Source organism: Panulirus ornatus, chromosome 42 (genome assembly GCF_036320965.1).
Source record: "Panulirus ornatus isolate Po-2019 chromosome 42, ASM3632096v1, whole genome shotgun sequence".
Classification (NCBI taxonomy): domain Eukaryota; kingdom Metazoa; phylum Arthropoda; class Malacostraca; order Decapoda; family Palinuridae; genus Panulirus; species Panulirus ornatus.
Window position 1 is genome coordinate 28101373 of NC_092265.1, and position 61213 is coordinate 28162585.

A 61213-nucleotide genomic window follows, 5' to 3' on the forward strand; every position below is an offset into this window, starting at 1 on the left:
AGGTGGCTTAAGATGATCAGTGGGGGATTGCGGCACACTGCTCGAAGGAGAGGGGCTCCTCCAGCCCCAGCCAGTCTCCTGTGAATGTCGGCTTCATCCATAAGACTTTTCGAACTCACTCCGTCGAGAAGGGTTTTGATGACGCAACACGATCCACGGAACAACACCGTTTCAATTTTGGGCGTTGCCTCCCCGACCCACCTCTCTCATGACCACCCAGGTCATTTACATCCTTCTGGTCAACTTTACAACTGGAACACTCATTTTGATTCCGGCCTGAGGTGCACTTACCAAATTTTATCTTCCCGGAGAGTGTGAGAGGAGATGTTGTCGGTACGGAGTCCCATCCTCAAATGATACACTTCTCTCGCCGCCGGCCTTATATACCCCTGGGTTATGTGACGTCACTTAACCAGATCTATCCAGATTAAATCCCATACAAATCCGGATATGTAGACGGATTCATTTAGTTTTGTTGCGATCATCATTTGATGAAATCTAGAGGTGTCGAAGAAATATTCAAGAAGGCCAATGGTGTTGAGAGTGTAGTGAAGATGGCTAGAGATGTTGAAGGATCTAAATAGTTTCGAAATACCAATACTTTATGAATCAAGAAATCATTATAAATACTAATAAGACAAAAAACACTTTGACGAAAATTTAGCCATTTTCAAGCATCGAAATAAAAGGATATGAGGCAAATGGCTTTTGGGAAATCATTGTTGAATAGTACAGTTACTTTCTAAGAACACGCACACACACAAACACACACACACACACACACACACACACACACACACACGCACACACACACACAAACCTAGAGAACATAGCATAAAATTAGGGCAATATTGTTCAAATTTATTCAGAGAAGTAATTTTGAAGTTTATATAAGAGTGGTTGATGAATAGATTAAGAAGAATGAGGTCATGGATAAGGCAGACACCATACATAAATCTTACAAGTTGTATGATAGTGCGGAATGTTCTACAGATTTGGCCTCTCGAGTGTAGAATTCTCTCCTCACACAGTAAAAATAGGTCATTACACACTCACAGATTCAGAGGTTATCACATTGAAGGAGAGGTGAAAACTGAGGATTCAAATCAAAGAACAATAAGAAGCGTCATGATGAGATGGGAGAGGGAATTGGTAAATTGACAAATATAGTTTAATCTAAAACATGAACGGTAAATCACTTCGGCTGAAGAAAGACAAGTGGAAAACATAGAAAATGAAAGACCAAAGAGAAGAATTTAGGAAATCTGGGATAACATCTAATGTGAGGAAACACGATTTCACCAAATGAGCTTTAGTTAACGCTTCTGGCACAGTGTAAGTATATATATATATATAAATATATATATATATATATATATATATATATATATATATATATATATATATATATATATATATATATATATATATATATATATATATATATATATATATATATATATATATATATATATATATATATATATATATACTTATATGTGTGTGTGTGTGTCTGTGTACGGATAAACTTTAATGCTGGCTAGGGTGTACTGGTGATGCCTTTGACCTAAAATGTACGTTCAAGCCCTTAGGCTTATCATGATTTTCACTACAATCTCATCTTCATATGACCTTATCTTGACTAAACTGGTTTCAAGGAAGGCTTTAGATTTTTCCCGCTCACACAAACAACATACTTACACGGGGCCCCACGAGGGCAAATATATGATTACACATACCTACACACACCACCACCACTAATAATACACAGAGAAATAGCCTTTTCGGTCGGCTTTGGATCCGCCCTTGAACGTAGTTTGGAGGATTTGGGGGATCAGATCAATGAGGTTAACTTCATTACTACCTGATATTCACTAAAGTGTATCTTCACTACTAGCTTATTCTCACTAAATTATATCTTCGCTATACCCTCTTCTTCACTACACCGTTATTTTTACCATACCATCATCATCGTACTCCCTGATGTTCACTAAAAGTAGTTCTTATCTTCACTACATAATCATTTTGAATAAACTTTACTCTTTGATATCCCTTATCTCTACTACATTCGTATCTTCACTACATTCGTATCTTCACTACAACCTATCTTGACAATATCCTTATCATCACTATACTCTTCTTCACTACACTCTCATCTTAACATCATCCTTCTGTTTACCGAACTTAGTTCAAAGTCTGACTTGAACGTAGCTTTGGAAAGTTTGTGTTCCTCACTGTGTTACCTCCTTATTATCATTGTAAAGGCAATTGTCACCACTCCCTAACTAAACCGTCATCGTCACTACACTCTCATCATTATCATTACTTCTTGATGTTGAATACAAAATTTTAACATATACATTTATCTTCACTACAGAATAATTTTCATTGTACCTTAATCTTCATTGCTCCTTGTTTCAGCTACATCCGTATCTTCCATTCATTCTTATATCTTATATTAGTTACATCTTTACAATATCTTTATATCTTCTCTGTTCCGTCTTTCGAAAAATTGAAAATGAGAGTAAAGGATTTCCGGCCTTCTGCTCCCTACCCTTTTAGTCGCCTTGTACGACACACAGGGAATACGTGGCAAGTATACTTTATTCCCTATCCCCAGGGATAACAGCATCTGGTGTTCCCAGACGGTCACCCATCCAAGTACTAACCAGACCCAACGTTGCTTAACTTCCCTGATCGGACGATATATATATATATATATATATATATATATATATATATATATATATATATATATTTTTTTTTCTTTCTTTCAAACTATTCGCCATTTCCCGCATTAGCGAGGTAGCGTTAAGAACAGAGGCCTCGGCCTTTGAGGGAATACCCTCACCTGGCCCAATTCTCTGTTCCCTCTTTTGGAAAATTAAAAAAAATGAGAGGGAAGGATTTCCAGCCCCCCGCTCCCTCCCCTTTTAGTCGCCTTCTACGACACGCAGGGAATACGTGGGAAGTATTCTTTCTCCCCTATCCCCAGGGAATATATATATATATATATATATATATATATATATATATATATATATATATATATATATATATATATATAAAATGAGTGGAAAGGCCATCCCTCGTCTGTTTCCTCGCGCTACCTCAGTGAAGAGGGAAACCGACCAAGTATAATAAATAAATAATAAAGCAGGGGATAACAATGATGTTTTCCTGTAGATCTGGGTAGCGACAAGAATGGATGAAGGCAAGCATGAATATGTACATGTGTATGTATGTAATGTCTGTATATGTGCGTTTGTGGACATTTATGTATATATATATATATATATATATATATATATATATATATATATATATACAAATGTATATGTATATACACGACTGAAAATGAATTTCCCAAATAACAAAAATGGAAGCGCCGGGGTTTGAACCCGGGTCCTCTCGCATGCCAAGCGAGTGCTCTACCACTGAGCTACGCCCCCAAGAACATATTTTGTGACATAGTATTATATGAAGCACTGAGATTACCACGGCAAAATAGTGTTTGACCGACTGTTGCCGACTAGCCGGCAAAATAACCACAGGGTAAATCTCCATGTTGCTGTCGTGTTTTCCTCTCAATTTTCCACGAAGAAATGAGTTTTACTTTTTTATTGTCGTTGCAATAGACTGGAACTAAGCAATAGACTGGAACTAAGCAATAGACTAGAACTAAGCAATAGACTAGAACTAAGCGGACCTGGTATGAGGTCAGAGCCCTCATTATCATCCCTGCTAACTACCGGAAGCAGATTAAGTCGTTCCACAACCGATGTCCGGCCCATGTTAACTCTGATGTGCCCAGCAGTTGGAGGAGGATCGCCAGAAGCTTCTGGAAGATTTCAAGGACGTCTTGGTGGACCTGACCCTTTCAAATAAAGTCGAAAACCCCAATTTATTGTGAAGATCTTCACTATAACGTTGGAGGAACATACTGAATGTTGCACACATGTGATGCGGACAAAATGAAAAAAGAAAAAGACAAAAATTATGTCTGGTGTGGGTCTCGAACCCACGACCTTGAGTGTGTCAGACTCACGCTCTACCACTGAGCTAACCAGACAATAGAAAAATACGTCTGTTTCTTCAATTTGAATTAATGAAAATCTTTGCGAGGCAGCGTTTAGAAAAGAGAGATGTCTTTGACGAAATTTACTTGCTTGGCTTATTCTTCTGTCCCTCATTATCGAAAGTAAACATACTGAAGGATACATATATGTATATATATATATATATATATATATATATATATATATATATATATATATATATAAATATATATATATATATATATATATATATATATATATATATATATATATATATATATATATATATATATATATATATATATATATATATATATATATATATATATATATATACATATATATATATATATATATATAAATATATACATATATACATATATATATATTGGAAAGGATTACAATTTTGCGCGTGATCAACTATATTCCTATGAGTCCACGGGGAAAATGAAACATGACAAGTTTCCAAGTGCACTTTCATGTAATAACCACATCATCAGGGGAGACACAAGAGAGAAATACAACAGTCAGTTGATATACAACGAAGAGACGTAGCTAGTACGCCATTTGGTAAACATGTGATTGTCCGAGACAGACAACAAGCGTATCATAAACTAATTATGTGGACAAGATGAATTCCTTACAAATTTTATCAACACTAAATTTATGCAATTTGTATAGACAATCACTTATATCAAGATTATAATTCTTTGTGCATTTAATGATAGAAGATTCAATGATATTTCTCGTGGTACTGGAGTTAGAGATTATAATGCCATCTCAGTTATTAACTCTAACTCCAGTACCACGAGAAATATCACTGAATTTTCTATTATTAAATACACAAAGAATTATAAACCTTAAGGAAACATGCAACATGGCGGTCAAACTATGAGATGCACAAATGAAGTTTATGAATGGAATATCAGTGAGACGAACTAGTTGATGAATGATGAATGAAAGTGTAATAAAGTCATGATGAATGAATGAAAGTGTAATAAAGTCATGATGAATGAATGAAAGTGTAATAAAGTCATGATGAATGAACGAAAGTGTAATAAAGTCATGATGAATGAATGAAAGTGTAATAAAGTCATGATGAATGAACGAAAGTGTAATAAAGTCATGATGAATGAATGAAAGTGTAATAAAGTCATGATGAATGAATGAAAGTGTAATAAAGTCATGATGAATGAACGAAAGTGTAATAAAGTCATGATGAATGAATGAAAGTGTAATAAAGTCATGATGAATGAATGAAAGTGTAATAAAGTCATGATGAATGAATGAAAGTGTAATAAAGTCATGATGAATGAATGAAAGTGTAATAAAGTCATGATGAATGAATGAAAGTGTAATAAAGTCATGATGAATGAATGAAAGTGTAATAAAGTCATGATGAATGAATGAAAGTGTAATAAAGTCATGATGAATGAATGAAAGTGTAATAAAGTCATGATGAATGAATGAAAGTGTAATAAAGTCATAGTTTAAAAGGACAAAATATGAATGGCAGCCAGGGAAGAGTGGCCCAGGTAAATGGAAGGGTTGAAAAGTTCGCGTTATGTGACGAATTTTGATAGATTTTGCAAGTTTCCTTTCCTATGATGGAACGTAAAAGTTTGTGCTTAGTTCTAGAGACAGAGTTCATAGGTTTATGTTTTAATGATGATCATCAAAGGATACCATTAATTTAACTGACTTTAAAAATGTTCAATTAAATAAGCATTACATACACAAGCTGCTTTTTGGCGGAGTTAAAAATTCGCATTTTTTTGCTAATTCTAAAGTAGGTGTTAAATTGACGGACTTAAAAGTTCGAGTTTCAGCTTTAAACCTTGTGTTTGTATGACGTATCTTAGAGTACTTGTTAATATAATGCAAGTGGAAGGTTTACGTTTAAAAGATTGTGTTTAAATGTTAATTAATGAATGACAGAATTAAATGGATAGATTTTAAGTTCGCGTTTACGTGGGCCACTTTAAGGTTAAGGTTCGTACGTACCAGGTTGACCAGATGGCGGTAGTGTGTAGACACAGCCATACCAGGTCGTATTTATCATCATTAAAGTCACCTTCCTTACTTACTTATGGCGGCGATGAAATTCACTGGTTCTTGATTCTGCACCAATTAACCTATCAGATAATGGTACAATGTTTGCCTGGTGTTGCATATATCACGTCTGTTGTTGAAACACAAGAATGCCAGGTGACTTTGGGAGTGGATGATAATGTAAAGATCAATATAAATGTGGGAAATCTTGAACCGCCATCACCAGACACAACACATGTTTGGATCTGGCGGGGGGAGGGACTTGCCTGTGACGTCACGATGCCCCGCCTCCAGCCTGGCGCCGCTCTGTGTGTGTGTGTGTGTGTGTGTGTGTGTGTGTGTGTGTGTGTGTTTACTATTTGTGCATTATGGGAGAGAGTTGGAAAAACTTATTTTTTCCTGAAAACATGTTGACTTATATTTATGTAATGGTTACGAAAACTAAACAATATACACCAAGATGAGTATATGTTCAAAATACTGTTACAAGGACAGATCAAGACAAAATCATGGTTCGTGGAGTTTAATTCTTTTAACTCAGTGTAACACCGGTATGTGGTATATTTAGACCATATTGTCTTGTTATATTAGGAAGACGCAACTGTATTGAATGTTTTACCGCCATTAGTATTATAGTACCGTAATATTATTTTTATTTTTATTATACTTTGTCGCTGTCTCCCGCGTTTGCGAGGTAGCGCAAGGAAACAGACGAAAGAAATGGCCCAACCCCCCCCCATACACATGTATATACATACGTCCACACACTCAAATATACATACCTACACAGCTTTCCATGGCTTACCCCAGACGCTTCACATGCCTTGATTCAATCCACTGACAGCACGTCAACCCCGGTATACCACATCGCTCCAATTCACTCTATTCCTTGCCCTCCTTTCACCCTCCTGCATGTTCAGGCCCCGATCACACAAAATCTTTTTCACTCCATCTTTCCACCTCCAATTTGGTCTCCCTCTTCTCCTTGTTCCCTCCACCTCCGTACCGTAATATTTATCATAATTACAGTATTACTATTACTATTATCACTATCATCATCATTATTATCATCATTATCATTATTATCATTATTATCATTATTATTATCATTTTTGTCATTATTATTATTATTATCATTATCATTATTATTATTATTATTATTATTATTATTATTATTATTATTATTATAATCATTATTATCATCACCATTATTGGCATTATCACTATCATTATGTATCATTATTATCATCATCATTATTATTATTATTATCAATATTATTATCATTAGTATCATTGTTATCATTATTATAATCATTATGATTATTATTATCATTAAGTATAATATATCTGCTACTGAAGGATACAATATGCTGGTTATCAAGTGGGAAGTTAGATATGGTATGGATTGTCATTTAACTTGTAGGTTAGTAGGGAGTGTGTTGTGTACCTAACGTGTGTTGTTGGGCATTATAATCGTCCGATAAAGATAATGATTAAATCTTATTTCCTGATCTTATCAGTTTTAAAACCAGATATATCAAATATCTTTCGTTGACCATATTTTCATCTAGAGTTTAGTATGTACATGTGTGGTCTTAAGATTTAGTTGACTAAGTATTGGAGCTCACTGGCAGGTGTGGTACACATTATCACCGAGCCTGAGTCTCAAAGATCAAGGTCATGGGTTCGAATCTCCAACACTCAGTATGTTCGTCCAACGTTATAGTAAAGATCTTGACGATGAATTAGGATTTTGACATTATCTGATTTCAAGCGTTTAGTGAGATAGTATTGAAGTGGAGAGTGTAGTGGCTGAGGTCAAGGACCAGAGGTGTCCAGAGAGTAGTGAAGATAATGACCATTGTCCTGCCCCATTAGGTCGGGTCAAATGGCACTTAGCGAGGTAGCGAGTTAGAGTCGAGAACAGAGGAAGTATTTTGGGAGCAAGCGAGTGTGTGTGTCAGCAGTTATGATGTAAGAGACCAGGTATTAGTGATGGTGATTTAAATGCGAAGGTAAGTAATGTGGCAGTGGAGGGTATAACTGAGACGCATGGAAATGGTGAACAACTTGTGTTGTGTGTGTGTGTAAAGGACTGGTGATTGGGAATACCTGGTTTGTAAAATGTGATATACACAAATATGCGTATGTAAGTAGGAGAGATGGTCAGCGGGCATGACTGGATTACATGTTAATTGAAAGGCGTGTAAAAGAAAGACTTTTGGGTGTAAATATGCTGAAAGGGGCTGCTGGTAGGATGTCTGATCACCATCTTGTGGAGACGACAGAGAAGATCTGAAGAGGTTTTCGAAAAAGAGGAAACAATGTCGGGGAGAAGAGGTGGTGAGAGGAAGTGAACTTGGAAAAGAGACTTGTGTGAAGAAATACCAAGAGAGATTGAGTGCCACATACACTCTTACTGTGTAAATATCCCTTTCTATGAGATGACATAAAGATGTTGATGAACAGAGGAGTTGGGATATGACATGAAAAAGTTAAGAGAATAAATGAAGGAAAGATTGAGATATACAGATGACTGGCGGACCGCCATGATGGTTGTCAATCTAGCCGGCTGGGTTATTATTTATAAGTTGTGTTTAGTTGTAGGTCCAAGTTTGTTGTCAGGATATAATGTTGACTCCCAGTGAGTACCTGGCTGGCGCGGGTGCCACAAGGCTGGGTCAAGTGTAGTGTAAGTGTGGTCTAGGGATGGTGTGTGTACCACTTGTAGATGATGGGCCGCATCATGACCTGCCGGTTATAACATCTTGACCAAGATCTTCTCCACCTGCTGCTGCTACACTTGCAACTCTCCTTTTCTAAGACCGTTTTTATGCTTCATGTAACTTTGTCTTTTTTGAATTATTCTAAAGCTATAGCTACAAAATCATCCTTACTATGTAGTTTCTGTGAAAATGTATTCTGAAAGCACATCGGCTGTTGTCTTCCAGGCATTGCCCATCTGATACAATAACTGGTAGTAATCCAATTTCAGATGAGGAGATATAGTTTTACTTCCCATAACTAATGGTGTTGTTCTTTAACAATATGCTGTACTGACCTAAGTTTATACGTATTACAGTTGAGAAGTTGATGATATTCCAGGTAAAGGTACAGATTACATCAGTAAACATACCTCTTACATAACTAACCCTGCCTGCCACCTGTGAGAGAAAGAAACTCTCATGATCTTAATGTGTTCATTTGGAAGGATTCTAATGCCTGGTATCAAGGAAATGATATGCATACTGTAATACAGTGATCAATATTGTAGGTCATAATGTAAGTGGTGTGTGACTAACTATAGCTGTAATATTACCTGTTCATTCTTGCTACTAACACATGACACCAAGTTGCCTGTTAGTCTTATTACGTACATTAAAACACTGTTGTCTTGGCTTTACATCTCTACTAATGATGACACCTAAATCCTTCTCCTGCCTTGATTGTTTTATTTCCACATCTTAAGATGATACTGTAGTTTGCCTGCTATGTGTACACAGTGTAAACATATGTCTACGGTGAATATCACTGGCCATTGGACACTGACGTTGTTCAGCAATGTAGACCCAAGAGTGAACCTTAGACAGCATTACGGTATTTTGTGATGGACGAAAACTTGACTCAATACAAGAAAAATAATTACACCTTTACTGAGTCTGAGAACCTATCATTGATTGTCATAAAATCCAGATGTAAAATGTATATTGCTACCGGATTTCTATAGAAAGTACGTGGGACATTGTATTTAAGCAAATTATCTAATACGATAATGAATAAAATCCCATAACTTTTCTGGAGCACAGGGTATAGAAATGTATGTAACGTGAAACCGATAAAATTAACATATCTAACATAAAGATTTCTATTTTGCAGATAACATAAATGTTTTACATGTAGAAATCAGTAATATCTTCAACAACCAAAAATAATACCATCAAATTTTATATTACAAGGTTTTCATCCGGCTTTTACTCATTAAAACGATATTGCCTACAGAAAAGTAATGTAGTTATTATCAGCACAAGGTTTACAGAAGTTATGAGTTTATATTCTTCAAAACTTTAGCACGATCCTTTATGTATACTTTGAAAAATAGAACTGTTTATTTTACTGTGATGAACACTAATGAAAAAACTATCCGCGGGTTACTTAGAAATAATATTTATGAATTAAACTAAAGTATTTTTCAGTGAAAATGTATACTGATATAAAAAAAACAAACAATCAAGTTTGATAAACTAGAGTTCATTAAATGACAAATAAAGAATATGATATGTGAATTTCAACAATTTTATTAACACCATAAAACCAAATACATAACCCAAACAATATAAATCATCAAAAGTTATAAAAAAGAAGCCCTCTCATGACGTAAGCACTTACAGTATCGGCGGAATCCGGTAACACCTCTTGAATATCATGTGGAGTAGAGTGGCTAGGCTCAGAAGCATGTTCTCCACTTCAACTGACTAATGATATGTTAAGACAACACAAACCACATACATCGATTGTGAGGATGGAATCATGGTGTAAACATCTATAACTAGAAAGGTTAAAGATACAAAGATGGTGAAATACCTTTACCCGGGATCAGTAGCACCTGTGGCAATGGACACACCTTTGTAATGCTTGATCACTTACAACTGATCAACTAAATACGAAAGTCTTAGGTATTATCCTTCAGGAAAACTTTTTAAGAATATTCATAAAACACATATATATGTTAGATATACACTATCTCTAGAATATATCTTTACCTGGGGCGTGTGACACCTGTGTGGATAGACACAACTTTGTAATACATGATCTATACCACGAATTGAACTTCAGTAACGAAGAGTTATACAACGCGTCGTTGGGGAACATTAATCAAATACCTATACAGAATTCTTATGTTAGATAAAAGACATTTCTTGATAGTAAACATAAGAAATGATGATGAAAGATCAGGGACGTAGATGTAGATATTTTGTTCAAAGATAGAATACTCCTGCCTTAAACTAACTCCTTGTATTGCATTTTCACTTAGATACCCACATGACAATGTGTTCTGTTCTTTGAAATCAAATTCTTATGTTTCTAACATGTTTTTATTATATCTTATATAATCTTAAGGATTCAGGCTTAAAGTTCTTGGTTATGAACAACCATTATAATGCAACACAATACATATTTATCATAAACTAATAATCTATCACAATAACCATTATGTTTGTACCAGATTCTTTAAGTCCTCAGTCACGTTTGTTAATATATAAGAGATTTTTCCGCCACTGACAAGTGGCTCCGTGGTGTAGTGGTTAGCACATCTGCCTCATAAACAGTTGGTCCGGGTTCGATTCCCGGCGGGGCCTTTGTTTTCAGTATTTTTTTGTGATCGTAAATACTCGTAGGTAGGCTCTCTCTCTCTCTCTCTCTCTCTCTCTCTCTCTCTCTCTCTCTCTCTCTCTCTCTCTCTCTCTCTCTCTCTCTCTCTCTCTCTATCAGCCGACAGGTAAGTTGAAGAAATCTGGAATTCATTCTTTAGAAATCTGGTATACGAAGAGAGGCCATAATGATTGGATCTCTTCTTCCTTAAGACACGTTGAGTTCGCAGCGACTTAATCCAAGTGTTCAAAATTCTGAATAAGTTCAATAAAGTAAACCTCGAGCATCTTTTCGAAATACAAGAAAATGCGGTTACCAGGACAAATGGAATAAAACTCAAAGCTAAATGATGTAGTACGGACGTGGGATAAAGTTTCTTTTCTTATAGGTGTGGTTTAACACTTGAATAAGTTACCGTCAGACGTAGTGAATGCTAAAACCATAAATACTTCCAAAATTCGTTTAGAAAAATGTCTTATAAAGTCAGGTATACTTTGAGGAAAATGCCAGAAATAAACGGATAAACGACAGCGATAACGGGGTTAATAGAAGGCTAATGTGCAGAATAAAGTTATCTAATTTGTATAGACCATCACTAATGATAGGATTATAATTCTTTGTGTATCTAATGATAGAAGATCCAATGATATTTCTAGTGGTAATAGAGCTGAAGTAATCTATTATTAAATACACAAAGAATTATAATCTCAGTATCAGTGATGGTCTGTACAAATTAGATAACTTTAGTGTTGATAAAATTTGTAAAATGATAAGTTTATGATACGCTCGTTCTCTGTCTTGGTCAATCACATGTTTACCAAATGGCGTCCTAGCTACGTCTCTTCGTTGTATATCAACTGACTGTTATATTTCTCTCTTTTGTCTCCCCTGATGGTGTGAGTTTTACACGAAAGTGCACTCGGGAACTTATCGTGTTTCATTTTCCCCGTGGACTTATAGGAATATCTTGATGACGCGCAAAATTGTGATCCTTTCCAATATATATATATATATATATATATATATATATATATATATATATATATATATATATATATATATATATATATATATATATTGGGGAAGAGCAGTGTGGTTTCAGAAGTGGTAGAGGATGTGTGGATCAGGTGTTTGCTTTGAAGAATGTATGTGAGAAATACTTAGAAAAGCAAATGGATTTGTATGTAGCATTTATGGATCTGGAGAAGGCATATGATAGAGTTGATAGAGATGCTCTGTGGAAGGTATTAAGAATATATGGTGTGGGAGGAAAGTTGTTAGAAGCAGTGAAAAGTTTTTATCGAGGATGTAAGGCATGTGTACGTGTAGGAAGAGAGGAAAGTGATTGGTTCTCAGTGAATGTAAGTTTGCGGCAGGGGTGTGTGATGTCTCCATGGTTGTTTAATTTGTTTATGGATGGGGTTGTTAGGGAGGTAAATGCAAGAGTTTTGGAAAGAGGGGCAAGTATGAAGTCTGTTGGGGATGAGAGAGCTTGGGAAGTGAGTCAGTTGTTGTTCGCTGATGATACAGCGCTGGTGGTTGATTCATGTGAGAAACTGCAAACTGCAGAAGCTGGTGACTGAGTTTGGAAAAGTGTGTGGAAGAAGAAAGTTAAGAGTAAATGTGAATAAGAGCAAGGTTATTAGGTACAGTAGGGTTGAGGGTCAAGTCAATTGGGAGGTGAGTTTGAATGGAGAAAAACTGGAGGAAGTGAAGTGTTTTAGATATCTGGGAGTGGATCTGGCAGCGGATGGAACCATGGAAGCGGAAGTGGATCATAGGGTGGGGGAGGGGGCGAAAATCCTGGGGGCCTTGAAGAATGTGTGGAAGTCGAGAACATTATCTCGGAAAGCAAAAATGGGTATGTTTGAAGGAATAGTGGTTCCAACAATGTTGTATGGTTGCGAAGCGTGGGCTATGGATAGAGTTGTGCGCAGGAGGATGGATGTGCTGGAAATGAGATGTTTGAGGACAATGTGTGATGTGAGGTGGTTTGATCCAGTGAGTAACGTAAGGGTAAGGTAATATAAAGAGCGTGGTTGAGAGAGCAGAAGAGGGTGTTTTGAAGTGGTTTGGGCACATGGAGAGGATGAGTGAGGAAAGATTGACCAAGAGGATATATGTGTCGGAGGTGGAGGGAACAAGGAGAAGAGGGAGACCAAATTGGAGGTGGAAAGATGGAGTGAAAAAGATTTTTAGTGATCGGGGCCTGAACATGCAGAAGGGTGAAAGGAGGGCAAGGAATAGAGTGAGTTGGAGCGATGTGGTATACCGGGGTTGACGTGCTGTCAGTGGATTGAAGCAGGGCATGTGAAGCGTCTGGGGTAAACCGTGGAAGGCTGTGTAGGTATGTATATTTGCGTGTGTGGACGTATGTATATACATGTGTATGGGGGGGGGGGTTGGGCCATTTCTTTCGTCTGTTTCCTTGCGCTACCTCGCAAACGCGGGAGACAGCGATAAAGTATAATAAAAATAAAAAAAAAAAAAATATATATATATATATATATATATATATATATATATATATATATATATATATATATATATATATATATATATATATATATATATATATATATATATATATATATATATATTCCTACGAGTCCACGGGGAAAATGAATCATGGAAAGTTCCCAAGTGCACTTTCGTGTAATAATCACATCATCATAGGAGACACAAGAGAGGAATATAACAGTCAGTTGATATACATTGAAGAGAAGTTAGGACGCTATTTGGTAAACATACACACACATATATATATATATATATATATATATATATATATATATATATATATATATATATATAGATATATATATATATATATATATATATATATATATATATATATATATACATTTATTTTTTTCATACTATTCGCCATTTCCCGCGACAGCGAGGTAGCGTTAAGAACAGAGGACTGGGCCTTTGAGGGAATATCCTCATCTGGCCCCCCTCTCTGTTCCCTCTCTTGGGAAATTAAGAAAGAAAGAAAAAAAACGAGATGGGAGGATTTCCAGCCCCCCGCTCCCTTCCCTTTTAGTCGCCTTCTACGATACGCAGGGAATACGTTGGAAGTATTCTTTCTCCCCTATCCCCAGGGATAATATATGTACATATATATATATATATATATATATATATATATATATATATATATATATATATATATATATATATATATATATATATATATATATATATATATATATATATATATATATATATATATATATATATATATATATATATATATATGTATATAAACATATATATATATGTATATATTGAAATGATGATAATTTAACTGTCATGTTGAGATGAGTAATAATGGATATATGAGCAGACATTGGTAGGTTTTCTGTATATGCTAAACTTAAACTTGTTTCCTTGTCTATGGATCATGGAATCGAAAAATGGTAACATACCATTATTTTCATTTTCTACAGCAGATTTGATGGAAGGTACTAAATTGTTAAGTAAGGGGAGAAATATTTGTAAATTTTCATTTGTTGGCCAAACACAAAGAACATCATCTACAAATCTAAACCAAATTGCATTAGAAGGTAAAATATCCTTTAGTAATTTGTTTCAAAAAATTCCATATAAAGAGTACTTAGTGCAGGTGAAAGAGGGTTACCCATTGCCATACCAAATTTTTGAGCAAAATAATCTCTTTTGAATTGAAATACACAATCTTTTATACATAATTTTATCAGATCAATGAAAACAATCTTTGAAACAGGTAAGTGAATATCATCCAAGACATCAAATAAGTATTCTAAAAGGTCATCAACTGGAACTTTTGTGAAAAGTGAGGAAACATCGAAGCTGACTAGTTTGGAATCAAAATTAGCATTGATATTGTTTAGCTTGTTGACTAAATGTATATTGTTCCTGATATTAGAATTTGACACCTTACCCACTAAATGGTTCGATAAAGAAACTAACCATTTTGACAATCTATATGTGATGGAGCCTACTGAACTCACTATAGGTCTTGCTGGAAAATTCTGTTTATGTGTTTTGATAAGTCCATACATATATGGGCATGAAGGGGACAAACTTTGATAAGAAAACCATTAACTTTCAACAGCACCTTCATTTCTTTGTTGAAATGGGAATTAACTGCTTCTAAGGGATTTTTTTTACTGAGTTTAGAATATGTTGTGTCATCATTTAAAAGAAAATTCAATTTAGATGAATAGTTACTTTGCCTAAAATCGTAACAGTGTTAGCCTTATCTGCTTTAGTAATATCTATATCCTTGCCTTCTTTTAAGGTGTTAATAGCTCTTATAAATCTTTTAGGGCAACTAGATTTCACTGGTTTTGTCAAACCGGTATACACTAGATCTTACAGTTATTAATTTCATCACTACTTGAATTACTGTATTTCTCTAAATTACAAAAAGACTATGTGACATCTACACAGATGGCTTCCCTGTTTGAGCACACAAAACTTAATCCATAGCCTAATGCACACAAGGAATCTTTATCTAGTTGTTTATCAGACAGGTTTATCACAAAAGAAGGGTTTGTGTTCTTAGTCCAGTCGCTGTTATTGATAAGATGGTCCAACTTACAATTTAGTGTCATTTTGTAGCCTATTGCTTTCATTCCTTAATCTATCATAGCAATAGTCCAACATCCGGTTCTTCCAATATGTCGGTATTGCCATTTGAAAGGCAAGTTTCTTCTCTCTTGTAATGCGAAAAGTCTCCTCCATTGCAAGTTTCTTTAATTCAATGTGTTTCTTTAAAATGACGTTTTGGAATTGGTGAAATGGTCGACCAGACAGCTGCAACAATCGTTGAGGTAGGACACATCTTGGCATCACTTATTCATCAAGGCATTTCCTTTCCAATATATATATATATATATATATATATATATATATATATATATATATATATATATATATATATATATATATATATATATATATATATATATATATATATATATATATATATATATATATATATATATTCTTTCATACTATTTGCCATTTCCCGCGTTAGCGAGGTAGCGTTAAGAACAGAGAACTGGGCCTTATAGGGATTATCCTCACCTGACCCCCTTCTCTGTTCCTTCTTTTGGAAAATTAAAAAAAAACAAGAGAGGGAGGATTTCCAGCCACCCGCTCCCTCCCCTTTTAGTCGCCTTCTACGACACGCAGGGAACACGTGGGAAGTATTCTTTCTCCCCTATCCCCAGGGATAATATATATATATATATATATATATATATATATATATATATATATATATATATATATATATATATATATATATATATATATATATAAATATATATATATATATATATATATATATATATATATATATATATATATATATATATATGTATATATATATATATATATATATTTATCCCTGGGGATAGGGGATTAAGAATACTTCCAACGTATTCCCTGCGTGTCGTGGAAGGCGACTAAAAGGAGAGGGAGCGGGGGGCTGGAAATCCTCCCCTCGTTTTTTTTTTCTTTTTAATTTTCTAAAAGAAGGAACAGAGGGGGCCAGGTGAGGATATTCCCTCAGAGGCCCAGTCCTCTGTTCTTAACGCTACCTTGCTAACGCAGGAAATGGCGAATAGTTTGAAAAAAAAATAAATATATATATATATATATATATATATATATATATATATATATATATATATATATATATATATATATATATATATATATATATATGTATATATGTATATATATATATATATATATATATATATATATATATATATATATATATATATATATATATATATATATATATATATATATATATATATATATATATATATATATATATATATATATATATATATATATATATATATATATATATATATATATATATATATATATATATATATATATATATATATATATGGGATGTATTTAGGGAATCAGTGATGGATTGCGCAAAAGATGCTTGTGGCATGAGAAGAGTGGGAGGTGTGTTGATTAGAAAGGGTAGTGAGTGGTGGGATGAAGAAGTAAGAGTATTAGTGAAAGAGAAGAGAGAGGCATTTGGACGATTTTTGCAGGGAAAAAATGCAATTGAGTGCGAGATGTATAAAAGAAAGAGACAGGAGGTCAAGAGAAAGGTGCAAGAGGTGAAAAAAAGGGCAAATGAGAGTTGGGGTGAGAGAGTATCATTAAATTTTAGGGAGAATAAAAAGATGTTCTGGAAGGAGGTAAATAAAGTGCGTAAGACAAGGGAGCAAATGGGAACTTAGTGAAGGGCGCAAATGGGGAGGTGATAACAAGTAGTGGTGATGTGAGAAGGAGATGGAGTGAGTATTTTGAAGGTTTGTTGAATGTGTTTGATGATAGAGTGGCAGATATAGGGTGTTTTGGTCGAGGTGGTGTGCAAAGTGAGAGGGTTAGGGAAAATGATTTGGTAAACAGAGAAGAGGTAGTGAAAGCTTTGCGGAAGATGAAAGCCGGCAAGGCAGCAGGTTTGGATGGTATTGCAGTGGAATTTATTAAAAAAGGGGGTGACTGTATTGTTGACTGGTTGGTAAGGTTATTTAATGTATGTATGACTCATGGTGAAGTGCCTGAGGATTGGCGGAATGCGTGCATAGTGCCATTGTACAAAGGCAAAGGGGATAAGAGTGAGTGCTCAAATTACAGAGGTATAAGTTTGTTGAGTATTCCTGGTAAATTATATGGGAGGGTATTGATTGAGAGGGTGAAGGCTTGTACAGAGCATCAGATTGGGGAAGAGCAGTGTGGTTTCAGAAGTGGTAGAGGATGTGTGGATCAGGTGTTTGCTTTGAAGAATGTATTTGAGAAATACTTAGAAAAGCAAATGGATTTGTATGTAGCATTTATGGATCTGGAGAAGGCATATGATAGAGTTGATAGAGATGCTCTGTGGAAGGTATTAAGAATATATGGTGTGGGAGGCAAGTTGTTAGAAGCAGTGAAAAGTTTTTATCGAGGATGTAAGGCATGTGTACGTGTAGGAAGAGAGGAGAGTGATTGGTTCTCAGTGAATGTAGGTTTGCGGCAGGGGTGTGTGATGTCTCCATGGTTGTTTAATTTGTTTATGGATGGGGTTGTTAGGGAGGTAAATGCAAGAGTTTTGGAAAGAGGGGCAAGTATGAAGTCTGTTGGGGATGAGAGAGCTTGGGAAGTGACTCAGTTGTTGTTCGCTGATGATACAGCGCTGGTGGCTGATTCATGTGAGAAACTGCAGAAGCTGGTGACTGAGTTTGGTAAAGTGTGTGGAAGAAGAAAGTTAAGAGTAAATGTGAGTAAGAGTAAGGTTATTAGGTACAGTAGGGTTGAGGGTCAAGTCAATTGGGAGGTGAGTTTGAATGGAGAAAAACTGGAGGAAGTGAAGTGTTTTAGATATCTGGGAGTGGATCTGGCAGCGGATGGAACCATGGAAGCGGAAGTGGATCATAGGGTGGGGGAGGGGGCGAAAATTCTGGGGGCCTTGAAGAATGTGTGGAAGTCGAGAACATTATCTCGGAAAGCAAAAATGGGTATGTTTGAAGGAATAGTGGTTCCAACAATGTTGTATGGTTGCGAGGCGTGGGCTATGGATAGAGTTGTGCGCAGGAGGATGGATGTGCTGGAAATGAGATGTTTGAGGACAATGTGTGGTGTGAGGTGGTTTGATCGAGTGAGTAACGTAAGGGTAAGAGAGATGTGTGGAAATAAAAAGAGCGTGGTTGAGAGAGCAGAAGAGGGTGTTTTGAAGTGGTTTGGACACTTGGAGAGAATGAGTGAGGAAAGATTGACCAAGAGGATATATGTGTCGGAGGTGGAGGGAACGAGGAGAAGAGGGAGACCAAATTGGAGGTGGAAAGATGAAGTGAAAAAGATTTTGTGTGATCGGGGCCTGAACATGCAGGAGGGTGAAAGGAGGGCAAGGAATAGAGTGAATTGGAGCGAGGTGGTATACCGAGGTTGACGTGCTGTCAGTGGATTGAATCAAGGCATGTGAAGCGTCTGGGGTAAACCATGGAAAGCTGTGTAGGTATGTATATTTGCGTGTGTGGACGTATGTATATACATGTGTATGGGGGGGGGGTTGGGCCATTTCTTTCGTCTGTTTCCATGCGCTACCTCGCAAACGCGGGAGACAGCGACAAAGTATAATAAATAATAAATAATAATATATATACATATATATATATATATATATATATATATATATATATATATATATATATATATATATATATATATATATATATATATATATATATATATATGTATATATATATATATATATATATATATATATATATATATATATATATATATATATATATATATATATATATATATATATATATATATATATATATATATATGTGTGTGTGTGTGTGTGTGTTTGTGTGCACAGATAAACTTTAAGGCTAGCCGGGGTGTACTGGTGATGCCTTTGACCTAAAATATAAGTTCAATTGAGCCCGTAGGCCGATCTTGCACGTAGCTTGAATCCTTTTGTGTTCACTATAATCCTCTTTACTATATCTCCTCTCCTTAATCCCTTTATCTTCACTATGCAAGGCTTATTATAATCTTCACTACAACCTCATCTTCATATGACCTTATCTTAGCTAAGCTGGTTTCAAGGAAGGCTTTAGATTTTTCCGTTCACACAAACAACGTACTTACACGGGACCCCACGAGTGTAAAACTGCCTCCTAATACAGTGCAAATAGATGATTACACACACCTACACACTACTACCACCACTAACAATACACAGAGAAATAGCCTCTTCGGTTGCCTTTGGATCCGCCCTTGAACGTAGTTTGGAGGATTTGGGGGATCAGGTCAACAAGGTTAAGTTCACAACTACCTCATATTCACCAACGTGTATCTTCACTATTGGCTTATTTTCACTTAATGATATCTTCGCTATACCCTCTTCTTCACTACACCGTTATTTCTACCATATCATCATCATTGCACTCCCTGATGTTCACTAAAAGTAGTTCTTATCTTCACTACATAATCATTTTGAATAAACTTTACTCTTTGATATCCCTTATCTCTACTACATTCGTATCTTCACTACATTCGTATCTTCATTACAACCTATCTTGACAATATCCTTATAATCACTATACTCTTCTTCACTACACTCTCATCTTAACATCATCCTTCTGTTTACCGAACTTAGTTCAAAGTCTGACTTGAACGTAGCTTTGGAAAGTTTGTGTTCCTCATTGTGTTACCTCCTTATCATCATTGTAAAGGCAATTGTCACCTCTCCCTAACTAAACCCTCATCGTAACTACACTCTCATCATTATCATTACTTCTTGATGTTCAATACAAAATTTTAACATATACATTCATCTTCACCACAGAATAATTTTCATTGCACCTTAATCTTCATTACTCCTTGTTTCAGCTACATCCGTATCTTCCATTCATTCTTATACCTTATATTAATTACATCATTACAATATCTCTATATCTTCTCTGTTCCGTCTTTTGAAAAATTGAAAATGAGAGTAAAGGATTTCCGGCCTTTTGCTCCCTCCCCTTTTAGTTGCCTTGTACGACACGCAGGGAATACGTGGCAAGTATTCTTTCTTTCCTGTCCTCAGGGATAACAGCATCTGGTGTTGCCAGACGTTGCTTAACTTCTCTGATCGGACGATATTCATATATATATATATATATATATATATATATATATATATATATATATATATATATAAGACTGAAAGCAATGAATTTCCCAAATAACAAAAATGGAGGCGCCGGGGTTTGAACCCGGGTCCTCTCGCATGCCAAGCGAGTGCTCTACCACTGAGCTACGCCCCCAAGAACATATTTTGTGACATAGTATTATATGAAGCACTGAGATTACCACGGCAAAATAGTGTTTGACCGACTGTTGCCGACTAGCCGGCAAAATAACCACAGGGTAAATCTCCATGTTGCTGTCGTGTTTTCCTCTCAATTTTCCACGAAGAAATGAGTTTTACTTTTTTATTGTCGTTGCAATAGACTGGAACTAAGTAATAGAGTGGAAGTAAGTACTAGACTGGAACAGAGCAATAGACTGGAACTAAGTAATAGACTGGAAGTAAGCACTAGACTGGAACAGAGCAATAGACTGGAAGTAAGCAATAGACTGGAACTAAGCAATAGACTGGAACTAAGCAATAGACTGGAACTAAGCAATAGACTGGAACTAAGCTGACCTGGTATGAGGTCAGAGCCATCATTATCATCCCCGCTAACTACTGGAAGCAGATTAAGTCGTTCCACAACCGATGTCCGGCCCATGTTAACTCTGATGTGCCCAGCAGTTGGAGGAGGATCGCCAGAAGCTTCTGGAAGATTTCAAGGACGTCTTGATGGACCTGACCCTTTCAGATAAGGTCGAAAACCCCAATTTATTGTGAAGATCTTCACTATAACGTTGGACGAACATACTGAATGTTGCACACATGTGATGCGGACAAAATGAAAAAAGAAAAAGACAAAAATTATGTCTGGTGTGGGTCTCGAACCCACGACCTTGAGTGTGTCAGACTCACGCTCTACCACTGAGCTAACCAGACAATAGAAAAATACGTCTGTTTCTTCAATTTGAATTAATGAAAATCTTTGCGAGGCAGCGTTTAGAAAAGAGAGATGTCTTTGACGAAATTTACTTGTTTGGCTTATTCTTCTGTTCCTCATTATCGAAAGTAAACATACTGAAGGATATATATATATATATATATATATATATATATATATATATATATATATATATATATATATATATATATATATATATATATATATATATATTGGAAAGGATCACAATTTTGCACGTGATCAAGTATATTCTTATGAGTCCACGGGTAAAATAAACACGATAAGTTCCCAAGTGCACTTTCGTCTAAAACTCACATCATCAGGGAAGACACAAGAGAGAAATATAACAGTCAGTTTATATACAACGAAGAGACGTAGCTAGTACGCCATACGGTAAATATGTGATTGTCCAAGACAGACAACAAGCGTATCATAAACTTATTATGTGGACAAGAAGGTGAATTGTTTACAAATTTTATCAAGATTAAAGTTATCAAATTTGTATAGACCATCACTAATATTAAGATTATAATTCTTTGTGTATTCAGTAATAGAAGATTCAATTATATTTTTCGTGGTACTTGAGTTAGAGTTAAAAACTGAGATGGCATTATTGACTCTAATTCCAGTATCACGAGAAATATCATTGAATCTTCTATTATTAAATACACAAAGAAGTATAAACCTTAAGGAAAACAACATGGCGGTCAAAAATAAGCTGCAGGAATGAAGTTTATGAATGGAATATTAGTGAGACGATCCAAATGACGAATGAATGAGAGCGTAGTCAACATACAATATAAAATGACATATTATGAATGGCAGCCAGGCAAGTAACGTCCCAACTGAATGGATGGATTTAAAAGTTCGCGTTATATGACGAATTTTGATAGATTATCCAAATTTCCATTCCAGTTATGAAACTTAATGGTTGTGTTCAGTTCTAGAGACAAAGTTAAAGGGTTTGTGTTTCAGAGATGAACCACAAAGGATATCGTTAAATTAACTGACATTAAAATTTGTCAATTAAGTGAACCATTTTGTACAATAGCTGTAATTTGACAGAGTTAAAAGTTCGCAATTTCATTACAATTCTAATTTAAAAGTTTCAGATTCAATGATGGTTTGCACAAGTTTAACGTACATTTAAGGTTTCTGTTTATATGACGCATCTTAAAGGACTCTGTTAAAATAACGCAGCAGGAAGGTTTACGTTCAAATGACGGTGGTTAAATGTTTATTGATGAATGGTAGATTTAGATGGTAGATTTACTGTGTCTTCACCAACAATTGGAAAACAGCGACTGCGCCACGGTATCTTCACTACCACTGAGGTTACACTAACTGCATTACTATATCATTAAAATCATGATCAGAATATCTTCCTTACTGTATCTTCACCAACAATTGGAAAACAGTGACCACCTCACGGTATCTTCACTACCACTGGGATTACAATAACTTCACAACTATATCCTTAAAATTCTATTAGAGTCACTGTATCTTCATAAACAACAGGACAACAGTGACTGTCATACTGTATCTTCACTACCATTGAAATTACAATAAATGCATTACTATATCCATAAGACTGGATTAGAATAACTTTCTTAATATATCTTCACTAACCACTGGACAACAGCGACCGCACAACTGTATCTTCACTACAACTGAGATTACAGTAACTGTATTACTATATCATTGAAACTGGATTAGAATACCTTACTGTACCTTCACCAACAATTGGAAAACAGTGACCACCACACGGTATCTTCACTACCACTGGGATTACAGTAACTTCACAACTATATCCTTAAAACTGGATTAGAGTAAGTTACTGTATCTTCACAAATAACTAGACAACAGTGACCGTCATACTGTATCTTCACTACCACTAAAATTACAGTAAATGCATTACTATATCCATAAGACTGGATTAGAATAACTTTCTTAATATATCTTTAATAACAACTGGACAACAGCGACCGCTCAACTGTATCTTCACTACTACGGAGATTACAGTAACAGCATTTCTATATCCTTGATAATCGATTCAAATAACTTCCTGATTATATCTTCACTACCAACTGGAGTATAGTCACTTTATTCATATACCTCCAATACAGTGTCTTACATTGCCAGTAGTGTACATATAACAAATATATATTAACATATTCCCAGTCTTGGTTGTCATACACACAGTACGTAAAGAAGAGGTTATTTCTTATATTTGCTCTCGTTCTCCCAGTCTCCCCAAAGATCCAATACCAAACGTCATTGACCAAAGAAAGTCTCAGTCTATCTTTCGTGATTTTTATTTGAAACATATAACTTCACTACTATGTGAGAGTTGAAATTCACCATATTTCCGTAAGTATCCAGGATATACTTTGTAATGACTGGCTTTCATTTTGTTCAGGTTAAGAGTTGGAGATTATCGATAGTAATGACAGACACAATCGATCATATGGAAAGGCCAAGAGTTTTGGAAATGGAACCAAAGCCCCAAAGAGATTCCCGAAGAAGACGACGACGACCACGACGACCACGATCACACAACCAGCAGAGAGTGGACCATTCCACATATACCCAGGATTATGAAATAGGAGAACAATACACGACCATGGAAGTTCCAGAAGAAACTACAATGGTGCCTGACATGGGGCCATTCCCATCATACCCTGACATGGTACCATTCCAACCACACTCTGACATGGTAGTAGTCCCACAATCCCCTCACATGTTCCAGGGTCATACAGAAAGTCCAGGGGTTTTGGAAATGGAACCTACGCCCCAAAGAGATCCCCGAAGAAGACGACGACGACGACGACGACGACCACGCCACCAGCAGAGCGAGGACCATTCCACATGTCCCCAGGGTTATGAAATAGGAGAACAACACACGACCATGGAGGTTCCAGAAGAAACTCCAATGGTGCCCTTGGAGGTTCTCCCACCACCCCCTCCGGAAGAAGTAGTGCCACCACCCCGTCCCCGGGAACTTCCTACACCAACCTGTTCCCAGGAACTTCTCCCTCTACCCCGTTCCGTGGAAATTCTCCCTATACCCCGTCCCCTGGTTCTACTCCCACTACTCCGTTCTCGCCAACTTCCACCACCCCTTACCCGGGAACTTCTCCCACCACCCACTCCCTTGGTTATCATCCCACCATCCCGTCCCCTGGCTCTCCTCCCACCAACCAGAACCAGTCACCTGGATCTCCTCCCACTACCTTTTCCCCTGCTTCTCCCAGCACCCCGTCTCTTTGCTCTACTCCCACCACCCCGTCTATTGGCTATACTCCCAGCACCCCGTCGCCTGGCTCTACTCCCACCACCCAGTCGCTCGGAAATCCCAATACTCCTGTCCCCAGGGAATACTTCCACCACCCCGTCCCCTGGCACAACTACCACTACCCCTGTCTTCCGCCTCGACCTTGGAGTTTCCGGAGAAGCCTCCAGAGTTGACTGCTGCCATGGTCCTAGTGAGTGCAGAAAAAAGCCTCGCTCCACTTTCCGACGTACCTTATCCCGTTGTCTCAGGTGGCTCGGCAGGATCACTTGTCCCTGTTGTGTTAGACGTCCTCGGGTTTCTGGTCATTGAGAGCCAGGCAGGCACTGACACCTTTTAGTTATCCCCAACGCCATGACCTGGCAGCTAAAATGGATATTTCATTTCTAAAATGGCTGTAAATATATGCTGTAGCTGCAGTGAACAGAGAAACTCGACTGTGTCATATACACCTCAGCTGCAGTGAACAGAAAAAAAATGACAAGACATATGCATATGCAATCTTGCCACAGTCAACAGAGTAGGTCATACGTATCTATCTACCTATCTATCTATCTATCTATCTATCTATCTATCTATCTATATTTCTATCTTTCTTTTTGTCCATAACTCTGATACCTATTCCCATCAGGAACTTCCATCAAGGGGGTGGCCTCAGCAAAAGTCTCCACTTAACTCTGTCCTTACTTGCCTCTCTCGCATATACCATTACACACGTTCTTCCACTATTTCTCTTCCACTCTATGGACTTCCTTTCACACCAACCATTCTCTTTCATTCTCTTTCCTCTCACATCAACCCCTTTAACTCTACTATCACACATTCTATGAACGCCACATCTTCCATTCCAACCACGAGCCCAAACCACCTCAAAGTATGTTTCACCTAGTCTACCACTCCACAATTTATTCCGTTTACATTCCCTGTCATACCAGATCTCTCATACACCCCCTCATTTCATATCTCACTCCATCTAGTCATACCACATGCTCCTATCATATCGTGTTTCATTTTCCCTGTGGACTCATATATATATATATATATATATATATATATATATATATATATATATATATATATATATATATATATATATATATATATATATATATATATATATATATATATATATTTTTTTTTTTTTTTTTTTTTGCTTTGTCGCTGTCTCCCGCGTTTGCGAGGTAGCGCAAGGAAACAGACGAAAGAAATGGCCCAACCCACCCCATACACATGTATATACATACGTCCACACACGCAAATATACATACCTACACAGCTTTCCATGGTTTACCCCAGACGCTTCACATGCCCTGATTCAATCCACTGACAGCACGTCAACCCCGGTATACCACATCGATCCAATTCACTCTATTCCTTGCCCTCCTTTCACCCTCCTGCATGTTCAGGCCCCGATCACACAAAATCTTTTTCACTCCATCTTTCCACCTCCAATTTGGTCTCCCACTTCTCCTCGTTCTCTCCACCTCCGACACATATATCCTCTTGGTCAATCTTTCCTCACTCATTCTCTCCATGTGACCAAACCATTTCAAAACACCCTCTTCTGCTCTTCAACCACGCTCTTTTTATTTCAACACATCTCTCTTACCCTTACGTTACTTACTCGATCAAACCACCTCACACCACACATTGTCCTCAAACATCTCATTTCCAGCACATCCACCACCCTCCTGCGCACAACTCTATCCATAGCCCACGCCTCGCAACCATACAACATTGTTGGAACCACTATTCTTTCAAACATACCCATTTTTGCTTTCCGAGATAATGTTCTCGACTTCCACACATTCTTGAAGGCTCCCAGGATTTTCGCCTCCTCCCCCACCCTATGATCCACTTCCGCTTCCATGGTTCCATCCGCTGCCAGATCCACTCCCAGATGGATATCTATCTAAAACACTTTACTTTACTATCTAAAACACTTTACTTACTCCAGTTTTTCTCCATTCAAACTTACCTCCCAATTGACTTGACCCTCAACCCTACTGTACCTAATTACCTTGCTCTTACTCACATTTACTCTTAACTTTCTTCTTTCACACACTTTACCAAACCCAGTCACCACTTTCTGCAGTTTCTCACATGAATCAGCCACCAGCGCTGTATCATCAGCGAACAACAACTGACTCACTTCCCAAGCTCTCTCATCCCCAACAGACTTCATACTTGCCCCTCTTTCCAAAACTCTTGCATTCACCTCCCTAACAACCCCATCCATAAACAAATTAAACAACCATGGAGACATCACACACCCCTGCCGCAAACCTACATTCACTGAGAACCAATCACTTTCCTCTCTTCCTACACGTACACATGCCTTACATCCTCGATAAAAACTTTTCACTGCTTCTAACAACTTGCCTCCCACACCATATATTCTTAATACCTTTCACAGAGCATCTCTATCAACTCTATCATATGCCTTCTCCAGATCCATAAATGCTACATTGTAACAAATCCATTTGCTTTTCTAAGTATTTCTCACATACATTCTTCAAAGCAAACACCTGATCCACACATCCTCTACCACTTCTGAAACCACACTGCTCTTTTATATATATATAAAATTGTATAGCTACATAATAGTGGGATAAACATCAGCTAACGCGGGAGACAGCGACAAAGCAAAATATCTAAAACATATATCTAAAACACTTCACTTCCTCCAGTTTTTCTCCATTCAAACTCACCTCCCAATTGACTTGACCCTCAACCCTACTGTACCTAATAACCTTGCTCTTATTCACATTTATATATATATATATATATATATATATATATATATATATATATATATATATATATATATATATATATATATATATAAATATATATATATATATATATATATATATATATATATATTTATATATATATATATATATATATATATTTATATATATATATATATATATATATATATATATATATATATATATATATATATATATATATATTTATATATATATGTATATATTTATATATATATATATATATATATATATATATATATATATATATATATATATAAATCCTCCCCTCTCGTTTTTTTTTTTTTTTTTTTAATTTTCCAAAAGAAGGAACAGAGAAGAGGGCCAGGTGAGGATATTCCCTCAAAGGCCCAGTCCTCTGTTCTTAACGCTACCTCGCTATCGCGGGAAATGGCGAATAGTATAAAAAAAAAAAAACATATATATATATATATATATATATATATATATATATATATATATATATATATATATATATATATATATATATATATATATATATATATATATACTGTTACGAACTCAATACTTATCCAGGCAAGGTCGCCAGTAACATATACGTTACAAATACTATGCTGATACGTGTCTTGCAAGGACGTTATAGATTTGTTGTTGCACAACTAAGGATAACACAATCATAAAGTTATGGTATTGAATTAAAGACCAGCATTACATTAAATCTACTTATAATGAAAGAATTCAAGTGTACAAAGATAAACACATAAATCAGGCATGAATCATTTACGTTGACACTGAACATGAGTTTAACATTGAACATGAGTTAACATTGAACGTGAGTTAACATTGAACATGAGTTAACATTCCAGATAACATTTTAAGCCAGGAGATCTCTCTCCTTTATGACACTTTTTTCGATAACATTACACTTAGTTAGACCTGACGTGACACAGTAAACATCATCGTTACACTTAGCTACCTGACGTGACACAGTAGTAACGGCTTACAGCACAGCAGGGCTTACAGGCTTACAGCAGGGGACACCACTTACCTCGCTGGGCTAGAGAGAGAGGAATCAAATCTCAGCGGGTGTAGTGGGTACAAGTAAAGACAAGCGTTCACCCTTGCTGCTATACAACGCTACCCTTGATTGGCTATGGAACTAAGAGCAATTCTTATTGGTTGGAGGGTCCCAGAGTCTCGGCGTAGTCACACTCTCGTCTTCTTGCGAAAGTCAGCAGCGATGACATACGGGATGACATACCCCGCAGCTGACCCCACGCCTGGACCTGGCGCCTCTGATTCATACGAACATGTGGGCACACACACCATGTTCTTAACACCCCCCTCCTTAAAGGAGAAAATTCCTAGAAGAGGAATTTTCTCACGTTAAGAGCGGGATAAACAATCAGCTAACACATTATGTGCGCCAGCAATATGGTGAATATCTGAATTATACTCTTGAAGGAACAAGGCCCACCTAGTTAATCTTTGATTCTTATCTCGGAACTTATTAACATATTTCAATGGGTGGTGATCAGTGTACATCCTGATGACTGCCTGAAGGACACAAATTAACATGAAAGTGATGCAATGCTAATATTAAAGACAAAAGTCCCTTCTCCATGGTGGGGCTATCTGTTTGGGCTCAACCTTCTCTCTGTCCTCCTGCATGAGGACCTCACCGGCTCCCACATACTGCTGGCATCAACAGCTAACTTGAAAGGTTGATCAAAATCAGTGGCCTGCAAAATATAACAGTTAAGAGTAGGGTTCCTAACTGATGAGAGAAAGGTTGATCAAAATCAGTGGCCTGCAAAATATAACAGTTAAGAGTAGGGTTCCTAACTGATGAGAGAGACTGTCTCACACTACTCATTCCAAACATTTGATATCAGTCTTCAATAAATCTGTCAGAGGGGTTGCGAGTGTTGCAAAATTCACAATGTACATCCTATAGTACCCAACCATATCCAAGTAACACTTCAGTTCTCTCACGCCTCCGCCCGGGTCCTAGGTCTCCGAGGCACTCGCAGCTACGTCGTCGACTTCGTCACACACGGCTACTGCTGGACGTAAGATGATGCAGACTGGCACCGTCGGTTCTAAGGGGGGAGGATCACGACTGAAATATGGCTTAGGCATGTTGACGTGGCATAATCTCTGACCTCTGCGCCTATCGGGGGTAGAGACAAGGTAATCTGAGTCTCCTACACTCCAGATAATGGTGTAGGGACCCTGAGAACGGACAGCCAAGGGTTGACCCGGCAGCTGTAGTAGAAGCAACACCTCGTCGCCCGCCTCAAACCTTCTCAAACGAGATCGTTTTGTCAGGCCATATTGTCCTCCGTTCCTGAGACTCTCTTGAATGGGCGCGAGACAAATCCTCAGTCTCACCCACTGACTCTCGTAAGGACTCGAAACTAGCACAGGAGGTATCACAGAGCTTCTCCTCACTGATTTCATCCTCAGAAGACGTCCTCAAATCCTGAGTCTTTCTTGAATGGGCTCGAGACAAATCCTCAGTCTCACCCACTGACTCTCGTACGGACTCGAAACTAGCACAGGAGGTAACACACAGCTTCGCTTCGCTAATCTCATCCACGGAAGACGTCCTCAAACGGCTATGTCCTCAGGCACACTGCCTGCTATGCCAGCTGTCATAGACCTGGCATCATCGTGGTTGGGGACTAACTCTGGTACTTCTTCATCAAGCTGCACTGCCTCCGTGGACTCCACCGGGCCCGTAAGCGACACCGGCACTGGGTTCATCTTCCCACCCGCTAGGTCATTGCCTAACACAAAGTCCACACCTGAGACAGGTAATCTATTCACAACCTCTATGAGAGCATGGCCCGTGAGGAGATCTGTTTCTACCCTCACATCGACTAGTGGAGCTTCCTTGGGACCCGACAGTCCATCTAGCAAGACTCGGTCTCCAAACTCTCCTCGCGGCACCAAGCCATCCAACACCAGGGACTGCAGCGCACCAGAATCCCGTAATACGGTCACTTTTCGTCGTACACCACATCTTCTAACATAGCCCTCAGACAGGAACGCATTGTAGTTCCCACAGAACGGATCCTTAACTACAGATTGATTAACACTCTCGCAACCCCTCACTTTCCTAAGAGCAGGGACAGCCTCACCTAATTTACTAAGTGGCCCTAAAGTTGAGAGGAGATTCACCGATCTACTCTTGGTAGAATCTCTGGATTCCTTCCCTCGAGCCCAGCAATCCTTCACCTGGTGCCCATCCTTACCACAATGAGAACAAAAACTTTTAACTCTGTTGGAGTATTTCCCTTGAGTTTCATGAGTTACCGGCAAGGTAGCAGATTCAGGTGGGATTACATAACCATTGGTCCTCCCTCTGCCGTCAAAGCCCTTTGAACGTCTCTTCTCGTCAAATTCGAGATTTATTATTACTAAGATCTCCAACTCCTCTTTATTAGTTCTCCTGACATAAATCAATTTTAACCTACTTGCAATAAGCTTCAACTCATGCTTTGTTAAAGATTTAACGTCCTCGGGAGAGAGGTCTGATCGACAGAACTGGTCAACGTCAACGTCGCTGATCAACGGCATGATTAACGAAAAGGAAAGAGATTCCGTTAAGGCAAGAAATATCCTGGCAAGGTCGCCAGTAACATATATATGTTACAAATACTATATCAATCCCTGTCTTTGCAAGGACATTAGATTTATTAAGTTGCACAACTAAGGATAACTCTATCTAAACGTTATGGGATTAAATTAAAGACCAGTATTACATTAAATCTACTATAATGAAAAAGAATTGAAGTGCACAAAGATAAGCACATAAATCAGGCATGAATCATTGACGTTAACAATGAACATGAGTTCAACATTGAAGATGAGTTAACACTGAATATGAGTTAACACTGAACATGGGTTAACATTGAACATGAGTTAACATTTGTACATGAGTTAACATTCCAGATAAGATTTCAAGCCAGGAGATCTCTTTCCTTTATGATAATTCTTCGATAACATTACACTGATAATTACAAGGGGCTTACAGGCTTACAGCACAGTACTCGGGTAACGGGCTTACAGGCTTATAGCACAGTACTCGGGTAACGGGCTTACATGCTTATAGCACAGTACTCGGGTAACGAGCTTACAGGCTTACATCACAGTAACCGCTTACAGCACAACAGGGCTTACAGCAGGGGGACCACTTACCTCGCTGGGCTAGAGAGAGAGGACTCTCAGCGGGTGTCATGGGTATATATTACAGTAAAGACAAGCGTTCGCCCTGCTAGCTATAACGCTACCCTTGATTGGCTATGGGACTAAGAGCAATTCTGATTGGTTGGAGGATCCGTCGCACAATCTGCGTAGATCACCCTCCCTCTTGTTTAAGCCTACAACGATGACATGTCCCGTACGGTGGTGAAATACTCCGCAGTTGATTGACAACTTAATCTCCCGCCTCGGAGAAGGGTCGAGGTGCTCAAGGGCAAATGACCATCTGGCTTCAAAATTAAATTATTAAGCCTAATGCTTGGTGGGAACACGTTATATACACGAACATGTGGGCACACGCGCGCACGTTCGTAACAATACCTAGACATATACATATATACACATGTACATATTCTTCCTGCCTTCATCCATCCCGTCGCCAACCCGCCACACATGAAATAGCAACACCCCCCCCCCCCCCCCCCCCCCCCCCCCGCGCGAGGTAGCGCTAGGAAAAGACAGAAAAGGCCACATTCGTTCTTCACACTCAGTCTCTACTTGCCATGTGTATTGGACCAAAACCACAGCTCCCTTTCCACATCCAGGCCCCTCTCAAAATTTCCATGGTTTACCCGAGACGCTTCACATGCCCAGGATCAATCCACAGACAGCACGTCGACCCCGGTATACGACCCCCGGTCGTTCCCATTCACTCTATTCCTTGCACGCCTTTCACCATCCTGTATGTTCAGGCCCCGATGGCTCAAAATATTATCCACTCCATCCTTCCACCTCCAATTTGGTCTCCCAATTCTCCTCGTTCCCTCCACCTCTGACATATATATCCTCTTTGTCAATCTCTCCTCACCCATTCTCTCCATGTGACCAAACCGATTCAATACACCCTCTTCTGCTCTCTCAGCCACATCCTTCTTATTACCACACATCTCTCTTACCATTTCATTGCTCGATCAAACCATCTCACACCACATATTGTCATCAAACATCTCATTTCCAAAACATCCACCCTCCTCCGCACAACCCTATATATAGACCATGCCTCGCAACCATATAACATTGCTAGAACCATAGTTCCTTCAAACACACCCATTTTTGCTTTCCGCGATAACGTTCTCGCCTTCCACACATTCTTCAACGCTCCCAGAACCTTCATCACCTCCCCCACCGTGTGACTCACTTCCGCTTCCATGGTTCCATCCGCTGCTAAATCCACTCCCAGATATCTAAAACATTTCACTTCCTCCAGTTTTTCTCCATTCAAACTTACCTCCCAATTAACTTGTCCCTCAACTCATTTCATCCTAATAACCTTGCTCTTATTCATATTTACCTTCAACTTCTTGCACACACTTTACCAAACTCAGTCACTAACGTCTACAGATTCTCACCCGAATCAGCTACCAGGGTTGTATCATCAGCAAACAACAAATAACTCACTTCCCAAGCCCTCTCATCCACAACAGACTGCACACTTACCCCTCTCTCCAAAACTCTTGAATTCACCTCCTTAACAACCCCATCCATAAACAAATTAAACAACCATGGAGACATCACGCACTCCTGCTGCAAACCGACATTCACTGAGAACCAATCACTTTTCTGTCTTCCTTCTGGTACACATGCCTTACATCCTCGATAAAAAACTTTTCACTGTTTCTAGCAACTTACCTCCCACACCATATACTCGTATTACCTTCCACAGAGGATCTCTATCAACTCTATCATATGCCTTCTCCAGATCCATAAATACTACATACAAATCCATTTGTTTTCAAAATAATTCTCACATACATTCTTTAAAGTGACCATCTCATCCACAAATCCTCTACGACTTCTGAAACCACACTGCTCTTCCCAATCTGATACTCTGTACATTCCTTGACCCTCTCAGTCAATACCCTCATCAGGCACTTCACCATGAGCCATGCATACATTAAATATCCTCACCAACCAGCCAACAGCATAGTCACCCACTTTTTTGATAAATTCCACTGCAATACCATCCAAACCTGCTGCCTTGCCGGTTTTCATCTTCCGCAAAGCTTTCACTACTTCTTCTCTGTTTACCAAATCATTTTCCCTGACCCTCTCACTTCAAAAACCACCTCGACCAAAACACCGTATATCTGCCACTATATCATCTAATACATTCAACAAACCTTCAAAATAATCTTTCCATCTCCTCTCATCATCACTACTTTTTATTATCTTCCCCATTAACCCCCTTCACCGATGTTCCCTTTTGTTCTCATGTCTTCTGCACTTTGATTACCTTCTTCCAAAACATCTTTTTATTCTCACTAAGATTTAATGATACTATCTCACCCCAACACTCATTTGCCCTCTTGTTCACCTCTTGCACCTTTCTTTTGACCTCCTGTCTCTTTCTTTTGTACATCTCCCAGTCATATGCACTATTTCCTTGCAAAATTCGTCCAAATGCCTCTCTCTTCTCTTTCACTAATAATCTTCCTTCTTCATCCCACCACTCACTACCCTTTCTAATCTACCCACCTCCCACGCTTCTCATGCCAAAAGCATCTGTTGCGCAAGCCATCACTGCTTCCCTAAATACAACCCATTCCTCCCTCACTCCCCTTACGTCCTTTGCTCTCACCCTTTTCCATAATGCACTCAGTCTTCCTTGGTACTTTCTAACTTCCTCGCACAAGTCTCCTTTCCAAGATCACTTACTCTCATCATTCTCTTCACCCCAACATTCTCTCTTCTTTTCTGAAAATCTCTAAAAATCGTCGCCTTCGCCTCCATCCAGTTGTACCTCTCAGCACATTAACATCGAAAAGTTTCTCCTTCAAGCGCCTATCAATTAACACGTAATCCAAAAATGTTCTCTGGCCATCTCTCCTACTTATATATGTATACTTATGTATATCTCTTTGTGACCAGGTTTTTCCCAATCACTAATCCTTTCTCAGCATACGAATCTTCAAGCTCTTCACCATTTCTATTTACAAAACTGAACACTACATGTACACCAATTATTCCCTCAACTGCCACATTACTTACATTTGCATTGAAATCACCCATCACTATAACCCGGTCTCGTGCATCAAAACTATAAGGACACTCACTCAGCTGCTCCCAAAACACTTGCCTCTCATGACCTTTCTTATAATGCCCAGGTGCATAGGCACCAATAATCACCCATCTCTCTCCATCCACTTTCAGTTTTACCCATATCAATTTACTTTCTTATACTCTATCACATACTCCCACAACTCCTGGTTCAGGAGTAGTCCTACTCCTTCTTTTGCTCTTGTCCTCTCACCAACCCCTTACTTTACTCCCAAAACATTCCCAAACCACTCTTCCCCTTTACCCTTGAGCTCAAACTCAAACCCAAAACATCCGGGTTCCTTTCCTCAAAAATACCACTTATCCCTCCTTTTTTCTCATCTTGGTTACATCCACACACCCCAGTCTGAGCCCAATTCAGACACCCTAATCTGAGCCTTCGAGGATGATGAGCACTCCCCGCATGACTCCTTCTTCTGTTTCTCCTTTTAGAAAGTTAGATTACAATGAGGGGAGGGTTTCTAGCTCCCTGCTCCCGTCTCTTTAGCTGCCTTATACGACACTCAGAAAATGCGTGGGAAGTATTCTTTCTCCCCTATCCCCAGGGATATATATATATATATATATATATATATATATATATATATATATATATATATATATATATATATATATATATATATATATATATATATATATATATATATATATATAATAATAATGGTAGTAATGATAATAATGTAATCATTGTCATCGTTATTATTATCATTATCATTATTATCATTATTATTATTATTATTATTATTATTATTATTATTATTATTATTATTATTATTATTATTATTATTATTATCATTATTATTATTATTATCATTATTATTATTATTATTATTATTATTATTATTATTAATATCATTATTATTAATATCATTAATATCATTATTATTATTATCATTATTATTATCATTATTATTATCATTATTATTATTATTATCATTATTATTATCATTATTATCATTATTATCATTATCATTATCATTATCATTATTATCATCATTGTTATTATTATTGTTTTTGTTTTCATTATCATAATAAACTGTGACTTCCAATAAATCATTTTCAAATTAATATGTATAAATTAATGAAGTAAAGTATGACACGAAAATATCCATACCAGTGTCAGTTTTGGGCTTTCTTACTTCTATAATTTTGTCAAATGATATTCATGAAATCATGTAACTTTTCTTAACAAATATATTCATTCTGATGGGTAATGCTGCTTCACGGTCAAATGATGTTTTATAACGAAGAGAAAATTTCTTACGTTGTAGACCTGACGGAGGTAAATGAACTTCAATTTGTTATGTGTTGCTGGAGCTGACGTCTGTGGAAAGACTATATAGAGTCGATATAGTACTATTGTGTTATCAAACATTGTTATAATATCCACTCGTATGTAAAGAGTTTCCACGAGGTTGCACTGAATCAAAATAAAATCACAAATACAGACATACATTTAATCGGACTAATATATTTAGCGTTAATTTTGATATAGAATTATTTGAAGGAAGATATCTAATTCCTTAGTTTAATGCTTAATATTTTAACTGCAATATATCAGTCACAACAATGAGTGATCACCACAATAATGGTGCCAGATGGAAACAACCACATGACACTACATCTGTAATCCCAAGCAGGATGTATCTTAATGGAGTTATTTTTCTTGTGCAATATCTCCTACTAACTGAGATCTTTATGGGCACTGTTAACATTATTGAAGTGCATCACCTGACCCACATTTTCCTGAAGTGTATAGCCTTGACTACTGCCTTATTGGAATATCTTCCACGAAATATAATGTTCCAAATTATGATGCACAAAAGATATCCAATTTTCGTAACATGGCATTTGAAGTGCAGAAGAAAGTCATCCAATACCTAAACCTAATAACGATGTGGATCTATGATAAATTACCCTGCAAGCAGTCAATAAGGATGGCTTAAAGTCATGAGTTAGCGCGAGTTAGGCTACTGTTTTCCCACAACTTCTACAGGAGAACAGGTCACTCTAAGGTTGCCTATTGAAGCCTCTTTCTTCCCTGGAACACCTAAGCTGTGGAATTCTTTTCCTTTTCTGTTTCCTTCTTCATATAACCTGTATTACTGCAAGAGCCAGTTAGACAAACACCTACGGAAATCAATTTCTACTTTCTTTCTCTATATTTATTTGACCTACGATGGCCTTTACTGGGCTTTAGTATTATTTCTAACGGCTAATTCATTCATGGACGAACATCAAGGTTGGGTCTTAATTAAGATATGGGAATGTGAACGGAAGAGATAATAGACTGGAAAGTATTTACAAACTTTTGGAGGAAGTGAAAAACCTGCCAGGTCATAGTTATTGGGAAAGACAAGAGGGTAGAGAGTTCCGAAAGCTTCGAGGTGAAGGGAAAGAAACAAGTTATCCAAACGGCCTACCCTTGACTTGCCAATGGCCAGACGGTAATCATGTGACACAGCAGCTTGCCGGATATTGCGTGGTCTAGCAAGTGGTGGGGGGCACACAAGCAGCCAGCTCTTGGGAGAAAAAGCCAAGGTAATTTCTCTCGAAGAGGGAAAATGAACTAACATTACGGCGTAGGGCAAGTGCCATGTATGCACTATTAAAAAAAGAATATGATAAATCCCTCTGAAGACAAATGTTAAATATTAACTGTGTTCTTTAACATCATCTTATTTCAATGACACATTTTCCTAACTCATGAGCCATTTAATCATTATCAAAAAAACATTATTAAGCCTAAATTTCATTTTAGGAAATTCTAGAGGCCAACGATTTGAGCAAAATAAACCTAACCTAACCTAACCTAATCTTCACCAAATGAAATGAATATAATCTTCATCAAAGCTAATACTGTGTATTGGTATTATTTCCATACATAGCAAAGCACAACATAATTTTAATGTTTGCAAGTCTCGAGTGAGAAGTGATATCTTTATTGCGAAATTCTAATATTTTGGGAGAATATGAAGTATGTGGCATCATGCGTAAATAAGAGAAAATTATCTTAACATAAACTCTTTTTTTATATAAATTAGTCAAAGAATTTTGGCTTTATAGTTTGGAAATGATAAAAAGGAATAGAGAAGCTGATGCACTTATTTGGATACAAATGTCTGGAATATAAGAAGATAAGATGATATCAATTCCTAGGTATGGGAGAACAACAGATGTAGAAATACTTTAGAATAGTGTTGGTATGATACAGATATAAGAACAATATCGTGATCATATATATATATATATATATATATATATATATATATATATATATATATATATATATATATATATATATATATATATATATATATATATATATATATATATATATATATTTGAAGGTTGTTGAATGTGTTTGATGATAGAGTGGCAGCTATAGGGTGTCTTGGTCGAGGTGGTGTGCAAAGTGAGAGGGTTAGGGAAAATGATTTGGTAAACAGAGAAGAGGTAGTGAAAGCTTTGCGGAAGATGAAAGCCGGCAAGGCAGCAGGTTTGGATGGTATTGCAGTGGAATTTATTAAAAAAAGGGGGTTACTGTATTGTTGACTGGTTGGTAAGGTTATTTAATGTATGTATGACTCATGGTGAGGTGCCTGAGGATTGGCGGAATGCGTGCATAGTGCCATTGTACAAAGGCAAAGGGGATAAGAGTGAGTGCTCAAATTACAGAGGTATAAGCTTGTTGAGTATTCCTGGTAAATTATATGGGAGGGTATTGATTGAGAGGGTGAAGGCATGTACAGAGCATCAGATTGGGGAAGAGCAGTGTGGTTTCAGAAGTGGTAGAGGATGTGTGGATCAGGTGTTTGCTTTGAAGAATGTATGTGAGAAATACTTAGAAAAGCAAATGGATTTGTATGTAGCATTTATGGATCTGGAGAAGGCATATGATAGAGTTGATAGAGATGCTCTGTGGAAGGTATTAAGAATATACGGTGTGGGAGGAAAGTTGTTAGAAGCAGTGAAAAGTTTTTATCGAGGATGTAAGGCATGTGTACGTGTAGGAAGAGAGGAAAGTGATTGGTTCTCAGTGAATGTAGGTTTGCGGCAGGGGTGTGTGATGTCTCCATGGTTGTTTAATTTGTTTATGGATGGGGTTGTTAGGGAGGTAAATGCAAGAGTTTTGGAAAGAGGGGCATGTATGAAGTCTGTTGGGGATGAGAGAGCTTAGGAAGTGAGTCAGTTGTTGTTCGCTGATGATACAGCGCTGGTGGCTGATTCATGTGAGAAACTGCAGAAGCTGGTGACTGAGTTTGGTAAAGTGTGTGGAAGAAGAAAGTTAAGAGTAAATGTGAATAAGAGCAAGGTTATTAGGTACAGTAGGGTTGAGGGTCAAGTCAATTGGGAGGTGAGTTTGAATGGAGAAAAACTGGAGGAAGTGAAGTGTTTTAGATATCTGGGAGTGGATCTGGCAGCGGATGGAACCATGGAAGCGGAAGTGGATCATAGGGTGGGGGAGGGGGCGAAAATTCTGGGGGCCTTGAAGAATGTGTGGAAGTCGAGAACATTATCTCGGAAAGCAAAAATGGGTATGTTTGAAGGAATAGTGGTTCCAACAATGTTGTATGGTTGCGAGGCGTGGGCTATGGATAGTGTTGTGCGCAGGAGGATGGATGTGCTGGAAATGAGATGTTTGAGGACAATGTGTGGTGTGAGGTGGTTTGATCGAGTGAGTAACGTAAGGGTAAGAGAGATGTGTGGAAATAAAAAGAGCGTGGTTGAGAGAGCAGAAGAGGGTGTTTTGAAGTGGTTTGGGCACATGGAGAGGATGAGTGAGGAAAGATTGACCAAGAGGATATATGTGTCGGAGGTGGAGGGAACGAGGAGAAGAGGGAGACCAAATTGGAGGTGGAAAGATGGAGTGAAAAAGATTTTGTGTGATCGGGGCCTGAACATGCAGGAGGGTGAAAGGAGGGCAAGGAATAGAGTGAATTGGAGCGATGTGGTATACCGGGGTTGACGTGCTGTCAGTGGATTGAATCAAGGCATGTGAAGCGTCTGGGGTAAACCATGGAAAGCTGTGTAGGTATGTATATTTGCGTGTGTGGACGTATGTATATACATGTGTATGGGGGTGGGTTGGGCCATTTCTTTCGTCTGTTTCCTTGCGCTACCTCGCAAACGCGGGAGACAGCGACAAAGTATAAAAATATATATATATATATATATATATATATATATATATATATATATATATATATATATATATATATATATATATATATATTGAATCGATGAAGTTATGGCTCAGCAAACCCTACGACACAGTTTACAAGACAAACACGAAATTCAGAATTATTTATCTTTGTCTATTATGGCTAGGCTAAGATCATTTATCGCTGTCCATGATGGTCAGGCTATCATTTATCGCTGTCCATGATAACTAAGCTAAGATCATTTATCGCTGTCCATTATAGCTAGGCTAAGATCATTTATCGTTGTCCATGATACAGTCTGGGCCCAGCCCGAGCTGTAGGGGATAGAAGGCCTCCAAGATAACACTAGCCAGACTCTAAGAACATTTAACATCATAAGAACATTATCCAGTTGTATTATCTTATCAGGAAATACGTTTGTATGCAACTCTTAGCTGATAAGAGATGTTTGATCTCTTATCACCCAGAACTCACCACGAGGAGGTGGTTGCATGTCGAGTTCCATAATTTTTTCCCGTTTTAAATAAATATTTTAATTTCCTCTAAAATAAAGGTCTATCCCGCTTTAAGCTATGTAAAGATAATAATTTCCTCTAAAACAAAGTTCTTTCCCATTATATTACAAGTAAAATTTCCTCTAAAACAAAGTTCTTATTGTGAGGTAGATAGTTGAGGAAGGGCACCTCATTTCCTGCCCTTCCTCTGGTTCCGTTGGCCACCTCCTCTGGTACGCCTCCGGCGGACTGACCTCATCACCTTCTTCAGCTCACCAATAATAAGTGGCAGAGCTGGTCTCTCTGAGGGGTCGCTGTGGGTCGCTGTTTGGTAAAGATCCTGGAGGCTTTCCCGCACACCCTGCTTCCTGACCAGGATGGACACGTGCCTCATTAGATGCCCAAAAGAGAAGACGTCACTGGCTGGGGAGACCGGCTTGCGCTCCCTGACCTCAGGGGCCAACCACAGGTCAGGAACATTGTACTCAACGCAGCTTCCCTTCTTAACGCTCAAGCCGAAGTCGATGATGTGAAACTCTGGCTTGTCACCCATCGTCACGGTCACATTCTCGACCTTGACGTCATTATGGACAATGTTTTTCTTATGGATTTCCATCAGCCGACGAGCGACCATGATGGCGGACTCGACCAGTTCCTCGTCCGACCGACATGTTCTCATGTACTTATCATAAGGCTGGCCAGTGTGGCTTAAGATGATCAGTGGGGGATTGCGGCACACTGCTCGAAGGAGAGGGGCTCCTCCAGCCCCAGCCAGTCTCCTGTGAATGTCGGCTTCATCCATAAGACTTTTCGAACTCACACCGTCGAGAAGGGTTTTGATGACGCAACACGATCCACGGAACAACACCGTTTCAATCTTGGCGTTGCCTCCCCGACCCACCTCTCTCATGACCACCAGGTCATTTACATCCTTCTGGGTCAACTTTACAACTGGAACGCTCATTTTAATTCCGGCCTGAGGTGCACTTACCAAATTTTCTTCTTGCCGGAGAGTGTGAGAGGAGATGTTGTCGGTACGGAGTCCCATCCTCAAATGATTACACTTCTCTCTCCGCCGGCCTTATATACCCCTAGGTTATGTGACGTCACATAACCAGATCTATCCAGATTAAATCCCATACAAATCCGGATATGTAGACGGATTCGTTTAGTTTTGTTGCGATCATTATTTGATGAAATCTAGAGGTGTCGAAGAAATAGTCAAGATGGCCAATGGTGTTGAGAGTGTAGTGAAGATGGCTAGAGATGTTGAAGGATCTAAATAGTTTCGAAATACCAATACTTTCTGAATCAATAAATCATTATAAATACTAATAAGGCAAAAAACACTTTGACGAAAATTTAGCCATTTTCAAGCATCGAAATAAAAGGATATGAGGTAAATGGCTTTTGGGAAATCCTTGTCGAATAGTACACAGTTACTTTCTGAGAATACGCACACACACACACACACACACGCACACACACACACACACACACACACACACACACACACACACACACATACACAAACCTAGAGAACATGGCATAAAATTAGGACAATATTGTTCAAATATATTCAGAGAAGTAATTTTAAAGTTTATATAAGAGTGGTTGATGAATGGAATAAGAAGAATGAGGTCATGGTTAAGGCAGACACCATACATAAATCTTACAAGTTGTATAATAGTACGGAATGTTCTAGAGATTTGGCCTGACGAGTGTAGAACTCTCTCCTCACACAGTAAAAATAGGTCATTACACACTCACAGATTCAGAGGTTATCATGTTGAAGGAGAGGTGAAAACTGAGGATTCAAATCAAAGAACAATAAGAAGCGTCATGATGAGATGGGAGAGGAAATTGGTAAATAGACAAATATAGTTTAATCTAAAACATGAACGGTAAATCACTTCAGCTGAAGAAAGACAAGTGGAAAATATAGAAAATGAAAGACCAAAAAGAAGAATTTAGGAAATCTGGGATAACATCTAATGTGAGGAAACACGATTTCACCAAATGAGCTTTAGTTAATGCTTCTGGCACAGTGTAAGTATATACATATATATATATATATATATATATATATATATATATATATATATATATATATATATATATATATATATATATATATATATATATATATATATATATATATATATATATATATATATATGAATATATATATACTTATGTGTGTGTGTGTGTGTCTGTGTACAGATAAACTTTAATGCTGGCCAGGGTGTACTGGTGATGCCTTTGACCTAAAATGTACGTTCAAGCCCTTAGGCTTATCATGATCTTCACTACAACCTCATCTTCATATGACCTTATCTTGACTAAGCTCGTTTCAAGGAATGCTTTAGATTTTACCCGCTCACACAAACAACGTACTTACACGGGGCCCCACGAGGGCAAATATATGATTACACACACACCTACACACCACCACCACTAATAATACACAGAGAAATAGCTTTTTCGGTCGGCTTTGGATCCGCCCTGGTTGAGGCCTGACTGGTTGAGGCCAGTATCACCACGTGGAGTTGTGACTGGTTGAGGCCAGTGTCACCACGTGGGGCTTGTGACTAGTTGAAGCCAGGGTGACCACGTGGGGTTGTGACTGGTTGAGGCCAGCCTGACCGCGTGGGGCTTGTGACTGGTTGAGGCCAGTGTCACCACGTGGGGTTGTGACTGGTTGAGGCCAGTGTCACCACGTGGGGTTGTGATTGGTTGAGGCCAGTGTCACCACGTGGGGTTGTGACTGGTTGAGGCCAGTGTCACCACGTGGGGTTGTGACTGGTTGAGGCCAGTGTCACCACGTGGGGTTGTGACTGGTTGAGGCCAGTGTCACCACGTGGGGTTGTGATTGGTTGATGCTACCGTGACCACGTGGGGCTTGTGACTAGTTGAAGCCAGGGTGGCCACGTGGGGTTGTGACTGGTTGAGGGCAGCGTGACCACGTGGAGTTGTGACTGGGGTGTTGATGTGTTGTGGTCGGCGTCCACAAGGTCGTTATCTTAGTATTTCAGGAGCGGAGGAAGATCCACAGTGGACGTTTTACAAACACAATGTTGAATCATCACAACTTTTACCGAATCTGATTGAAATCAATGAATGAAATATGTCAAATATTGAAAAAATAAGACAAAAGAAAAGTGATGTTTATTAATTCTTTAATTTTTCTTACGATCATGTGAAATAATTGCCAGATACCCAGTGCAGTGCTAACCCAGCGACCATACTTGACGGTTTTATTGTAGTACGATCCATTTTGGGGATGCCAGAGCCCAGGAAACTTCTCATATTCATCAAGTTAGGTTATCATTTCTCTCTGTTCCACTCCGTGATAAAGATAAAACACATCGGATAACCAGAACAGCGCGAACACCCGTCCTGACTGACCACCAACGAGCTACTGAAACCTTTTGAGCACCAAAGTTGCTGACCCAAATTCTATATGGCGCTAGATTCTCTCCCGAAAAGCGCTAAAAAAGCGTTAAACTTGCTAAAATGACAGCGAAAAAAATGCTCTTCGAATTATTTCTGCTCTTTGACGTGCCAAATGATTAATGAGAGATACGACTGACTGCTTTAACACTAAAATACTCACCATTATTCCAGATCTGCTAATTACCAATCCACAGTCTCTTCGTCCTCGGTGACCTGGGGTTGTGGTGGTCTATGTGAGGGTCCAGGTTGTGGTTGTGATAACTCGTATCTTTTCAATAACCCAATGTTTTTCAGTACTTCCTCAGGCAGTTCATAATCATAACAACAGTTTCCATTTTATCTTAGTCCATACTTGATAGTTAGTATTGCATTTAAGCTTTTGATAATCAATATCGAGGCTTTCACTTCACGATGTTCATATAACTAAAGATTTCCTCCTGTTGCATCCTTGTACAAGGCTGTTTCAGTCCAGAGTGCTAGGGCGCCAGTGTTCTGCTTCCACAATACATGATGAAGCTTCCTCCACTGGAACTCAATTGCTGTGAGAATTTTTCGTCATCGGTAAACATCTTTGCTAATTCCAGTATTCCAGGCTTTATGGGTTGCAGGCATTCACTTGTACTCAGTGATGACATTGACTGTGACACTTGGACAGTGTCTGGCAAACGTTGACGAAGCTGTTTCACCAACTCCACTACAAACTGTATGTATCTTCCTCTAATATCGTTTTCATCAGGAAACTTACATTGTGCCATCTCCTTTTCAAACGTGCACCCCAAGGACGCACGCGGGTCTAAGTAGTTCTCTACTGAATCTCCTTCCTTTAATTTCTGCCTGGGATGAGAACCTTAGAACTTATGGAATCAATAAGTTGAATAAGGTCACTTAGCAGTTTGCTTGGATCCTGTACCTCAGCTTCAAGTTTCTCATTTACGCACTGGACTTCTCCAAGAATATGCTTCAGGAATATCAGGAAGGCATAGTTTTTCTTGTCACAAAACATCTCATAGAGATTCTGAGATGTGTAACACCTCTCATCATTTCTTGCCATTTCAATGTGAGTCATAAGTTCATCCCACTGCTGCAGTATCAGACAACTGCTGATTCAATTGACAGCCATCGAGTCTGGCTTAGCTGTATAAATTTCGGTGGAGCTTGACCATCACTGGCAGAGTGGGAGAACCAATTATACGTTTCTCTGATGATAAAATCCAGGTTCCTAGGGAGATACTCTGCTGCAGCATGAGACAACTAGCTGTAGAGAATGACACACACTTGATCAGGATCAGATGAGGAACTTCTAACTTGAGTGTATCATACACTCCACTGTTAACATCTGTCATCACAGAAGCATTGTCGGTGCTAATTGCAATAAGGTTTTGTAACTCCAACCCATTATTCTTAAAAGACTTCTTGATGGGATCACATATCTCATTAGCATTACAGTCAGTCAGCTCAACAAGGTCCAGGAAAGTCGTTATAATCTTTTTCTTACTTTCAGAATAGAACTGGACAGCAATACCCAATAGTTTCGTTACAGTAATGTCATTACTCTCATCAGGTAAGAAGCTAAACTTCTGACTGCCCATATCACTTTTCAAGTTGCTGTTAAAATGCGGGGCAAACACACTGCGCACAACTGCACTACACTTCAACCTTTTTAACCTGAAATTCTTGTATCCTTTACTGTTTGCTAATCCTGCTTTGCAAAGGTTACCGAGATGATGAATAACACGTAATGTACAACGATCAGCAGTGAATAGTGACACATTTCCTTCAGTCTCCCGTGCATCCTCACTCACTGTTTCAAACAGAATTGTGGTTTGTCTTTAAGTACTGAATGACTCTTCAGCTGTCTTGTGTTTAGCAGATTGGTTGATCTAGACGAGCGGTGGATGGTATGTTCAGAGGTTGTTTCATGTTACATCATAGAAAACTGTTACCGCCCAACGTGGGGCTCGAACCCACGACCCCGAGATTAAGAGTCTCGTGCTCTACCGACTGAGCTAGCCGGGCTTATATACAACCTTCTTCGTGTGAATATGTGTGTTTAAACGAGGTTAATAACTGCCAAAATTAACCCCTAACAACGCTGTATTATCAGCGATAAAGTTCAATAACTCACCTGAGGTCACGTGATAGATACATAAGGGGATCCGACCATGACCTTATCAACGTCCTGAGACCGCGGCTGATATGTCAGGTTAGATAAGAGGCATAACATCCTCTCTGTCTGATGTTTTGAGAGTAAGACACTAATGGTTGGGAGGCAGCAAGTGTGTCTGGAGACACTCTCCTCTCTGTCTGATGTTGTGAGAGTAAGACACTAATGGTTAGGAGGCAGCAAGTGTGTCTGGAGACACTCTCCTCTCTGTCTGATGTTGTGAGAGTAAGACACTAATGGTTAGGAGGCAGCAAGTGTGTCTGGAGACACTCTCCTCTCTGTCTGATGTTGTGAGAGTAAGATACTAATGGTTGGGAGGCAGCAAGTGTGTCTGGAGAAGGGTAGTAGGTGGTGGGGCCAAGCCTGGTGTTTTGATCAAGTAACATATGCAAGATAATGGTTGGTTGGTTGACCGGTTAGTGGTGGTTTAGGCCCATCAACTGCCAGGGTCAATAGACACGTGAACTTCAAGTTACAACTACCATGTCAATAGTCTTTAACTCCTTCAGGTGTTAATGATAATTCCAATTCCACATACACTTATATGACTGGCACTAGACCCTTACATGGTTACATCATTGATTATATCATAGAACTGGTCTCCCTCGTACCATAATGATTTAAGACCAGTAGGTTTCCTTCGTACCATAATGATTTAAGACCAGTAGGTTTCCTTCGTACCATAATGATTTAAGACCAGTAGGTTTCCCTCGTACCATAATGATTTAAGACCAGTAGGTTTCCCTTGTACCATAATGATTTATCTGGCCAGAAGATTAACTGGCAGGCCGGGTAGACCAGGGTTGGAATTGAAGTCTACCTGGAGTCACGTGACTCCAGTTTATATTGTCTTCCGCTGCTTAAAGATAGACGAAAGGCCAGCAGCAACACACTGGGTATATGTCTTTGCTCGCTCTTTATATAACAACTTATTTTCACATGTTTACAAGTAAATGTTATATCAAAATAAATTCTCAATTACGTTATACATGTCCTACTTGACTGACTTTCATACATTTCTGCACCCTGGCCTCCAGGAACATTATTGGGTACACGTATTGTTGTTATACAATTATCAAACTATTAACATTTGATCATTCTAATAGCAATCCATTGAGAAAATACTGTTATATTACCTATATTCCCTGGTGATCAATGATCGGAATAACCGGCTGTTTCTGTCTATCATCATTACTCCATTTTCAATATAATGCGTTGTATCAGGTACATACAGTCGCCACAATATTACCCACACATGGAAGATGTCACTGCCGGGAGAGCTATAGCCAGGACCCCACACCTGGGAAGGTGTCACCTGGTATGTCCGGCGGTTGGAAGATTTGGCTGGAGTCAAGAACAAACACCTAACTAAGGCTGTTTACCCACGCCACCTCCTCTGACTGCCCGACCACACCAGAGAAACATCAGCAACAGGTGAAGACACACACCCTGCACCACCTCACTGGCTACGGCGGCCTTCGTCACTCAGGTAAGAGTCCTCGTGACCGGTGTTGGGTGGAGACCGTCTACTGTTGACCAGCCTTACGTATACAGGAGGTGTGGGGTGGGTGTCGGGTGGTCAACACAGAATGTTCTCGGGATCGTCAGGAGGAGGAGGAGGGTTCCTGGTAGCTGGCTAGTTAGTGGAGAGTTCAACGTGCCGGAGCTCAGTGCTGTCTGTAGTTGGTCGTGTGTAAAGGCTGGATCATCTTCTGTCATGAGAAACAATGTTTGTAAGTTACTGTATACAACTGTTATCCGTTGCTGAATCATCATGAAACCTGGATACATAATCATGTATTCTGAATATGATCAAATTGATTATCTGTTGTGAGAGTCACCAGGTCTGCGCTTGACATGTCTTACGACAACATGTTCTCAGAAACTATTATTTTATGTACAGTTGTTATTGTTATGTTCACCAAGTCTTCTCTTAGCAGTTATAAAATGTCATAGTTAGATTAGCTAACTCTTCACCGAAATTTTTCGTGTTAGTCTTTCTGAAATTATGCCTATTACGGGTAGTTTTGATTTTGCTTAACAGGTAATTTCTAGTTTAGAGATCTGTCCTATCCTTGCCTGGCAAAGGTCTTTCCTATACTATCTCTGTAACACGTAAGTGTATATGTATATTGTTGAATTTACTGGCTATTAAAAGATAAAGGTCATTACATTAAAATTAGTGTCATACGAAAAAACATACAAATCAGAAAATTTTCAACATAATAACATGTTTGACTTAATGACCATCAGCAGGTAAGGTCATCAAGCCGTACCATACATACGTCAGACAGTAACATCAGTTGTATAACAGGATGTATATATGTTGTTGGATTTAAGGGCTATCAGCTAAAGGTCATGAAGCCAGAATGTGAACCTTAACTATCTTCGTATAGAGTCCGGTAAGAACTTTGTATAGCATTATGTGCCAGAGAAGAGTGGTTAGGTTTAAAAAGTGTTCTGAACTTCAACTGATTAATGATATGATAAGGAGAAATGGATATACAAACAATAGATATCACCTGGAAGGATAGAATCAAGGATGAAACATCTATAACTAGAAAGGTTAAAGATACAAAGATGGTGAAATACCTTTACCCGGGATCAGTAGCACCTGTGGCAATGGACACAGCTTTGTAATGCTTGATCACTTACAACTGATAGACTTCAATATGAAAGTCTCAGGTGACGTCCAGAAGAAGAACGTTTTATACATATTTATAGAAGACAAATATGTGTTAGACGCTGTGTTTAGGATATGCGTATCTTCACCTGTTGCGTGTGACACCTGTGTGGATAAAGACAGCTTTGTAATGCATGTTCCATTATACGAAATAAACATTGATGATAAAAAGTTATATAATGCGTCACTGGCCAGCATTCAGTTAGTAGATTAGCTTTGTTGTGTTTAACGGCCAGCGACCTATACGTAAGGTCATTAGATCTGCAACCCTGTTTGATTTATGACTGTATAAAGTCCCTACATGATATTCATATCAATACCTATAAGTCCTACCTAGTCCTATAGGGGATTTGAAAAAAAAATTGGAAGGAAAGTAGGTAAGAGGGAATTGTGTCAACGTGGCAGAAAACACCACCCAGTCAGCACAACATCCACTGGTGCAGCTGCCAGAACCACAGCGAAAAAGATAGGACAGATTAGAGATAGTCCTTCACCATAACATGAAACACATATATAAATTATGACATAATAACACCGGCAACTCTTCAGCTGGACACCATAATGGAAACAACCCCAAGCCGAGCCACCCCCTTTCCGGGCCAGCAGCATAATGAGCAAAGTGCTTCGTCCACCATACAACCAGTCCAGAGCAGAAGCAGCCACCTTATATCATCTTGATTATTTCCATTTCCTTGAGAGGGATAAACAGTTAGTTAATTATGTTGTTATCGTCACCAAGTAGATTGTAGATGGTGAAGTTGATGTTTTTGTTTTTGAAATAACTGATCAGCCTCTTCCTGTTTTGATGATATTAGGTACATTGCATGAGAAGGTGGTCTATTGTTAAATTGGTTCGACAGGTTTCACATCTTGCTGGGAAGTTTCTGTTCATATACGGTTGTAGGTGGGTGCTGTATGTGATGTACGGTTGTAGGTGGGTGCTGTATGTGATGTACGGTTGTAGGTGGGTGCTGTATGTGATGCACGGCTGTAGGTGGGTGCTGTATGTGATGTACGGTTGTAGGTGGGTACTGTAGGTGCAGTTGAGACGTAGACGGGCCAGGACGACTTCCTCTCTCCTATTCCTGTATGAGGTCGTCCAGTCCGCTACTTGTGGTTTATATTTTCTTGTGATGGTCAGGTTGGTCCACTGACTGTGCCACAGAAGAAATATTGAATACTTTCCCAAGGAAAGGCAGGAGCCCAGCTCCCGAGGGATCGGAACTTCCCACCTCCTCGGGTTCTGAGGTCGACTTAGCCAACCGGTCTGCCTGTTCATTGTTGCCGTAAATGTTACAATGACCCGCCAGCCTCCCAAATCAAGGTGATATTTTTATTCCATGAATTTAGTTTATTAATGATATTGCCCTACATTTCATTTGACTTGGTATAACCCGAATTTATAACTTTAAGAGCTGACAATGAATCGGTAAAAATGTCTGATTTGATATGAATTGATTTAAGTATATAATCTATGGCCTTGTCAATAGCAAATAATTCCGCGCAGTTGTATGGTTCGTTAGCCTGTACCGAAGAGAACATTCATTTAACCACACACTTGTACCCACACACTCGCCTGTCTTGGAGCCATCTGTGTAGAAGTGGACATATGATAAATGATCCATGATGACATGACGGAATCGCTGGTGTACCTCACTCTCCGGCGCCTTCCTTTTCGCCACAGGGAGCCAGGTGGCCTTAGTTTTTATTTTTGGCTGTTCCCAGGGAGGTAGTTTATATCTGATCATCGCGTCCACTTCTTTTACTTCCAGATCAGAATTCTCACTGAGGAAGCGTATTCTGAGGGCCAGGCGCCTGACGCCTCTCTCGACGAACTGTTCATATTGTTGTGCCAGGAGACAGGCAGTAGTATTTCTTCTCCTGGTCATCATAATACCACACTTTAACGTTAATTCGTCTCGACGCAGCCGGAGAGGAGGCACATTTGCCTCAACTTTCAATCGTAGAACCCTGGTACATGACAGAGCTCCAAGACACATTGGCAGGCATTTATTCTGTAGCACATCCAATCTTCTCAGGGTACAGTCGCTCGCCGAAGCATACACCTGGGAGCCATAGTCCAGTTTACTTCTAATAATGGCCTTGTACAACATTAATAAAGATTTCCTGTCATCTTCTCAAAATGAACCAGAGAGATACTTAAGAATATTTAATCGTTTATTACTACTTATAATCAAATAATCTATGTGATTTTTCTAATTTAATCTTCGGTTAAAATTTAATCTAAGAAATCTTACGTTATTACAAAAGGGAATTGGGTTGTCGAATTTTAGCTGCAAATTCGGGGTTTTATTTTTACGGGTAAAAAACCGCGACACTTTTACCTGGTGAAAACTTAAATCCCCACTGTAGCGCCCAACGTTGAACAGATTCAAATGTAACTCGAACCCGTTCAGCCGAAAATTGTGCAGTAGGCGAAGAATGCCATATTGCACAATCATCAACATAAAGTGAGTATTTAAGGTTTCGAGGGACGGAAGCTGGAGAACAGAATGTCTTTGATCATAATGTTAAATAATGTTGGGCTCAAAACGCTGCCTTGCGGCACCCCGTTTTCTTGGACAAATATGTCCGAGATTAAGTTTGATGCAGTAAGCTTGACAGCGAATGTTCTGTCATGTAAGAAATTGTCTATAAAAACAGGCAAAGAACCTCTTAAACCAATAGCATAAAGTTTGCTTAAGATTCCGTTTCGCTATGTCATGTCAAAAGCTTTATCGAAACCTAAAAAAACTGCAGTTAAAAAATCTTTCTTTATAAAGGTATCCTAAATATTATGTTCTAAATTTATTAAATGATCCATTGCGCTTCTGTATTTACGGAATGCAACCTGTTGATCATTTAATAGATTCTGCGATTCTGATAAGAAAAGAAACCTTTTGTTAACCATTCTTTCCACGACTTTGCAAATGCAGCTCGTCAATGCAATAGGTCGAAACGAACTGATGTTCGTAAGGCGTTCAGAAACTCTTGTGATGGGGATGATGTGCGCAAAGTGCCATGAGTTTGGAAACGTTCGAGACGTCCAAATCTCATTGTACAATGCTCACAACTTGGTCAGGTTGGCCTGACTAAGATGCTGAATCATCTCGTAGATTATCCCGCTGGGTCCTGGGCTGGAACCTTTACAGGATTTCAGGACAAGAAGTAATTCTTTGAGAGTGAATGCATTATTGTATGGCATAGTTTCATCTTCTGTAGCAGAGTTAATCACTGACTGCTCGGCCTGACGTTTGTGCGGTAAAAATCGTCGATCGTAATTGGCCGAGCTACTTATGTCTGAGAACCTCCTAGGGATAGCATTGGCTATGTCAACTGGGTCGTCTATGGTGCCGTCTTGCGTGGTGAGTTGAGGGATGGAAGGTTGTTTATATTTTCTGGTCATTTTCTTTGTTGTGGACCAGACCTAACTGCTGGATGTGTCCTTATTTACAGTTGAAACATAGCCACGCCAGGAGTCTCTTTTGGCTTGTCTTATTGTTCCTCTTTCCTGAGCCCTCGCTTGTTTATATGCGATGAAGTTATTGTCTGAGGGTCTTCGTCGAAAATCCTATATCTCCTATTGCGCTCACACTTCGGCAATCTGGTGTCCACCAAGGCACTCTGTGCTTTGTGGATATTGTAGGAATAGAGGCCTCAGCAGCCCTGAGGATGGTATTGGTTACATTATTGACCTTTGTGTCAATGTCATCTCCGGATATATCCAGGACGGCTTGTCTTGAGAATGACCCCCAGTCTGCTTTCTTATAATTAAATCTGATCGGAGACGTTCTGGTACACTTGTCGCATGTATAAGAAAGACAGATTGGGAAGTGGTCACTTCCCAAGGAGTCGTCATAAGTGCCGTAGGTGATGTCATTTAGTATATCCGGGGATGATAAAGATAGGTCGATGGTTGAGATGTTTCCTACCCGATCATCTACATGAGTTCCACTACCATCTTTCAGAATAGCGAGATTAGAATTGATGATAGAATTTACCATTTGTTTCCCATGAGAGTCTGCCCGTATACTTCCCCAGTGATGATGATGAGCGTTGAAGTCTCCAAGCATTCGTTTCGTGTGGGATAATTGACTAAAAAGCAAAGTGAACTCATCATCAAGTGCATTGGAACCGGGACAGTAAATTGAACAAATGGCCAGGTTCGTGTTATTAGATGTTACTCTCCATACAATAGCTTCTAGAGTAGAATTTAAAGTCACTTCTGTATGGGGTAAGCTTTCGTGTATATAAATGGCTACCACATGATCTTCATCTCTTCTATACGGGTGATAATTATCTAAAACATCACAATCTTCGACTGTGCTGTTCAGATTGGTCTCTTGTAGACAAATAACGGATGGTCTATATAATGCAAGCAACAGTGATAGTTGTGCTTGCTTATTCTTAAGAACTCTACAATTCCACTGAATGATATTGAATGCGTTGGTTTAAGACTTCTTTAGCCGGCCAGCTTTGTGAACCCTTTTTTTTTTATAAATTGGGCGAGTCCCCAGGGGAACGGGATCGGCTCCTGATAGTGGGCACGGTATTGTTGTCCAGTGATTCCACCGAGGAAGACTTCATCATGGAGGAAGACCTACTCGTTGGAGCCACAGGAACGTCCACCTGCCACACAGTTTCTTTTGTAACTTCATCTTGTCCTCTCACATTGTTGGGGCAAACAGAGCAGGTGGCTCTTGAGTACGAGTCTTTGTGGGTATTATCGTCAGTGTCAGTGTCGCTCTGATTCGTTATAGATTCATCGGGAGTGGTGGGTCGTGGTTGGTTCAGCAGTTCCCGTGGCAATTGTAACCATGACCAGCTTACATTTCAATGCCATAGCATAGAACTCATTGTGTTTGGGAGTCTGGTGAGTCTCCTTCCCCCTCTTCCTTGCTTCGCCATATGAAATGTTCTCCTTTACCTTAACTGGCCAGACTTCTTCTCAAACTTGTACCGAGGACATTCTCGGTACGAGCTTGGGTGGTTGCCTCCCCCCACAGTTAACGCACAGTACCACCTTGGCTGTACAAAGGTCAGCAACATGGTCCACGCTGGCACACTTTCCACATCGAGATGAAAAAGTACAAGACTTTTCACCATGATCAAACCTTTGGCATTTACAACATGGCAAGATGTTCGGTATGTAAGGTCTCACAGCTACCTAACCTAACCTACGGCAATATCCTTTGGCAATTTGGATTTTCCGAAAGTTAGAGTGATCAGGTGGGTTGTGCGTGGCTGGCCGTCAATAAGTTTTGTGATAAGTCGAGCAGCGATCACTTCCTCGTCTGCAAGTTCCTTCACTATGTCGTCCTCACTCATGCCCATGACGTCAGGACAGAAAATTACTCCTCTGCATGAGTTCATGGTCACTGGAATGGAAGCCACAACATCGTAAAAATGAAACTTTCTTAGCTTAAGTAGGTCTGAAACTTGATAACTTAACTTTAACAAGAAGGTCACCACTAGCCATTTTCCTCACCATTTCCACAGCACCAGCCTGGCTGGCCATCAATCACTTTCTTGTGAGGAAGGGGCTGAGGGAAGTGTTGAATCGGTCGCATATATCATCATAAATTCAGCATTTCTGGACTTTATGTCCAGCGTGGGTCGGTCACCACCACTACCCCCTACGGAGTTGTGGTTGGCTTACTAGAGTCCATACTAGTGGGGCTAGACCCTAGATCCTGGGGTGGCGTGTGGTACCACTCCACACAAAAGGTCCTTATAACACCTTACATCTTCTCTGAGAAAATATACGGGGCAGCTGATCAGACAGACAAGCGCCCCAAAGTGGGACGAGCCGGACGTACCAAGCTGGGTTGAGTTCTCCTGCTGTCACCTCTCGATTGGTCACACAATTGTGTCCAATCAGCCTTCGTGAAATGTACCAGTGGTCCAGCAACACCAGAAACACCGTTCAACACTCACTTGCCTGTAAACACATAAAAAAGAAGGGTAAACACAGAAAATAAAAACGAGTAAAATTCAGGGGAGGAAATGGGGGAATGCTTCACTAAGCTAAAGAGCTAAGCTAAGCCTTAAAGAAAAACGGTAAATAAGGGAACCCCTCTTTTACCAGTTCTGCAGGGAATACGTAGGAACATTCTTATATATACCGCGCTAGATGGACGTAAAAGTAGCAGTTGTACCTTCTGTGCCTATCATCGTGTGCTTTTGTGAAATATGCATTTTTCTTTGTATGTATCTTATGGGACATGGACAACACAGCAAGCTCTATTTCATGACACCATTATATTTTACCTTTTTCCATATATACATAGAGATAATTGTGAGAAATTGCCTCTCAACCTTCATCCGGATCAAGTGAGGCAGGGTGGGCGGAGCTTATGGCTTTCCTTCAGCCAATAGGGAGGGAGTTTGTGTCAGCTAGTGCATAAAACGCGCTCGCGCCACCTAAGACGACATTACCTAATTACTGATGCTTAACCCAAACAATACATAGGAATTTCACCCTTACAACTTATCAAAATATATCAAATGCAGCCCTCTCATTGGTAGATCATTGTCAACCAATGGCAAGCACGTATTTCACTGTATTAAGAGGCAACGAGGCCCATTAAATCCCTTTTTCAAACCTCCAGTCTACAAAAAAGGACATTAACGGGCCTTCCTTTCCACGCTTAACACACACACCCACTACATCTCTTATCTCACTTAGGCAAAAAATATTGTAAAAATTGTATTGTAATGAAGATACACTTTATAATTCCATCCCACTAAAGCAAAAAATACAGTTAAGATTGTAGTGATGATAACCTTTTTTGATATATTATCAGGCAAAAATACAGTAAAGATCAGATTATAGGAGATAATATTTTTGATCTCGTATTCCACTTAGGCAAAAAATACGGTAAAGATCAGACTGTAGTGAAGGTGACCTTTTCTACCAATTATCCCACTTCGGCAGAAAAAAATAAAAGAAATGCAGGTCATAATTGTGGGAAAATATGAGCAGATAAAGGTTTGTAGTGAGAATGAAAATGTAATGAAGTTGTAAGGGAACACGAGGGAGAACTAGAGTTCTGAGGCAAAACATGCCTTCCATTTACGCTTGATAATCAACTGAATCAAACCAGAAGTCATCTTGTATTATCATTATAATAATTATACTCATCGAACTATGATAAAGACCGTAATTATCGATGCCACTAAAAATAAAAAGGGTGGGGGTGGGGGGAGGAATCTATGTAATCAACTAGTAACTATTGATGCCGGTTATGTTAAATATATACATTTCTATTCCATTTTTATTTGCTTTGTCGCTGTCTCCCGCGTTAGCGAGGTAGCGCAAGGAAACAGACGAAAGAATGGCCCAACCCACCCACATACACATGTATATACATACACGTCCACACACAGCACATATACATACCTATACATCTCAATGTATACATATATATACACACACAGATATATACATGTATACCAATGTACATAATTCATACTGTCTGCCTTTATTCATTCCCATCGCCACCTCGCCACACATGGAATAACAACGCTCTCCCCCCTCATGTGCGCGAGGTAGCGCTAGGAAAAGACGACAAAGGCCCCATTCGTTCACACTCAGTCTCTAGCTTTCATGTAATAATGCACCGAAACTACAGCTCCCTTTCCAAATCCAGGCCCCACACAACTTTCCATGGTTTACCCCAGACGCTTCACATGCCTGGTTCAATCCATTAACAGCACGTCGACCCCGGTATACCACATCGTTCCAATTCACTCTATTCCTTGCCCTCCTTTCACACTCCTGCATGTTCAGGCACCGATCACTCAAAATCTTTTTCACTCCATCTTCCCACCTCCAATTTGGTCTCCCACTTCTCCTCGTTCCCTCCACCTTTGACACATATATCCTCTTGGTCAATCTTTCCTCACTCATTCTCTTCATGTGGCCAAACCATTTCAAAACACCCTCTTCTGCTCTCCCAACCACACTCATTTTATTACCACACATCTCTCTTACCGTATTGTTACTTACTCGATCAAACAACCTCACACCACATATTGTCCTCAAACATCTCATTTGCAGCACATCCACCCTCCTGCGCACAACTCTATCCATAGCCCACGCCTCGCAGCCATACAATATTGTTGGAACCACTGTTCCTTCAAACATACCCATTTTTGCTTTCCGAGATAATGTTCTCGACTTCCACACATTCTTCAAGGCTCCCAGGATTTTCGCCCCGTCCCCCACCCTATGATTCATTTCCACTTCAATGGTTCCATCCGCTGCCAAATCCACTCCCAGATATCCAAAACACTTCACTTCCTCCAGTTTTTCTCCGTTCAAACTTACCTCCCAACTGACTTGTCCCTCAACCCTACTGTACCTAATAACCTTACTCTTATTCACATTTACTCTCAACTTTCTTCTTTCACACACTTTACCAAACTCAGTCACCAGCTTCTGCAGTTTCTCACATGAATCAGCCACCAGCGCTGTATCATCAACGAGCAACTGACTCACTTCCCAAGCTCTCTCATCCACAACAGACTTCATACTTGCCCCTCTTTCCAAAACTCTTGCATTCACCTCCCTAACAACCCCATCCATAAACAAATTAAACAACCATGGAGACATCACACACCCCTGCCGCAAACCTACATTCACTGAGAACCGATAACTTTCCTCTCTTCCTACACGTACACATGCCTTACATCCTAGATAAAAACTTTTCACTGCTCCTAACAACTTGCCTCCCACACTATATATTCTTAATACCTTCCACAGAGCATCTCTATCAACTCTATCATATGCCTTCTCCAGATCCATAAATTCTACATACAAATCCATTTGCTTTTCTTAGTATTTCTCACATACATTCTTCAAAGCAAACATTTGTTCCATACATCCTTTACCACTTCTGAAACCACACTGCTCTTCCCCAATCTGATGTTCTGTACATGCCTTCACCCTCTCAATCAATACCCTCCCATATAATTTACTAGGAATACTCAACAAACTTATACCTCTGTAATTTGAGCACTCAATCTTATCCCTTTTGCCTTTGTACAATGGCACTATGCAAGCATTCCGCCAATCCTCAGGCACCTTACCATGAATCATGCATACATTAAATAACCTTACCAACCAGTCAACAATACAGTCACCCCCTCTTTCAATAAATTCCACTGCAATACCATCCAAAGCCGCTGCCTTGCCAGCTTTCATCTTTCGCAAAGCTTTTACTACCTCTTCTCTGTTTAGCAAATCATTTTCCCTAACCCTCTCACTTTGCACACCACCTCGACCAAAACACCCCATATCTGCCACGCTATCATCAAACTCATTCAACAAACCTTCAAAATACTCACTCCATCTCCCCACATCACCACTACTTGTCATCACCTCCCTTTTAGCCCCCTTCACTGAAGTTCCCATTTGTTCCCTTGTCTTACGCACTTTATTTACCTCCTTCCAAAACTTCTTTTTATCCTCCCTAAAATTTAATGATACTCTCACCCCAACTCTCATTTGCCCTCTTTTTCACCTCTTGCACCTTTCTCTTGACCTCCTGCCTCTTTCTTTTATACATCTCCCAGTCATTTGCATTATTTCCCTGCAAAAATCGACCAAATGCCTCTCTCTTCTCTTTCACTAATAATCTTACTTCTTCATCCCACCACTCACTACCCTTTCCAATGTGCCCACCTCCCACGCTTCTCATGCCATAAGCATCTTTTGCGCAAACCATCACTGCTTCCCTAAAAACATCCCATTCCTCCCCCACTCCCCTTACGTCCTTTGTTCTCACCTTTTTCCATTCTGTATTCAGTCTCTCCTGGTACTTCCTCACACGTCTCCTTCCCAAGGTCACTTACTCTCACCACTCTCCTCACCCCAACATTCTCTCTTCTTTTCTGAAAACCCCCACAAATCTTCACCTTCGCCTCCACATGATAATGATCAGACATCCCTCCAGTTGCACCTCTCAGCACATTAACACCCAAAAGTCTCTCTTTCGCGCGCCTATCAATTAACACGTAATCCAATAACGCTCTCTGGCCATCTCTCCTACTTACATACGTATACTTATGTATATCTCTCTTTTTAAATCAGGTATTCCCAATCACCAGTTCTTTTTCAGCACATAAATCTACAAGCTCTTCACCATTTCCATTTACAACACTGAACACCCCATGTATACCAATTATTCCCTCAACTGCCTCATTACTCACCTTTGCATTCAAATCATCCATCACTATAACCCGGTCTCGTGCTTCAAAACCACTAACACACTCATTCAGCTGCTTCCAAAACACTTGCCTCTCATGATCTTTCTTCTCATACCCAGGTGCATATGCACCAATAATCACCCATATCTCTCCATCAACGTCCAGTTTTACCCATATTAATCGAGTTTAGTTTCTTACACTCTATCACATACTCCCACAACTCCTGATTCAGGAGTAGTGCTACTCCTTCCCTTGCTCTTGTCCTCTCACTAATCCCTGACTTTATTCCCAAGACATTCCCAAACCACTCTTCCCCTTTACCCTTGAGCTTCGTTTCACTCAGAGCCAAAATATCCAGGTTCCTTTCCTCAAACATACTACCTATCTCTACTTTTTTCTCATCTTGGTTACATCCACACACATTTAGACACCCGAATCTGAGCCTTCGAGGAGGATGAGCACTCCCCGCGTGACTCCTTCTGTTTCCCCTTTTAGAAAGTTAAAATACATATTTTGCTTTGTCGCTGTCCCCCGCGTTAGCGAGGTAGCGCAAGGAAACAGACGAAAGAATGGCCCAACCCACCCACATACACATGTATATACATACACGTCCACACACAGCACATATTCATACCTACACATCTCAACGTATACATATATATACACACACAGAAATATGAATATATACACATGTACATAATTCATACTGTCTGCCTTTATTCATTCCCATCGCCACCCCGCCACACATGAAATAAAAACTCCCTCCCCCCTCTTGTGTGCAAGATAGTGCTAGGAAAAGAGAACAAAGGCCACATTCTTTCACACTCTATCTCAAGTTGTCATGTAATAATGCACCGAAACTACAGCTCCCTTTCCACATCCAGGCCCCACAGAACTTTCCATGGTTTACCCCAGACGCTTCACATGCCCTGGTTCAATCCATTGACAGTACGTCGACCGCGGTATACCACATCGTTCCAATTCACTCTATTCCTTGCACGCCTTTCACCCTCCTGCATGTTCAGGCCCCGATCACTCAAAATATTTTTCACTCCATCTTTCCACCTCCAATTTGGTCTCCCACTTCTATTCGTTCCCTCCACCTCTGATACATATATCCTCTTGGTCAATCTTTCCTCACTCATTCTCTCCATGTGACCAACCATTTCAAAACACCCTCTTCTGCTCTCTCAACCACACTCTTTTTATTACCATACATCTCTCTTACCCTATTATTACTCGATCAAACCACCTCACAACATATATTGTCTTCAAATATCTCTTTAAAAAGTGACAGGTCATAGTTACAAGGACAAATATGGGGCGGTAGAGACGGTTTGGTAAGAGGCATAGGATATAGTCTGAGGAGCAACAGTGGATGATGGAATGATAAGAGTCATCCAAGTGGAGTTACAAGAGAACACGAGAAACAAAAGCAGTTAGTTTCCCTACGGGAGAGACAACTTTCATTCCGCCGGTAACGAAATATGAAGGACGACAGATAGAGCGACAGAAGTTGTTAGAGATGCACTTGGCTAAAGACTAGAAAAGACCACGTATCCATGTAAGTCGAGGAGAGGT

At 39.1% G+C, this 61213-nt stretch overlaps 5 non-coding genes across 5 annotated transcripts; 1 reads left to right on the top strand and 4 right to left on the bottom strand.

Annotated features, from left to right (window-relative positions):
• Positions 1 to 4000: 4000 nt before the first annotated feature.
• TRNAV-GAC (transfer RNA valine (anticodon GAC)) lies at positions 4001 to 4072 on the bottom strand. The gene has a single exon. It is a non-coding gene; the product is annotated as a tRNA-Val (tRNA).
• Positions 4073 to 11395: 7323 nt separating this feature from the next.
• Positions 11396 to 11467, top strand: TRNAM-CAU (transfer RNA methionine (anticodon CAU)). The gene has a single exon. It is a non-coding gene; the product is annotated as a tRNA-Met (tRNA).
• A 9780-nt stretch (positions 11468 to 21247) lies between these two features.
• Positions 21248 to 21319, bottom strand: TRNAA-GGC (transfer RNA alanine (anticodon GGC)). Its single transcript has one exon. It is a non-coding gene; the product is annotated as a tRNA-Ala (tRNA).
• Positions 21320 to 21993: 674 nt separating this feature from the next.
• On the bottom strand, positions 21994 to 22065 carry TRNAV-GAC (transfer RNA valine (anticodon GAC)). The gene has a single exon. It is a non-coding gene; the product is annotated as a tRNA-Val (tRNA).
• A 24451-nt stretch (positions 22066 to 46516) lies between these two features.
• On the bottom strand, positions 46517 to 46589 carry TRNAK-CUU (transfer RNA lysine (anticodon CUU)). Its single transcript has one exon. It is a non-coding gene; the product is annotated as a tRNA-Lys (tRNA).
• Between the last annotated feature and the right edge of the window lie 14624 nt (positions 46590 to 61213).